This window comes from Ambystoma mexicanum, chromosome 3p, assembly GCF_040938575.1.
Source record: "Ambystoma mexicanum isolate Mex_15411 chromosome 3p, UKY_AmexF1_1, whole genome shotgun sequence".
Lineage (NCBI taxonomy): Eukaryota > Metazoa > Chordata > Amphibia > Caudata > Ambystomatidae > Ambystoma > Ambystoma mexicanum.
This window is the reverse complement of record NC_090925.1, coordinates 295,186,570-295,258,658: the sequence shown is the minus strand read 5'-3', so window position 1 is coordinate 295,258,658 and position 72,089 is coordinate 295,186,570.

Genomic DNA, 72,089 nt, shown 5'->3' with positions numbered 1-72,089 from the left:
CACGACAGCTTTCGGATTGCTTCGAAGGAAAGCATCAGAAAAGCCTTCTTCTTCCAGCTGGGCTTCAAGGTTAAGCATCAAGTTTCGACATCAGCTTCTAAAAGATTTCCATCAGTGAGAGGTCCTCAGATATGCTGTTTGGTCTCTCATTCACTATGCTGGGTCACACCTAGGCAACCAATCATTCACAAGGGCATTTATGCAGGCAGGCAGCCAATCAGGCTCACAGTACATTCAGGCCATTCTTCCTCATCCAGACACTCACAACAAGGAATGTGGATTGGGGCAAGTACTCAGCCTTTTAGCACACCACACTGCATTCACGTCAGTTTCGGGCAGGGCTGTCTCATTCTTTGTGTCACACACACAGATACCCACAGATACCAGGCACCCATAACATGAAATGCGTATTCGTCACCCACTCCATTCACCCAGGTCCCACCACAGAGGCGTACCCACAACATGCAGTCATTGGGAAGGCCCCAGCCAGACTGGCCTGGACTTCCCCACCATACCATAAATGGAATTTCCACCCAACAGCCAGTCAGGGGAAGGGACAGAGTCAGGTCTTCCCAGGAATTTGGGAAAACAAGGTAACACATAATAGAAAGCAAGAGGCATAGGGGGCATATTGTCTCCTATCAGGAATCCATTGATTCCTATGGCAGAGCCTGGGTATCCCAAAATGGAGGAAACTCAGAGCACCTGTCAAATTCTGCATGGAGCTGCCACCAGCGCATACCCTGCTCTGTGGGCCACTCACAGGTGTCCAAAAACATACGCTAGGGGTACACGGTTGTACCCCCACCCATGGGTGCCATAAGGGTATCTCAAGGGTCTGTTCACCACAACCAACAAGAGGATGAGCCACACTGCCAGGAGTCCCAAATGGACCCCTGTGCAGAAAACTACACAGAACACACATGAGAAGCGAGTACAGGGAATGGACAGGGAGGCCCTGTCCCTCTAGCATTTCCAGCATCACAATCCCATTAACCGATTTGACAATTCTGGGAATATTGTAGATTGAGAATATTCTGTCCAATGGTGGAATCACCACCAAGGCCACGTTATCCATGGACACGTTGAATGTTCATGCATTACCACTAAAATGGAGATCCACAAGGGTTGCGGGCCAAAAGCATCTATGGCAACTTCTTCCCATATTTGTTCAGGCAGTTCCGTCATCTGCAAGGATTCAGGGAAAGTATGAGGCTGCTGACTCAGGCAAATATTGGAGGATTTCAGGGTGTTCTCCACTTGCAAATCCATGTGGGGAAACCATACCTACTGGCATAGTAGCTGTTTGGTAGATACTATTCCTCCTTGCCCCGCATGTGCCAGATATATCACTGGTTATTGTAGGCAGACAGGTATTATTATCCTGTTCCCATTCAGGATTAGTTGATATGGGGATATTGATAGGTAATCCTTGACTTTCACCAAACACCTCATTAAGGACGTAGGACATATCTATGGCTGCATTTCTAACCATGACTCCTTCTGCCATGTTCTATCAACCAGATTGAATGCATGAGGAGGCCAGTGCCAAAATCTTGTCTTCCATTGTATGTCATGTGAGGTCTTCCAGCGATATTGTGGAGGGGTGGACGTGCTGTAATATTTAGTTGATGTATTTGTCAACTCAGGCCACTGATGGAGCGTATATATTCTTTAGAGGTATGGGTTTGCTAAAAGAGGGCCCTATGCCAACACGTATTACTTACAATGCCATCCATGAAGGCACCGTTCATTTATACCAAATAAATGCCATTTGTGAAGTTACGTGGATTGGTAGTATGTTCCCATGAATATGCTGAAAGCGCTATTCATACCTATTAACAACTTGCCTGAATGGTAAATAATTCTGTTGCATGGTCACATAACAACAGTCCCTCAAGTTAGTTCGAGCACTTTTGCCTGTTTCCATGGTAGCACGGTTTGTTGACGTTTCAGAAACGCTGTGCAGTATGATCACGTGATTGGGGGGAACGTGCAAGTCACGCGTACCTACAATCACGTTACCCAATAGTTTCTTCACGTCCTGAGAACGCTGTGTAGCACGATCACGTGGGTCGAATGTGCTATTTATACGTACTAACAATTCCGTTGCTTAGATGCGCGGTAATGGTCTCTGGAGGCAGTTCGAGACAGTCCAAGTGGTTCGTTTCACCCGCGGATCCTTGTTTCCATCTTTTCGGCGACCGTCATCTTTAGGTAAGCAACATGCCACATAGTAAGCAGTCATATAAGTGTTCAAACAAATGCTGTGACAGCCTTACTTAAACGAGGTGACTATAGTATATGGAAATTTCGGTGTCCATTCATGCAACTTTAACTAATAACATTACCAATAGTAACATAATTGGGTGTGACTATTTTAGCTGTAAGATGCCTATCCTCTTCATTAATTTAATTAGCCGAAGCATCCCAATTTGTAGTGGCAGTTATATGACATGCCATTAAATGGTTCTCTTTCTCAAATTGTCCCTGGGACGGAGCAGAATTATTCACTGGCTTCCCGTTTCTTTTCTCTTCTTTTTGTCTCTCAGATCCTTCCTGAATTACTGCCACTGTAAAACTTGCACCGCTTCATTACCCGGATTGTCTAGGTAAGATAACATCTGCCCCCTGACTTTACTATTGTTGATTTCTTCTTGTAAATGTCTGATTATGCAGCCTTACCTGCAAATATGCATTGGCCCTTCGAGATGGGGTTTTGACACTTTTGTTTAAAACCTTTCACAGACTGGAGCACTGACACTTTTGTTTAAAACCTAGCCATAGCCATCTGCTATGCAGGATCCCTTATCTGAACATTGCCAATCTTCTTGACAGTGTCTTCAGTCCCATACACACAAAAAACAACGGATTGATTCTTGTTGGTTGTGCTAAGGTGGGTCTGTAGTTTCTCAAGAGTTTTTCCAACACCTTAACTGGGGTTCTCACTTTACTCTTGGTTTGTGCCTAAATTTCCATCACAATTGGTTCACTTATAACCATGATTTATTCCCGCCATGCCCAGGGATACTGATTTTCTATGGTAGCACTCCCTGCATGATGCCCATGGTTTGCCCCAGATATACATATTTGGAGGCACGAGCAGGGCAATAGTAGATTTTTTTTTAATTTGAACACTGCCAAGTTATGCATTTGCACTTCCCTTCCATTTCTTTCCTCTTTCATTGTTCCTTTATTCATATAGGGAACTTATGGTTTTACGCTTGTTTTGCTTTTAGAAAACTATTTGTAATCTCCTGATGAAGACATAACACAAACAACGTTAATACGTCGAAACCGGTAGAGATATTTAGGATAAGGCCGCTTGTGAAGATCCTCTTTTTGGCATATCCTAATTGTTGACCACCTATAAAACCTATAGTGGCTATGTACCTTGTTTTGCACAAAAAACATTTTTGTACAATAATTGAATTCTTGATGAACCTTTATGTTTGTTATATGTTTTTATCCTGTACCCATTGATGTTTTGTATGAGTGGATTGATGTATGTTGTATGGATGTGGATGAATGTATGAATGATTTAATAGTATGATTTCTATGGCATTATGATGTTTTTTAAATTGATTGCTGCTATGTTAAATAAATAATTGCCTGAGTACAGATTAAATTGTGATTAAACTCACACAGTAATACATGTATTAGGTATAATAAATCCTTAATACAGCATTTTCAACTTGTATCGCCTGGATTTTCTTTCTGAGATGAACTGTTATGCTAATACCCTAATCTAGAGAGTGAGGTTTCCTGTGCCTTTCAGATACTCACTGATGGCGCGTTCCCAGACAGTGGATGTCGGGAGAGAGAGTCTGCTATATTCCTCTCTTTCCCTGGTTTATGTACAATGTTAAATTTGTATTCTTGAAATTGGAGGCCCCATATGGCAATGCGGGGTGGCATTTGAGCAGACGGCTTGCTGTAGATTGTTACAAAGGCTTAGTGGTCAGTCCCTAAAATAAACGGTTTGCCATAGATGAATAAATGAAAATGCCTGCAAGTACCTCTGTTTCACCTCAGATAAACTTTTTTTGCTGGCATATGAGACAATCTGTCTGTCTGATGTGGTTGTGACCGAATATTGTGTTAGTATCACACCCAGACCCACCGGCCTGGCATCCACTGTCACCATAGTGTGCAAATTTGATTTGAAATTTGTGATTCACACTGCCGCTGCTATGTCTTTCCTTATTTTATCGAAAGCCTTTTGACAAGCCTGGTCCCAGCTGAACTTGTGACCTTTTTTTGTTAGAACTCGTAATGTGGCACTTATTTATGCAAACTCCGGCAGATGTCTGGTACAGTAGCTTGCTAGCCCTAAGAATTATGTGACTTGCGCCATATTGATTAGTTTTGGTTAGTTTGGGTGCTTCTGTTGGTGCTTTTATTTTGTCTGGATCTGGTGCTATTCCTTTCTGGGAGGAAATATGTATGAAGAATTTTAGCATTGATTTGTTAAATAAGCATTTGTCCTTGTTCAGGATAAGGTTTGTTTCCTCCAGTGCTTTGCATACCCTGAGCAAGGCTGTGTCACAGGCTTCTTGTGTCTTCCCAAATACAAAGCGATCATCGCTGCAATTCAAACAGTCTGGTATGTGACATATTACTTTTCTTATCTCCTCCTGGAAGATTTCTGCAGCAGAGGAGATACCAAAATGTAGCCTCCTATTTTGAAAAAGACCTAAGTGTCTGGTGAATGTTGTGATGTATCAGGATTTTTCACTTATTTCTATCTGGTGGGTATCTTTTCTTTAGGTCCAACCTTGAGAACACCATGGCCCCATGTAGGAGGTGCTTCATGTCTGTGATGTGGGGTAGTATTTCCTGGTTGGGGACCTTCATCTCTATGCACTGACACATTTGATTATCTGGTTCTTTTTTTGGCATGGGTACTATACATTTAAAAAATCTCAAAAATACTTAATGTTATGCCCATCCCAATGGCTGAGAAGATTTATACTCCTGTTAAGATTAGAACATCTCCCCATCAAAATGACTGCGGGGGTGACAGAGAACATACCCAAAGAACAGCGATTCTGTCGCCTCTGTATGAAACAAGAAATACCTGAGACAGCTAAGCATGTCCTCACCGAATGTCAGGCAATGATGTGTGACATTAAACGACTGCTGGGAAAGTATGTACATAATTATGATACTATAGGGGAGACCAGTTTTTGGAATCATTGTGACAACTCTGAAAGTATGTGCTTGTTAACCGCACTATATAACAATTGGTTGAAGGTGGAAGCCAGATTGGGTATATCATTATGAAATCTTCTATGAAATATTCAGGCCCTGTTTGGAAAGTGAGAATGTGGTAATGAAGAACGAGGTCAAACTTGGAATATCTCATCTAGACTAAGAGATAATGGATTATTATGGAATATTTTATTTGATTCTGTTAAAATGTATTTTTAGTAATGTATATATATTGTCTGTTTTTGTATGTTTTATATAGTTATGATGTATATGTGTAAAGTTTATTATTCAAACGAAATCACATTAAAGATATTATTATTGTATATTATTACAATGTTTACTTTGGACACTCACCTCCATCGCCCGATGTTGTGGCACCACACTCCATCTCGCCAACATCTTCGATCCCCTCCATTCCTATCATGCTGGCGCAGATGTACTCCCATGGGGTAAGCTTGATTGGGGAACTGGGACCTCCTCCTATGCCCATTGCCTGGCTGCGGTTCACTGAGAGGATATTTCGTAAGTCGCAGGTCATCCCAGCGCTTGCGGCAGTCTTTGATCGTGCGGGGGGTGTTCCCCACAGCACTGACCTTCTGAGCAATAAGTGCCCAGATCTCCTTCTTCTTCAGTATTGCCTCTCTCTTCATGTTGTTTGAGAAAACTATGGCAGCATGCTCCTGCAGTGTGTCTACCAGCATCTGCAGCTCATCCTCATTGAATCTTTCTTTCCGCAGGCGGGCAGCTCCCTTCTTCAGGGCCTTGGGCATAGTGTTGTTATAGGTGGTTATTTTCACGACAGCAGCAAAGTTCAAGGGTCCTGTGTGGTGAGGATGGCAATGGATTGTGTTTTTAAAGATGGCTGCCGTGCTCCTTCCCGTTCCTGTGCGATGACGCTACTTCCGGTTCCGCTTATTAGCGGTGACCGTTAATAGCAGTGACCGTTATTAGCAGTGACCGCTAATAATGGTCACCGCTAATGCCGCATTGGACCTTGTCGGTAGTGTTATCTGCGCTATGCTTGATGCCGCTAAGGAAATTTTAGGTGCCTTTAGCAGCATGTCGTTAATGACCTTAATGGCATGGCGTAAAGCTCGTGGCCGCAAAGTCTTAATAGTCCTCTATTAGCAGACTGATGACTGCCCGGACACGCTATTTACGCCATGCCGGTAAGGAGCGTTACTTACCTCCAAACTCGGAATGAGGGCCTATGCCATCAGACAATACAGCACCGAATATCAATAATTTACACGTGCAAGTGCACGCACACTTTTAGATATTAATGAAGGAACAATGCATGTATTTGACAAGAAATGTGAATTAACACAACAAAAATGGGGAACACAACTTGATGTTTCTGACACCAAGAACAATGAGCCAAGAATAGAACCATTGTTTCAATGGTATAGTCTATTTATTATTCATGAGGGATAAACAACAACCCTCTTTCGTGGACAAGAGATATAAATGATTAAGCTTTACAGGTGGGTGTGAAACCCAGTGATACATGAAAGGGAGTATCAATTTGCGCATCCACATACAAGGAACAAGACAATGGATGGTAAGAGCATGGCAATTACCTGAGCAAGCCGCAAAATAACTATATGAAGACACAACATACCCCTAGTGATTAGTTAAAAATGACTTAATGGAAACATAACTCGACTGCATTTATGCATAGCATGTGTGCACAGATCAAAGGTAAATGTCAAGCCATGCAAGATGTCTAAGTTTCAACTAATATGATGCTGACATGTGATCTATAACATGTGGCCACCAGTTTTGTTTACCGCTTTTTGTTTACCGCATTTTGAACAATTTCTTTCCTCATTTTGAAAAATGATTATGAATTTTGGTTGCTTTTATTTGGTTCAGTGGCACGTTATTTACTTAGTTTTCTTTTCATTTTTCCCTTCTTTTCCCTTTTACCCTTCCTATATATCTCTCTTTTTTTCTCTTATGTGCTGTTCAATGTGAATCTCTTACCTCCCTAAAAAAACCTACCTGATACCCCTCCGCAATCTCTGTCCATATTTTGCAAATGCATTGTCCACAATCATGTTTTTTTCTCAATGTAAATGTTAATTACCAATGTAGTGTTCAGAATCATTGCCCTGTTTTGAGGAAGGCTCAGTTAGAGCCAAAACACGTTTCAACAAAAAAGGCACTCCTATGGGAGATACGTAAATTCAAAATCTCAAACTGAGTCAGCATATTATTTCAACAATGAACATATGTGGCGCAGTCAATGTGTGAAAACTTGGTACATGTCTAAAAACCTCGGAGGGGAGGTAGTGGGTCCTCCGTTTTCACTTTCACACTGACGCAACACCAGCAAACTGCTTTTTTCTAAGTAAGGGGCGCAAGACCGAAGAGGTTGACCCCCCAAAAAACTACTTCAACTTCACACAAAAACTCTCTTGTTTAACTCCCGTAGGTCTGCACACAAACGCCATTTAACACACCCAAAATGGAAGTATTTGATGTGCTGTGAATGGGCCTAATAATCCCTCTAGACTCTATATTATTTATTATCTCAGGTAATGATTCCAAACATGCCAGTGGCAACCGATATTGATGCACAGATACTGGTTCACTACCATGTCCCACTGGTAATGTGACAACATGCAGATCGGTTAGGCCGCAATCATACACGTCTTTGGCAAAAACCTCTTTAAAATCCTTAAATATTTTCCTCAACTGATCCTTCTCCTCTTCATTTGTGCATGTATCTGCAGCCTAAACCTGTTCTTCTACCATTTTTGAAAAGTCTGGGAAATCGTCAAATGGAGGAACCGCTGTACTCTCCTCTAACCATGTTGCTGTATCTCTTTGTAGAGTTTACACCTTTAAATATTTTGGAATATTGACTTCTATTTCAATATGCTGTTTTTCTGTTTTATTTTCGTTTAAATCAAATAAGATGCAATTATCTTGGTGACAGCACACTGTCTCACTTGATTCATAAGGATACACAGACTGAATATTCCTTTAAGTTGAGAATCCAAAGACTCTGGCAACTCACCCTGTGCATTAACATATCTTTCTCAATATGAGATTTTGCAGTACAATCAGATTTTCCTCTAAATTAATATCCTGGCATCCTTTATTATCCACAAAAATGTTAATGGGTCCATCCCCAATCTCTACCAGTGGTGTATATTCACATTCTAGTCCTTGCTGCCTCATGGAATCATTTAGGCACGCAAATGCTTCAGAATCCTTCATCTGTTGTCCCTTTCTGTGTTTTAGCGTTATTGTAACTTACCTGGTAAATGCAGGAATGCTAACATCCTTTTTCACCTGTAATTCAATCTCATATGGTACTATCTGTGCGCAATGATAAGCTTGTCTTTTGTCTTCAAATTCAGGTGCAGGTCCCCCCAAACTGGACCACACTTTGTGATTAAAGAAGTCTAGCACCATACACCTTCTGTGCATAATGTCATTTCCCAGATAAAAGTTATTCCGTGCCCCACTTACTATCCATACATTGTGATAAACAGTTTTAGGGCCAATGGTGATTTTTAACATTCATCTTCCTATGACCCTATTTCCCTGAGTCCGGATCATCCAACCCAAAAATGTGTTACTTTTTTATTCTGAATTTCGGGATCTCTTCCCTGTCAAATATTTGCTGGAGTATTTTTGCATTAATGAAACTTCTTTCCTGCTCAAGGGCTAACGTGGCCTTTATCACTTCAGAATGACCATTTACACGGATAGGGATCCATGGCAGCCCATCCCCCATGTGTATTTCAGAGAGGGTTGAAATCTGTTTTTTTGTGTTCATTTCTGGAGTAACAGGTGGCTTGCATTGTTCTTCTTTTAAATAAAAACATAATGTGTTTTCATCTATTTCTGTTTGCCATTTCTTCTTAGGGTCTAAATAAATCTCCAGGGACTCCTCGCATTTCACCCTGACACATTAGAATGTCAGTGACACTAGGCACACAGCCATTCTGAAGATACACTTCCGCTGCATCATCTGATTTAGCCACAGTATGGCATTCTTTTACACTGTTTTGTGACTCCACCTTCTTAGACCTCAATGTATTTTTGGCTACGGACCATAAGACCCCATTTACTCCATCAATTGGGGGCGACAAACCTTTCAGGCAATGTGTCCCCATGAGGAAAGGTATTTCACTGAGAGATGTGATCAATACTTTCAGTCTCATCTGGTGTTTCCCTATCTTTATGTCAAACTCAGTGACACCTTCGATCAGTATATCCTCACCATTAAAACTGCATACAGGGCCTTGGTTTTGTCTCACTTTCATATGATTTTGTGGGGATCTCCCTTCATTGATACATTTTACCAACTCTTTGGACATGATCGTAGCCTTTGCACCCATGTCAATCATTGCAAATGCCTTGCATTTCTCTTCCACAGTGATGGGAGTATAATACCTGTCCTCGACTTCTTCCAGCACATACAAAAAGTGTACATTTTTGCTGATTTCTGGACTAACCTTGCTTAGTCCCTTTTCAGTTTTATCATTTTTTTTTTCACCAATAAAGTTTGCAATACAATTAGAAATAAACAAGCTCCATAAAATTACAAACCTGGTCACAAGATTGAGTCCAAAAGAGAAGAAAAAGAAGAAAAAATCATCTCATAATGCATAACACAACATAAATAAGGAGAAAAAGTAGACGAAGAGAGAAAATTGAAAAGAGACCAGAAAAGGAGAAGAGAAAGAAACAGAAGAATATCTAACTGTATCATTTGGTAGGACAATTTATAAAGCTCAGTCCCTTTTCACTTCCTGCCAAACACATGGGCATGTGAAATGATATTTGCCTCTCCTTTTTGTCCATTTCATTTTGGAAACCTTTGTCTATTTTCCCATTTTCAGAACCCATGTGGAGTGTAGCCACTGTCCACTCCTCTGACCTGGGACTATCAGTGGTTACACTGCAGTTGTTTTTTGACTGAGCATTCTCACAAAGATCTTCAGTGGGCGTGGGCGGCCAAGTTACTTCATTGGTGCGCGCCCGTTCAAATGTCTTTAAGGTAGGTCTTATTGCAGCAGTTTTTGTATAACGCTGTTTGTTCTTGCCTACCTTTCTTTTGTGATTAATAATGTCCTTTCTTTCTCCTAGGTGTACGGGAGATTCGGCGTGGCGTGCTGGTTGGTTTGAGCACTGCCGGCAAATGATGGCGCGAGATGTGCGCTGCAATGCGGTAAGTAATGTGCTATGCGCTGCACTGCTTTGTCTTGCCTTTGCTAACCTGTGTCTCCTCTCTTCCTTACAGGTCGCGCTGTCCTTCTCCAGCGGGTGTGGAACTCCGGAAAGATGCCGGCCAGGAAGTGACAAGCCAGGTAAGCTTCTTGTGATGTTCATGGCTTAAGCAATGCCTTAGTATGCCTTTTCTAATGTTGTCTTTCTCCTTTTCCTTTTCAGGCCGCTTCGTTCCGATAGGTATGCAGTGCCCAGAAGAAGCTGTTCACTGGAGAGCGGATGACAGGATGGAGATTGCAGGTAAGATTCTATTAATGATGTTCTTTTTGTATCCCCTGCAGGCTTGTTGCTCTGAGGCTCGCGGGTATCACAGGACACGGTGAGCGTTACGTTGCAGTCTGCAAAGTAACGCGAAGCGTGATCTGTTGCTTGGGTGTGGTTTATATAGCCTCCCAGCAAAGTAGTCCAGGTAAAGTAGTCCCAGACCATCACACCCAAAACACTGTACTGCATAGCTTAGTTCTTAGGAACCAAGCTATGCGAATGCCTCCATGTTAACTCCAGGCCCAATGAAAAGTAGTCCCCCTTCAAACATGTTCTCCACAATGAATATGAGCCTGGCGCCAGAGGCACCAGGACTGACTCCAAGCGAGTCTTGGGAGTGGATGCAAGGCCTCCAAGGCCTTAATGAAGCCCCGACCCCCTACCTTACCTGGCAAGTGGACTTGCCAGTGGGGGTTTGGGGTAAGGGTTGTGACAGCACTCCCCCCAAGGCCCCTCTCACAGTGGTTCTTCTGTTCGGTCCAGGCTTGGTTGGAAAGTTCTGATGATATTCCTTGATCAGACGTGGTGCATGGATATTCTCGCTGGGTTCCCAGGATCTATCTTGAGGTCCATGCCCTTTCCAATTGACTAGATAATATAATTTGGACCTAGTGTATTTAGAGTCCAGGATTTCCTTGACTTCAAATTCTGGTTCTCCGTCAACTATTATGGGTTTTGGTGGTGTCGTTACCCGTGTACCGGGTTCAACCAGTTTCAAGAGTGATACGTGGAACACCGGGTGGATTTGCATATTGGGTGGTAATGCTAGTTTGCTGGCTACTGGGTTGATGATTGCTTTGATGGAATAGGGTCCCAAATATCGGGGATGAAAGGTCTAGGTTCCCTTAATGGGTACGTACCTTGCTGCTAACCAAACCTTGTCCCCTACTTGATAGTCGGGAGCCTTTCTCCGCTGTTGGTGGCAAATTTCTTATGTCTGTCCTTGGCTTGAGTTAGATGTTCTGGCCTGAGAGATGGTTGCATGAAGAGTCCTCACTGCTGGCATTTCCAAGCTGGCTGGAAGGTCTAATTCAGAAGTACGCGAGTGTCTGCCGTAGAGGATGTAAAAAGGCGTTTATCCCGTGCTAGAATGCAATGAATTGTTATAAGCATATTCTGCTATCCATAGTAAGTCCCTCCAATTTCTTTCCACTTGATGCAGCATGCACTGTAAGTATTGCTCAAGGGTTTGATTGGTTCTTTCTGTTTGGCCATCCGTTTGGGGGGGTGACTGGTGGATAATCGGAAGTAGTTTTGTGCCATTGAACAACATTTTTTCCAGAAGTTGGACATGAACTGGCTGCCTCGATCAGAGAAGAGAACTGATGGGAAGCCATGTAGTCTAACAATACTTTCCAGGAACACTTTTGCTAAACTGGATGCATCTGGGAGGCCCTTGAGAGGAATAAAGTGTGCCATTTTTGAGAATAAGTCAACAACTAACAGAATGGTGTTGATCCCTTGACTGGGAGCCAGGTCTGTAATGAAGTCAAGGGAAAGGGTGTGCCATGGGGCAGGAGGAATGTCCAATGGTTGAAGGAGACCAGCTGGTTACTGCTTTTGCGATTTGTTTTGCGCACATACACCGCAGGACTGAACATAATGGATCATGTCTTTACGCAAAGTAGGCCACCAATAGTTCAGCCCAAGTCTGGGCTGGGGGTTTTGGCGATTCCAGGGTGCCCTTCCATCAGTGAATCGTGGTAATCTGAAATTATTTGTTGTTGTAGTTCCCCTTTGGGCACATATAGACGGCCCCTAAAATAGGGCATTTGGTCCTTGATTGTATATTGTTCTCCCCGAGTATGCCATGCAAGCAAGGTGTCGGGATTCATTACCCGTTGGATTTTGTTTCGGAGTTCGGTTTGTGTCAAAGCTGTCGTGAGACCTAAGAGTTTGTTCTCAGGAATGATGGCTACTGGATCTGGAGTTGTAGACACCTTTTCGTCAATGTCCATGCGGGACAAGGCGTCAGCCTTCCCATTCCGGACTCCTGGTCGAAATGTGATTATATAATCGTACTCGGCAAAGAAAAGGGCCCACCGCAGTTGACTCGAGGACTGGGCCTTTGCTATTTTCAGATATTTCAGGTTTCGATGATCCGTGATTACCGTAACGGTGTACCTGGCTCCTAAGAGATAGTGTTGCCATGGCTTAAAAGCAGATTTAATTGCTAAGAGTTCCTTGCCGGTGATAGCATAATTGATTTCCGGAGGTGAAAACTTTCGCGACCAGAAGGCCACGGGGTGTAACTGGCCGGTTTCAGGGTCCCTCTGTGAGAGGACAGCCCCCATAGCCATGCTGGAAGCATCAGTTTCCACGATGTAAGGGAGGTCTGCACGAGGGTGTCACAGGATCAAAGCGGAAGTGAATCTTTGTTTGAGTTGTTGAAAGGCCCTTTCTGCTTCTTCGGTCCAAATGAACTTCTTATTGTTTTTTCGTAATAGTACTGTGATCCGGTGTGCAATTTGAGAGAAGTCTGGGATAAATCGGCGGTAGAAGTGCGTACAGCCCAGCATGCTTTGGATCCCTTTCAGTGAAGTTGGTGATGGCCACTTAAGAATGGCGTCTACTTTGTGTACGTCCATTCTGATGCCTTTTGGAGTGAGGATAAAAGCAAGGGATTCCACTTCAGTGACGTGAAAAAAGCATTTTTCGAGTTTCCATATAACCGATGTTGGCAAAGCTAAGTAAGAACAGAGCGAACATGCTTAACATGGTATTGCTTCGAGGCCGAGTACACTAAGATGTCATCTATGTAAACCAAGGTGCAAACATTGATTAATTCCCTCAGGACATCGTTCATGAAGTATTGGAATGCCGCGGGGACATTGCATAGCTCAAAGGACATTACTTGGTATTCATACAAGCCATATTTGGTACGGAAGGCGGTTTTCCATTCATCTCCTTTTTTTACTCGGACCAGGTGGTACGCTCCTCGAAGGTCCAATTTGGTATAAAACTGGGCATTTTTGACTTGGTCTAACATTTCAGGAATAAGTGGCAAGGGTATAGCGATTCTTCACGGTAATCTGGTTTAATGCATGGTAGTCGATGCAGGTCCTCAGGCAACCTTCTTTCTTTGGTATGAAGAACAAAGGACTGGCTGCCGGAAACTTAGACGGGCAGATAAATCTGTTTGCCAGGTACTGGTCTAGATAGGATTTCAAATGGAGGTTCTCTGGTTCTGTGAGTGCATAGATTCTGCCGCAAGGAATTTGTGTGCCTGGAATGAGGTCAATCTGGCAGTCATAGAGCCTGTGCAGCGGTAGTGTGTTAGCTTCTTCTTTTTGGAACACATCCTGGAAATCTTGGTATTCACTTGGTAGAGTGTTAGTTACTCCAAGTGTTTATGCTGTCGTTCCTCGAATCGCAGGGGTACAGAAGTCAAGTTTCTGCTCTTGGTAATAGCAGGCAGGAGCGCAATCATCGGGGAAGGTCAGTTTCCGTGCACACCAGTCTACCAGGGGATTGTGAGCAACTGTCATGACCACTGTGAGGGGGCACAAGTTGTGCTTCAAGCAGGCTCCCACCAGAACCCCGAGGGCCTTAAAACAACTGCAAAAGGGCTCCTGGAGCCAGTCCTTGCGCCTTTGGCACCAGGTTCATATGTAGGAAGAAAGGGCTGTTCAAACTAGGTCCCATTTATGTACATGGGCCTTTAAATCCAACATGGACGCACCCACACAGTCTAGGTCTAGTTCTAAGAACCAAGCCATGCAGTCTAGTGTTTTGGGTGTGGCAGGCCTGGAACTACTTTCCCTGGTACTACTTTACCTGGGCTATAAAAACCACACCCTGACTGCAGAACATACTTTGTGTTATTCTGCAACCAGCAGCGTGACGCTCACCGTGTCCAGCTCCTGGTCTTCAGCATCTTCCTGTAATCCTGCAAGAACAAGAACAAGATTATTCTGTCTTACCTGAGAAAACACCATCCAGCACTCAGCATCACAACTGGGCTGCAATCTTTGGAAACCAAGAGAAGAGACATCACTCACCTGTGAGTACTAGCTTAAGGACTTACGGCAAACCGCTACCACAGCTGCTGTTTGAAAATTGCAACGTGCAATAACGAGAAAGGGAAAAACAATATTAGAATTCGTGCTTCCAAAACATCGAATTCCATCAGTCTTACCTGAATTCCATCCCGCTAATCCACGCTTACATCCGGAGCACCACAGCAACATCTGCAAAGGAAAAGAGACATATTCAGGTTCCCTTTCAATATTAAACAACCGCACAGCGATGTACTGTAAGAGGATTCAATTCAACACTACAGCTAAGTCAATGCCTAGTCTGGGATACTGAATGGAAACCCTTATTGATATATCTTTATGTCCAGTTCATGCGTTCTGGATGACTACCCCTATATAACACCCCTCTCTTGGAATCCTCCTGACCCCACTGAGCCAAGAAGTAGTTCTGTTTTGCAAGTTAAAAGGTTTAAATGATAATTTAAACAATAGATATATATATCACACTTTATAATAATTTAATAATTGAATATCACACTGAATCTGAGCAGTAATCAATAATGGATAGTCTGGCACTGGCACACTTGTGAATAGGAACAGAAGAATAAGGTGGTAGAAAATGCTTTATATAAGTTCAGATGGATATAATGTTGAATGAAATGCAATACAGAAAATCCTCAATATGATTTCAACAAAACAATGTAATCACTTTTCTCTGGCAATTCACCCCCCCTTTTATGCAATGCAAGGAAATGGAAGGAAAGCACACAGTTCTCAGAAATGCAATCAAATGTAATTCAGTTCACCCCAGCAAGCTTAGACTATAGAAGTTTGAAACACAGGCCCAAAATGCTTTTATATGTGCTGGCAATGAAGTGAAAAATATGCTAAAATGCTTTTAATTCCCCCAAGAGGTTCAGGGTGAGTGGTATCTAGTTAATATTAGTCCCGGCTCACTCTAGCAATGATTCAGGGATGGTTCTTAAGAGGCAGACGAATTTTTAGCAAGGAAAGCAAGGAAACTGCGGTTTTCCCACGTGGAGAAATTTGCAAATCGCGGTAAATTCGCGAGTGCGTTTTTTGCAATTGCGGCAAAACTAGAGGGAATAGGCGGTTTTAGGTTCGTTGAAAAGGTAAGATTCTAAGCTTTCAGAGGAAAGTTGAACCAAGTTCCTAGCACAAACGGTTACGGAGTTATGAACGATTTTGTGAAGGTTGTTTTTCGGATTTGAAAAACTTGCAGCTAAAAAATGACAGGTGACAGCTTTGCAAATGACAGGTCACAACTTCTAGGAGGCAGTTCTGGTTAAATTAAAATAGATTGAATTATATTATTTTAACTAAGAGATTGGTTCTGCACAGTTCTGCTAGGTACTCACAATATATTTAGAAATAGAATGGGCCTCGCCACGGATCTGGTCAGGTTTTAGACTGGACTCTGGTCTGGTCTCGGCACTTCACAGTGATCTGGGTCAGCTCTCTGGTTCTGCTAACAGTGGTCTAGGTCAGCTCTGCTCTCTCTGGGTACAGCACTGCTTCTGGATCTTTCTGCACAGCTTTCTCTGGAGATTGATGGATTTGAAGTCTGGATCTCTGGATGTGGTATGGTCCGGCAGCATGCTCCGCAGCAAATGGAATTGAATGTCCCTATCTGTCCTGACTGTCTGCTTTTATGTGTTTTGAAAATGGGTGGAGAGGCTAGCTTCCTAAGCCCTACCCCTCTCCACTTGTCATTGGCCACTTCCTCCACTTCCCCTTGATTGGGGGAATGAAATGAAGTGTCATCATGATGAGGTCTGTTTATGATACAGAGAACCTACGCCTGTCAACTTTACACACAATCTATATTTGCTCAAAAAACATATTTGCACAGGTACACATTTGTTTAAAATTACATGCACCCATCACATATCACAGGAGGTATACCCTGTCCAAATCTGCTCTTCCTGGGAGCTTGCATTCAGAAATGGAAACATTTGCACTTTTTAATCAGGTTACCATTATCAGATTCTTACTCAAATTTACCCATATGTGTGCAAGGCATGCAGGCATTAATTGATGAAGTATCAGACTTTTCACATGCAGACATTTTAAGTAATACCCTCTTAACTGCTAGTTTGCCCCCAGATCATGCCACCGGTTCTAAAAACCTCTTAAAATGTGGGCAGAAAAATCACAAGAATGATGGTATCATTTAAATAATTATGACAAGTCCGTACTATGAGTTATTCATCTTTTTCTAAAACCATATTCTGGCTACAGGGGTGTGGTTTCCCCCCAGCACAAGGTTGAATTTCTGGTTTTTCCAGTTCTGCCAAGCCAGCTTGCTCTCACAGGCAGTGCTCCTCCCCTTTCCTTCCAGGAGGAAGCCACTTTTACGGCCCCCATAATAAAACATTTGCCTGAGTCAGGACAGGGCTTTGTTCAATTTCCTGCAGAGCCCAGGTAATTCAATCAGGGAAGTGTCATATCCCTTTTGGTGGGAGCAGCAAAAGGCAGATAGGCCTGGGAACACAGCTGTTGTGCAAGTCTCATCCCCTGTCAGGGGTAGCTGGTGGGCAGAATTCAGTTCCTTAAGCCAGGCCCCAGCTAATGTCACTTTTAGTTACCCAGTTTTCTGCATTCAAATAAAATTAACCATTTTTACATATGCAGCTAGAATGCTGATTCTAAGTTTAAAACTATGACATTTAAACAATTGCAACCTATGTGACACTCAAAAGTAGGTCACTCATTTCTTTTAAACATTTAGATTTTTAGTGTCTTTCAGTTCAAATTTACTTAAACTGCTGAAATCCACAGCTCAGCCAGTCTTGTTATAAACCTTCAAGTCACTTCAGAATATAACTTTACATTGGATCCACCTCTCAGTAAGTCTTTCTTTGGCCTGCTTTGTGTTCATTTATTTAGTTTTACACAAAAAGAGAAAAAAGTCTGGTGTTGTTTTAAAACGCCGGCTTTCTGACAGTGGTGAGTACTGGTAATGCACCCATTTTTGGGATTTAAGAAAATGAATTCCCCACAATTCTAGGTTGCTTTTGGCAATCAGCATTGCCATTCCCAATAGTTTCAGGCTACTGTGTGGGTAGTCCAATGGTGGTTTTAGGCAGTGCCCTTCTGTGCCCATAACATCGGCAAAATGGGTGGCAGCCTATTCTTCATGCACTTCCCTGGGCATTTTCTGGGAAGCTCTGGCCATCATGATGTTTTCAATGCCAGTACTGCACAGTTTTTGAGGTAGGGCTCGGATGCATGGGTAAAAACATCCCACAGTACTTACCTCAATGGATTGCAGGGGCCTGTTTTTCATCGCGCTCTCATCCACTCGCAGCACCACAGCGGCCTGTGAGGAGAAGAAGAAGAAAACAGAGGTTAGCTTTAAAAGACAATAAAGGTGCTGCACTTCGCACTTTCTCTTACCTAGAAAACGTGCCTCTCCATCTGGCACGCCAGCATCAAGACCTTCGCACCTGAAAAGAAGGAGATAAAGACATTAACGAATTCCCACCATAAACAGAACAAAGACTTACAATTAACAAACCTACCTACCTACCAGCAGATTTGGGGTCAAAGCAGGCATGGGCCCAAGGAAGGTGTACTGCACCAGTGAAGCAACTCGAGCAGCTCGCCAACAAATGTCAAGCGCCCCTGCACATGAAACACAGGATGGATAGCTCACCCTACAAAAAACTAAGATTCATTATTCAGCACTAGGCAACTACGCATCCAGGGTTCCAGATCTCAGAGCCTTCCAGACGCCCCCGGGGATATCAAGTGAGCGTAACGGAACACAAAGACTTTAAATCTTATCCACCTGGGCATCATGGAGACATCTGAAACTGATCGGTTAGCCGAGCTTTTGGGACAATTCCGCACTGAGGTACATGCAGCCAGGCAGGAAAACAATGCCTTAAAACGAGAGTTAATAGTCACAAAAGACCGTACTGATGAACTAAGCAAACAGCTATTACAAACACAGGCAGGGCAGGCTCCATTGCCCGGATTCACCCCATCCGTCGCTACACCATCATCAGTCAATCCAGTACAGATAACATTGCCGGGAGCATTACCCCTGGCACCACCAGAACGGTTTAATGGAGACCCGAGAAGGTACGCAACATTCATGAACCAGTGCCGCCTCCATTTTCTTTGTAGGCCTGGTGCTTTCCCAAACGACGACGTGAGGGTGGCCTTCGTGTTATCATATTTGAGCGGAAGTGCCGCAGACTGGTCGGTACCCTTAGTGAGCCGGGATGACCCATTACTGCAGAACTTCAGGGGTTTTCAACAGGAGATGGAAAAGTTATTTGCTCGCCACTTGCATGGACAAGCTCTTGATAACAAACTCTTGTCCCTCCACCAAGGGAATCAAGATTTGCTGACTTATAGTGCCACCTTTAATAGACTGGTTGTAGAAGTGGGGTGGCCAGAGGATAAAAGAACCACGTTGTTTCATCGGGGCCTACGAGGAGACCTGAAGGATGTCCTTGCTTAGACCCACCTAAACACTGAGCAGAGTTTATCAACCTGGTAGTTCAGAACAGACCGAAGTAGACTCGAAAATCGTTCCATGTACGTACGTTCAAAAGATAATGTTCAATGTCCATCAGAAAATACCACAGAACCCGTGCAGATTGGAGGAGTACAACCCCCTTTAACCAGGGTTGAAAGAGACAAGAGGAGACTGCTAAAGTTATGCCTATACTTCGGGAAATCTGGTCACTACCTCAAAGAATGCCCAGTGAAACCTAAAAGGAAGGTGGTAAGCGCTACAGAGAAAGAAGATGATGGAAAGGAATTGGAAAACTACCAGGCCCGGCAAGCGTAGAGGTCCGCTTATCGAGCGAGAAGGATGAGTCACAGACCTCACATTTCGCCCTACCAGTAACCTTGATCAATCACCAACGGCCGTCACGGATGCATGCCATAGAGGCATATATAGACAGCGGAGCAGTTGGTAATTACATAGATAGAGATCTGGCAACAGAAATGGGACTTTCCTTATGCACAAAACCAACAACTGAAAAGGTAACTACTGTTGACAGTACAGAAATTGCTTCAGGACCAGTAGCCCAATGCACAACAGAATTAACCCTTCTGTGTCAGGATGGACATCAAGAAGCAATCACGTTTGACCTCATCAAAGCTCCTCAGTTCCGGTTGATTTTAGGGATGCCATGGTTAGTAAGTCACAATTCCCACATAGACTGGCGTGCAACGAGACTGACCTTTTCTGACGAATGCGCCCACTCTTGCTACCCGAAATCTATACCACATCCAAACCTGAAATCTGTTCAAGGAATAGCATCAGGGTTCACAGAACCAATGGGCACCTTACCAAAAGAATATCAGGATTATCAAGATTTTTTCAGAAGGAAAATGCTAACTCATTACCGCCATATAGGCCCTATGACTGTCAGATCGACCTGATACATGGCGCACAGGTTCCTTGTGGTCGAATTTTTGCACTTACGGAAACTGAAAATCTCCACTTGAAGTCCTATCTGGATCAATACCTGGCTAATGGGTATATCCGCCCATCAAAGTCACTGGCAGCCTCTCCCTTATTCTTCGTACTCAAGAAGGAAGGAGATTTGAGGACTTGCATCGATTACCGCGCACTTAATCAAATCATAGTAGAAAACTGCTACCCTTTGCCCCTTATCCCGGAACTGTTGGACCAAGCCAAGGATGCCCGAATCTACACCAAACTAGACCTCAGAGGATCATACAACCTTGTACGTGTTAAGAAAGGGGATGAATGGAAACCCGCGTTTCGAACAAAGTATGGCCTGTATGAATATCAGGTAATGCCTTTTGGGCTGTGCAACGCTTCCGTGGGCTGTGCAACGCTTCCGCAGCATTCCTATACTTCATGAATGATGTATTACGGGAATTAATCAATGTCTGTGCCCTGGTCTATATTGACGACATCCTGGTGTATTCCTCCTCTGAAAGAGATCATGTGGAACTTGGTCGCTCAGTCCTTGCAAAACTTTGCCAGCACAAACTGTACACTAAACTCGAGAAATGCTCCTTCCATGTCACCGAAGTTGAGTTCCTCGGTTTTGTTCTGTCGCCAAAGGGAGTCAAGATGGATTTACACAAAGTAGATGCCATCCTTAATTGGCCGTCACCTTCTTCACTTAATGGAATCCAAAGCATGCTCAGCTTTGCAAATTTTTACCGCTGATTTATTCCAGATTTCCCATGGATAGTCCACCCAATCACATTGTTACTGAGAAAAAAACAACAAAAAATTCCAATGGACTGAAGAGGCGGAACAGGCCTTCCAAGAACTCAAGAAAAGATTCACCTCTGTGCCAATTTTATGACATCCTTGCCCTGATCCCCCCTATGTAGTGGAAACTGATGCTTCCAGCGTAGCTATGGGAGCAGTTCACTCTCAAAGAGATACAGAGACAGGCCAATTACAACCCGTGGCCTTTTGGTCACGTAAATTCTCACAACCAGAATTTATCTATGCAATTAGAGACAAAGAATTGTTGGCAATAAAATCAGCCTTCAAAGCCTGGCAGCAGTATCTTTTAGGTGCCAGACATACCATCACAGTAATTACAGATCACCGAAACCTTCAATACCTAAAGTCAGCAAAAGCCCAATCGTCATGACAGTTGCGGTGGGCTCTATTCTTCACAGAATACGATTATGTAATAACATACCGAACGGGAGTTCGGAATGGGAAGGCCGATGCCTTGTCTCGTATGGGTAGTGAAGAGAAAACAACAATACCCTGGACCCTGTTGCCTTCATCCCAAGTGATAAACTACTGGGACTCACCACCACATTGACTCTGAGTGAACTTCAAGATAAGATTAGAACCTTAATGAACCCCGAGATCTTGCAGAAATGGAATTCCCAAAATGAACATCACACGGTTCTGGATGGATTAGCCTACTTCAGGGAACGACTATATCTACCAAGTAAAGATCTGCAAGAATTGGTCATGTCTGGTTATCACGATTCCCTGATTGAAGGCCATCCCGGAATTGCTAAGACTCTAGCCAAGGTTAAACGGAATTATTGGTGGCCAACCTGGCGTAAGGACACTGCTCAATTTGTTCTACCCTGTGGGATATGTGCACAGAATAAATCACAAAAACAGAAACCAGCTGGCCTCCTACAACCACTGGATATTCCACCGGCTCCCTGGCATACTCTTTCTCTTGATTTTATTACAGACTTACCTCCCTGTCAAGGTTTTAATACCATTCTGGTGGTTGTAGACCTGCTCTCTAAAATGACACATTTCATTCCATTCAAAGGACTTCCTAACGCTTCCGGTCTGGCAAAAGCATTTCTTGAACAGATTATAAAACTGCATGGTTTCCCCTCAGTCCTAATCTCAGATCGTGGAAAGCCAATTTGTATCCAACTTCTGGAGGAAATGTTGTACCATGCCACAAATCGATGTTCGATTATCCTCTAGCCATCATCATCAGGATGGACAAACAGAAAGAACAAACCAGACATTAGAACAGTATCTACGTTGAATGCTGCATCAAGTGGAAGAGAATCGGAAAGACTTGTTATGGATAGCAGAATACGCATACAATAACTCCATACACACCAGCATGGGACAAAGCCCATTCTACACAATATACGGAAGACATCCACGTACCTCTGAACTAGACTCCCTCACGACCTTTGAAATGCCCACGGTAAAGACTGTACACACAAGCATAACCCAAGCCTTCAAAAGGGCAAATGAACATTTACTGCAAGCCAAAGACAGACAAAATAAATTCTCGGACCGGCATCGAAAGAAAGCTCCCGATTACCAAGTTGGAGACAGAGTCTGGTTGGCATCAAAACATGTGCCCATGCAGGAGACAGGCAGAGAGGCCACAGAGAACAGTGAAGCTATCGAGAGGCTCGACACGGCAACGCAGAACTTGGAAATAAGAATGGAAGACATGGGAAATAGGTCTCGGCGGATCAACATCAGGTTGAAGCTCCTGCCAGAGATGGTGCAAGATAGGGACCTGAAGGAAACGGTTCAAGGAATTTTTGCGCAGCTACTGGGCGAGTCTTCACCTGATCGGATCGAATTGGACAGGGTTCACAGAGTGTGCTTCCTCAATAGGAACCCGAAGTCTAGGCCGCGGGACGTGTTAGCAGCGTTTACAAGATATGCTCAAAAAGAGGCAGTACTCAGGGCCTCTAGACAAAAAGAGCCGATATCCTTTAACGACCAACGTATTGAACTGTACCAAGATCTCGCCAGCTGCACCTTGCTCAAGAGGCGACAATGGAGCCCCCTCACCCTGAAGCTTAAAGAAAAGGGGATTAGATATAAGTGGACCTTCCTTTTTGGACTTGTCTTCGATTGGGCTGGTTCTCAGAAGCGGATAACCACGATGCAGGAAGGAGCGGAACTACTTCAACTTGAACTGGATCAAGAACTGTTTGGGGAATCGAAAGCGGCGGGCCCGAGCGGCTCCTCGGAGGCGGGAAGTGGTGTCCAAACCAGGCCATGGGAATGGTCACTGGTCGGAGAGGGGAAAAGGAGAAGGCCCGTGCGGCGGGGGTCCCCCGGGAAGGGAGCTGATGCGGAGCCAGCGGCGGTGGAGTGAGCTGGACAAGAGGAAAACTAATCGGGTACTTGAATAATCTCAGGGGGTGGTGGACACAAAGGCTGTTTTGATTACGAGGAGGGATGAGGGTGCTAAGAGCAAACATCATGGGATCACCAAGGGCGAGGAAGCCTAGGGGCGGGGAGGGAGGCGGTTGGACCAAGTTTTAAGGTCATTAGGGGTTGGAAAGGGGGAGAAGGGGGGAGGGATCCTCAGGTGCTGCACGAGGGGCGAACTAGAAGTGATCCACGCACCCGGGTAACAGACATGGGGCAAATGAGTGGGAGTGGGGAGCGGTTGGGGGGTTCTTGAACGGCCGGGACAAGTGTCTAATTACAATTCAAGTGGGTAACGCATAATGTTAGAGGCCTAAATACCCCGCTGAAAAGGAAAAAGCTGGAAAGCTGGAGCAATTTACGAAGCGGGGAAAACCAGACTTTCTGGGATTACAAGAGACACATCTGCTTCGCAAGGACCAGAGTCGCTTAAGGTTGAGAGGGTTTGATCAGGTGTTTCAGGCGTCTGGTCCCACGAAATCGGGGGGGGTGGTGCTGGCCATCAGGGGCACGGTGAACTTCCGCTTGGAGGACACCCTAAGGGACAAGGAGGGTAGGTTTGTTGTGGTAAGAGGCACAATTGCGGAAGATATGTATACAATAGGGGTGATTTACGTGCGCAACACAGGGCAGGACTCCTTCCTCTGCGATCTCATGGGGAAAATCGGTGACTGGGCAAGAGGCCAGATAATCATAATGGGGGACCTGAATATAGCTTGGAACAAGGTTAAAGACAGGTCTGGAGGGACTAAAAGCCGTGGGGGAGGGGCGGTAGCCTCGGCGGAACTCCGGGACAAAGTGGAGAGCGTAGGGTTGAGGGATGTCTGGAGGGAATTGAAGCGGGACGAGGAGGGCTACACATTCCTTTCTGAAGTTCATGGGACCCAGTCCAGAATTGACTACATCTGGATCTCGGCCAATCTGGTGGGTAAAGTCAAAGAGAGAGGTTGGGCCCATGGGAATAGCAGATCATAAAATTTTGTCGATGCAGCTGAAACTGGGAAAGAGGAGGAGGGGGTTGTGGGGTTGGAAATACCCAGAACACCTGCTGAGGGACCCCGTGGTAAGAGAGGATATAGAGGGCAAGATGAGAGAGTTCTTCGATAACAACAAGAGAGGGGACACGGGTGAAGACATAAGATGGGACGCATTTAAGGCCACATTAAGGGGGGAAATTATAGTAGTTAAGGTACAGAGACAGAAACAGCTACAGGCCTTGGAGTCCCGCTAGAAGCGGAAGTTGAGGAAGCGAGAGGCAGGGTAGCGGCGAACCCCAGCAGGATTAACCAGAAGGACTAAGGAGGGCAGTAAGACAATTGAGGATCCTTCGGACCAAAAAAGCGGAGGGGGCCTTGCTTTTTGTGAGGCAAAAATGTTATGCAAGAGGGAATAAGGCGGACGCCCTGCTGGCTCGCCTCCTTCGGGGAGCTGCCTGTAGAAACACAAACACGGCTCTAATCTCAGATTGGGGGTAAAGGGTTACTCGAATAGAAGATATTCAAGAGGCCATGGCCGAATTTTACGAGACCTTGTATGCTTCACAGCACCCCTGCGGCCAAGCCCAAGAGAAATTCCTGGAAAGGGTTAACCTGCGTAAAATTGAGGGGGACGCCCATATTGGTCTACAACAAAAGATAACGGAGGAGGAGGTGATGGGGGTTATTCGGAAGCTGCACGAAGGTAAGGCCCCAGGCCCTGATGGGTACACTGCGTCCTTTTATAAGACCTTTGCGGGAGTGCTGGTTCCACACTTGACCTACCTTTTCAACTCTTTTTTAGGTAGTGGGCGAATCACCCCGTCCATGAAAGAAGCTAAGATCTCTCTGATTCTGAAGGAGGGTAAGGACCCCCTTGAAAGATCCTCCTATAGGCCAATAGCACTCATTAACGTAGACGCAAAAATCTACACAAAGATCCTGGCGAATAGGCTCGAGGGGCTCCTCCCGGATTTGATCCATCAGGATCAGGCGGGATTCGTGAAGGGGAGGCAGACAGCGGATAATATTAGAAGGGTGGCCCATCTGGTGGAAAAGGCGGAAAAGACGCGTACACCGGCAGCACTTCTGTCCTTAGACGCTGAAAAAGCGTTCGACCGGGCGGAGTGGTCCTTCCTTTTCAAAACCATGGAAAAAATGGGGTTGGGAGGCGCTTATTTACAGATGGTCAAGGCGAACTATGAGGGCCCGCGAGCGAGGGTGGTGGTTAATGGGGCCTTAACTAGATCATTCCAACTCCAAAGAGGTACAAAACAGGGATGCCCCCTATCACCCTGCCATATGCAGTTTACTTGGAGCCCCTCCTGCAGGCAATTCGGGAATCTGAAGGAATACAGGGAATACCGTTTGGAGGCAGGCAGCACAAGGTGGCGGCCTTCGCGGACGACATGTTGCTTGCCCTGACTAATCCCATAGAGTCGAGTACGCAATCCAGGCTACTACTAGAAGACTTTGGGGAAGCATCCGGACTACGCATTAACATGCACAAGTCCGAATTGATGGACCTGACATTGGCGAGGGAAGAGAGGGAGGAGTTAAGGAGGACGACGCCCTTTGCCTGGCGACCGGGGGGGAATTACGTACCTGGGGGTCAGAATCACTCCGGCTCTACGTGGATGGCATGCAGCAAACTACCCCCCACTACTGCAAAGAATTAAGAAAGACCTCCTTAAGTGGCGGAACTTGCGGATCTCCTGGTTGGGGAGGCTAGAGGCACTTAAAATGGTTACCCTGCCGAGGTTGCTTGACCTCTTCCAAGCTATCCCTCAAGCAGTCCCGGTCAGCTTCTTCAAGGAGCTCCAGGTGACAACAAACGAGTTTATATGGGAGGGAAAAAGGGCAAGGGTGAGCAGGATGCAACTTATGGCCCGAGAAAAGGGGGGACTAGCTCTTCCCAACTTCTGTCAATACTACGAAGCTGCCCAACTAAGGGTGATTAGGGAATGGCTGCGGGAGGGGGAAGGAAAACACTGGGTCCAGATGGACAGAGCGGTCACGCGACACGAACTGGGGGAGGTTCTGTGGCTACCCAGACAGCACCGTCCGGGCCATATGTACCTTAGCTCGATCACCAAACTAGTTGCAGATAATTGGGACAGACTGGTCCAACGGAAGGAAATTACAACCTACCCGTCCCCCTTCAGCCCCATCTTCAATAATAAAAACTTTACCCTGGGGTTGGAAAGAGGGGCATTCCGGAACTGGCGGGAGGGAGGATGCCGTTGGATGCGGGACATGTTTATAGGAGGGGAGATCAGTTCTTTTGTAGATTGTAAAAGGGACTTCGCACTGGGGGAAGGTGAACGGCTGAGATACTCACAGCTGCGACACTGGCTTCTATACCCCCTAAATAAGGAGGCGGCCACTAGATCACTGACCCTTTTTGAGAAATTCCTGATGACCAACGACAGCTTGAAAGGCCTTATCTCGCAGCTTTATAAGATCTTGGATGAGGCTACCCAGAGGCCGCAATGGGCACACATGGGAAGGTGGGAAACAATTCTGGCCAGGGAAATAGAGAAGACAGAGTGGGAAAATCTATGGAGGAAGATCCCCACACTAGCGAGAGCCTCACAAACCCGGGAGTCCTGGTATAAGATATTATATGGGTGGTACTATACCCCAGCTCGGCTGCGTAGGATCTACCCGGACTCGTCGGGAACTTGCTGGAGGGGATGCGGCCAGGAGGGCACTGCGGAACATATCTGGTGGCGATGCCCAAAAATAGTCCCGTTCTGGGGAGACATCAAGCAGGCGATGGAACAAGTGTTTCGGGCAGAGGGAGGCATACCCCCGGAATGGTCACTATTAGGCTTGAGGCCAGCAGAAGGGCCGGTGCGTTCGAGGGGCAGGGAAAGAGCGAGGGTGATGCTCACTCTGTCAGCAATGACAATCATAGCCCAGAGATGGAAGAGCTCGAACATACCAATGTTTCAAGACTGGCTGCATAAAGTCTGGGAGATAGTAGCGATGGAATGGGCCTCCTATGCAATGAACAACACAATACAAAACTTTGCGGGCGAGTGGGGTGAGGTCCTTTCCTTTCTCAGAGATGATTTCAGGATCGCGTGGTGCCCGCAACGTTTAAGACTTCTGGACCTGGAATAACCCCGACTAGACACTTTGTGGTGACAGGGAGCTACGGAGACTTTGGAACAGCACCAGGGGGAGGGGGGATGGAAGGGAAGGGGGAGTTATGGGGATTGTTAAAGTTGTTGAAAAATTCAATAAAGAGAATTAAAAAAAAAAGATATCTAGGACCCTACACCATCAAATCAGTGATATATCCAGTGGCCGTCAAGTTAGCCTTACGACCAAGCATGCAAATTCATCTGGTGTTCCATGTGTCACTTGTAAAACCTGTACAACCAGGAACCCGAGTCTTAACACTACCAAAACCTGTGCTAGTTGATGGACAGCCTGAATGTTAAGTTAAAAACATCCTGGATTCGAAACATACCAGATCTAAGCTATATTATTTAGTGTACTGGAAAGGGTACGGGCCTCAAGACAGAACTTGGGAACCAAGTGAACATATTCACGCACCACGTCTGATTAAGAGGTTTACCTGGATAACCCCACCAAACCCGGACTGGACAGGAAGGATACCATGAGAGGTGCTTTGGGGAGGAGTGCTGTCATGACCACTGTGAGGGGGCACGAGTTGGTCCACAAACAGGCTCCGACCAGAACCTTGAGAGCCTTAAAACCACTGCAAAAGGGCTCCTGGAGCCAGTCCTGGCGCCAAGGCGTATATGTAGGAAGGAAGGGCTCTTCAAACGAAGTCCCATTTATGTACATTGGACTTTAAATCCAACATGGAAGCACCCACATAGTCTATTTCTAAGAACCAAGCCATGCGGTCTAGTGTTTTGGGTGTGGCAGACCTGGAACTACTTTCCCTGGGCTATATAAACCACACCCTGACTGCAGAACATGCTTTGTGTTATTCTGCAACCAGCAGTGTGACGCTCAACGTGTCCAGCTCCTGGTCTTCAGCATCTTCCTGTAATCCTGCAAGAACAAGAACAAGATTATTCTGTCTTACCTGAGAAAACACCATCCAGCACTCAGCATCTCAACTGGGCTGCAATCTGTGGAAACCGAGAGAAGAAGAAACATCACTCACCTGTGAGTACTAGTTTAAGGACTTACGCAAACCGTTAGCACAGCTGCTGTTTGAACACTGCAACTTTCAATAACGAGAAAGGGGAAAAACAATATTAGAACGCGCGTTTCCAAAACATTGAATTCCATCAGTCTTACCTGAATTCCATCGCGCTACTCCACGCTTCCACCCGGAGCACCACAGCAACATCTGCAAAGGAAAAGAGACATATTCAGGTTCGCTTTCAATATTAAACAACTGCACAGCGCTGTACTTCCTTAACGGATTTCGGGGGCCTGTTTTTCATCGCGGTCTCATTCACTCGCAGCACTACAGCGGCCTGTGAGGAAAAGAAGATGAAAACAAAGGTTAGCTTTAAAAGACAAGAAAGGTGCTGTGCTCCGCGCTTTCTCTTACCTAGAAACGTGCCGCTTCATCCGGCACGCCAGCATCAAGACCTTCACACCTGAAAAGAAGGAGATAAAGACATTAACAAATTTCCACCATAAACAGAACAAAGACTTACATTTAACAAACCTACCTGCCTACCAGCAGATTCGGGGTCACAGCAGGCCTGGGCCCAAGGAAGGCATACTGCACCAGTGAAGCAACTCGGGCAGCTCGCCTACAAATGTCAAGCGCCCCTGCACAAGAAACACACGACGGATAGCTCACCCTACAAATAACTAAGATTCATTATTCAGCACTAGGCAACTACGCATCGAGGGTTCCAGATCTCTGAGCCTTCCAGACGCCCCCGGGGATATCAGGTGAACGTTATAGCAACTAACCATGGCATCCCTAATATTAGCCGGAACTGAGGTGCCTTGATGAGATCAAAAGAAATGGATTCCCTGTGTCCATCCTGGCACAGCAAGGTTACCCCGGCTGTACATTGGGTTACTGGTCCGGAAGCGATTTCTGTCCCATCCACGGTGGTTACCTTGTCTGCGGTGGGCTTTGAACATAAGGGAAGCCCCTTCTCTGCTGCCAGTTCTTGATCGATATAATTCCCAACTGCTCCACTGTCTATGTATGCCTCAACGGTGTGCATCCGAGATGGTTGTTGGTGGTTAATTAAGATCACTGGTATTGCAAAGTGCGAAGTCGGTGGCTCTTTCTTCTCATTCGACAAACTGACCTCTACATTTGCTGAGCTGGGTAGTTTTCTGACTCCTTAATCTCGTCCTTCTCTGTGGCCCCATCTGTTCTCCTTGGAGGTTTCACTGGGCAGTCCTTAAGGAAGTGTCCTGGTTTTCCGCAGTACAAACATAGTTGCTGTTGCCTTCTTCTGTCTCGTTCTGTTTTTGTTAACGGAGGTCATGTCCCTCTGATTTGCATGGGTTCTACGGTGTGTTTTGACACACGTGATGCATTGTCCCTTGGTCGAACATACACGGTCCGAGTGTCTGACCTCAACCGATCTGCCTTTCGATCTTGCAATCGGTGATCTAGTTGCACAACCAAGTTAATGAATTCAGTACAGTCTCTAGGTGGGTCAACCACCTGGGCTAGAACGTCCTTCAATTCGCCTCGTAGGCCTCGGTGGAACAACGTGGTTCTTTTGTGTTCAGGCCACCTAGCTACAGCAACCAATCTATTGAAGGTGGTAATGTACATTAATAAGTCTTGATTCCCCAGTCGGAGTGACAAGAGTTCATTGTCTACTGCTTGTTCTTGGGTATGACGAGCAAAAAGCTTTTCTATTTCGCTCTGGAACCCCCCAAAGTCATGTAACAATGGATCATCATGGCTTACAAGTGGAACCGACCAGTCCGCTGCGCTACCGATCAGGTATGACAAAACAAAAGCCACCCGTGCTTGGTCGTTGAGGAATGCACCAGGCCTACAAAGAAAATGAAGACGACACTTATTCATGAATGCAGCATACTTCCTTGGGTCACCTGAGAACCGTTCCGGTGATGCTAGGAGAACTGCTCTGGGTAGCGTAACTTGTACTGGGGCGGATGATAAGGTGGGTGCTTGTTCCGATGGGTTGTTTCCGGGCAAAGGAGTCTGTCCTGCCTGTGATTGTAGGAACTGCCTACTGATCTCTTCGGTGCGATCCTTGGCTACTACTAGGTCCCTCCAGAGAGCATTGGTCTCTTGCCTGGCTGAATGAACTTCGGGACGTAATTGTCCTAATAATTGAGCCAATTGGTCGATTTCTGGCGTCTCCATGGCACAGAGGTGGATTATTTATTATAGTCTTTGCATTCTGTTACGCTCACCTGGTATCCACGGGGACGCCACTCAGCCCTGGTTGGTTGCCGGAACCTTCTACCCGATTTCCGGATGGTGCCTTCGCAGGAAGTCTAGCCTGAAAACACAGGAGGGCTGGGTTCAAGACTGGCCGACTTAGGTAAAGTATCCTCCCACCACCCCTTTGGCTTCAGCCTTTAGGCCCTCTCCTCACTTTGTTGTTGTATTAGGCGTGCTCTGCATCCTGCTTTCTTAGAAGGGGTGCATAGTCTTCAGTGGGCGTGGGCGACCGAGTTACTTCACTGGTGAGTACCCGTTCAAGTGCCTTTATGGTAGGTCTTATTGCAGCAGTTTTTGTATAACGCTGTTTGTTCTTGCCTGTCTTTCTTTTGTGATTAATAATGTCCTTTCTTTCTCCCTAGGAGCGGGAGATTTGGCATGGCATGCTGGTTGGTTTGAGCACCTCCGGCAAATGATGGGGCGAGATGTGCGCTGCAATGCGGTAAGTAATGCGATATGCGCTGCACTGCTTTGTCTTGTCTTTGCTAACCTGTGTCTCCTCTCTTCCTTACAGGTCGCGCTGTCCTTCTCCAGCGGGTGTGGGACTCCGGAACGATGCCAACCGGGAGGTGACAAGCCAGGTAAGTTTCTTGTGATGTTCGTGGCTTAAGCAATGCCGTACTATGCCTTTTCTTGTGTTGTCTTTCTCCTTTTCCTTTTCAGGTTGCTTTGTTCCGGTAGGTATGCGGTGCCCAGAAGAAGCTGTTGCGGATGACAGGATGGAGATTGCAGGTAAGATTCTATTAATGATGTTCCTTTGTCTCCACTGCAGGCTCGTTGCTCTGAGACTCACGGGTATCACAGGACACGGTGAGCGTTATGTTGGAGTCTGCAAAGTAACGTGAAGCGTGGTCTGTTTCTTGGGTGTGGTTTAAATAGTCTCCCAGCAAAGTAGTCCAGGTAATGTAGTACTGGGCCACCACACCCAAAACACTATACCGCATAGCTTAGTTCTTAGGAACCAAGCTATGTGAATGCCTCCATGTTAACTGCAGGCCCAATGAAAAGTGGTCCCCCTTCAAACATGTTCTCCACAATGAATATGAGCCTGGCGCCAGAGGAGACTGACTCCAAGAGAGTCTTGGGAGTGGATGCAAGGCCTTCAAGGCCTTAATGGAGCCCCGAACCCTGACCTTACCTGGCAAGTGGACTTGCCAGTGGGGGTCTAGGGTAAGGGTCGTGACACATTCTTTGACTGTGGTCGACTGGTGGTGAAGACTAGTTATAATGGCACGGGACATAATTAATATTTTGTCTTTCATTCGTTGGGAATTGTCCACTATGCTGATTTCCATTTTCAATCAACCTATCCACATACCGTGGCCTTTCTTGATGGCCATATACCATGGTATTAGGGTCAAACCTGTTTTGCGCCCCGAGTGTCTGGTATGGGCCATTGTTCCTTTGATTTTGATTGTTATTCATGCCTGACATATCGGGCTGGAATCTTACCCTAGGGTTGTCTCACAAATATCTAGGACTAATGTAATTATCTCTATTGCTTGGGTCATGTGATTGAAATACAGGGTTTTGGGGTGGCATCCTCTGTGGTGGTGTGCCCCTTTCATTAGGTGTCATATTGTTCCTTGCCTGAGTTTGGGCTGATTCAAGTGGCATTTTTGCAGATTTTATCTCCATTACCATTGGTGTGGAATCTTTAGATTTTGATTTTGTCTCTCTATTACAATAGATTACTTCATACAGTTTAGTCCTCTGCTCCACGATCTACTCTAGTGATTGTTCTCGGTCAAACCCACAAACTAACTGTGATATAATGTCTTTTTGAAAGCCATAAAAGTATGCAGTCTTATATTCTGCAGAATTAGGGCTAAAAGATACATCAAAACAGGGAAATGCTCTTTTTAATTCCTGGAGGAACCGGCGAGGTGACATATCTGGCTTTGCTGTCATGGTATGAGCTGCCTTTTTGGCCTCTTGCATCGACTGATAAGGGGAGAAATGATGTCTAACCTCTTTTTCAAAGTCTACCCATGACAGGTTTTCTTGTTTATTAAGGCCCCGAATGACACTAGGAGTTGCAGAATCAAGTGTTAAGTGAAAGTATTGTCTATACTGTTCCCTAGGTATTTGAAAGGGCTTTAAATATATCATGTACTGTTTCTAACTAGTCTTCTATGCAACAATCGCCTCCCTTTTTGAGTGGTTTAATCAAAGTCTTGATTGATTTCATTATCTTGATGGGGCTACTTGCCGCAATATTCGGGGGTGCATTATTCTGTCACTCTATCCTTTTCTCTGGTGGACAGGTTTGATGGTAGCCACCGGCAGGTGAGTCATACCCCCCAAATGGGCTACAATCAGACCTAGCCACAGGTATCGCTATTGGTACATTATTCCCCCGGGCAGAGCTGGGGCTAATCTCAATTCCATTAAATGTGGTGCCTTGTTGTTTTTCTTGAGATTTAAAACTAAATATTTGCTGTTCAAAATCTTTGCATCGTTTATGAAGTCGATCTGCCTCCTGACAAATGTTAGAGTTCTCATCACTAATCTTATTAATCACGGTTCGCATTTCATTTATTTGCATTTGGCACTGATTAAACTCTCTGTCCTTCTTATCATTCTCCTCTAACCTGTTAACCATTTCTTGTTCTACAGCATGCAATTCGTTTTCTCTCTCCATGTTATTCTTTTGCAGCGTCTGCATTTCCAAAATAGTATCATCCTTGTCTTGCCTTATTGCATCTATTACCCCTTTTAGTTGAATCAGTTCCGGTTCACTTTCCTCAAAGTGCCTTTTCTTCTCAGACAGCTTGTTGTGCTGCATCCCTGTGTTAGATTGCTCTAATTCTGATTTTAGACACTTTATTTGCTTACTTGCCTCATCCAAGCAGGTCTGTAATTTATTAATTATTTCAGAATCATTCTCCTGCAGTCTTAAAGAACGATTTAAGAGAAACCAAAGCTTCGCACACAATCGTATTATGCAATCTTTTTCTGCATTCTTGTCTGAAGCCCTAAAACGTCTTAGTAGGCAGACCTGTACAATACGGCCCTCTTCAAAAAAGTCATGCAATGACTCTTTTTGCACCTCTCCAGATAGGCGGTCCCGCCATAAAACTGCATTTTCTGATGACCACACCCCATGGGCAAATAGCTTTGCCTCCAGGTAATTCGCCAGCTCAGAAAGATTTGCTTCAATTTGGGACATAATGACACTGTGTGCGATGCCACTCTATCACCTCACATAATAGGTTCCCTTTCTAAGTGCACCAAATGGCTGTGCCTAATACACTTGCCCCTCCCAGTAACTGCTTTAAAGTTTCTTCCCACAGACCAGCGCACCAAAATATGTAAGGGATTTTATCAGAGGGCTATACCTAATCTCTTGGTATTATCTTATGGTGGTAAAGTGGTATTGTGTTATGATAGTACTGCCCTATGTGGTGTAACAAAATGTCCCTCTATTTCCTGTATTCTATTTTATGTCAACTTTAAACACAGATGATCAGGCTTTGTACACATGAAATCTTGACAGCGCTACCTGTCACCCCAGCCACTTATCTACGTGGCTGGGCTACTGCTTTGCTAGCAGATCTATTCAGCTGTCAGCATGCACAGAGGACAAATTGCACACTCACACACCCTGTCTAACTACTGCCCACAAAGCATCACTTTCATGAGAGCATTTCCCCTGTGGCCATTATAGGCAGATTAAACACAGTGGGCCTCATTACGAGTTTGGCTATTAGCACCATGGATGCCTCCAAACCCGTGTCCGGGTCCGGGTAGTCGGAATGGGGACTTACCGGGTCATTCCAACCTTGGAGGACTCGGAAAGTCCCCATTCTGAAAACCATTCCCGATTTCCATTCGAGCCCCCATAGGGTTCAATGGGAATGGGGAAAGACCTAATAACAAGCCCGCAATAGCGGGCCCGTTATTAGCTTCCTGGTCCCTTAACGGGTCCCGCTAAGGGCGGCTGGCAAAACCAGCCGGCCCTTGTGGGACCCGCTAAGGGACCTCGGAATGCGGCGTTAGGGGGTTAACGGCACCGGCATCCTTACCAGTGCCGTTAACCCCCTACCGCCGTACTCGTAATGAGGCCCAGTGACTCAAATGTCGCAAAAATGTTTCAGACACAAATGTTTTTTTTTAAAGTGTGTTTATCTTGGTGGTTAACTTACCACTTGTATGCAGCAATCATTACATAACAATATTCAGTAGTGTGAATGTGAAAGAGCAGCTACAAAAACAAAAACAGTTTCAGAAATAAGCACCATTCAATGATAATGAACTGTAACCAATTTCCCCTGGCTTTGTACCGTGGGATCTGGGATAAGCCACACTAATAACAAACTCCTATGCATTTTATAAATATATTTGCATGTAAAACTAAGCAAATGCACATTGAAAGTTCTGGCTGACTAAGGAAAAATGCATTTATTCATGCACTCACATTTTTATTGGCACGCTCACCTAGTACACAGAAGATTCTCCCTCTGTGCCAGCTTGGCAGCAAATGCAGTCGACCTCCACCCCCCAGCGAGAATGAAACTATATGCCGGAATAACCGCTCCCCAGTCTATCATCTGGAAACCTCTGAAATAACTTTTGCTCCTCTCCACTGCTAGTTTGCCTGGATGACTGCTGTTCTTCTCTGAACAACATCTGCCCCACCCTCTCTCCCTCAACCACATTTAAAGCCTCCTGCCGTCATTCAAACAGAAGCCTTCCCCTTTCTAACTCATACCATTGAATCCCACGTGGTATTACTGTTGAACCACAAAGTGATACTTTTCCTTCCTTTTGGCCCTGGCTTAACAATACTGTCTCTCAGCAACGCACATTCCTTTTTCGCAATCTGTGCCATGCCGCAAGAAATCGTACAGCCAGGCAATGCTTGCATATTTTAAACTGCAGAAAAAGCACTTCAATTCCAACCTGTCAACTGTGCCTGCTTTGCACTGCTTTGTTACAGACATTTTATGAATTATAGGGTGAGAGTATTAATGGATTAGTTTATAATAGTATGTATGCACTGCAAACTGGACAGGACTGTTTATCCTGAACTCTTGGTATTTTAAACACGCAAGATTGTGCATTTCCATTTGCAAAGTGCACTAACCATTTGATGCCTGTATTCTCCATGTGAATCCCCTGGTCATTATTTACTGCTCACGTACTGCCTCCATATACAGTCTCCCTACAGGATGTGATTATTTCTATCAATCTAGTTTTCACTGCAGTTTTTGCCTTCCCTGTGTGTTGCAGTTCACATGAACATTCTAGGTTGTAAAAAACTACAGCCGTATTACAATTAGTTAGACAATTCTACATCCCATCCAATCCTATATCTACCTCCATTGTCCGGGAAGATTGGGAGAACATAGAGCAGGATCCACAAGGAAACTGACCTGCCACCTTTGGTAGCCCAATTATACAGGTAGAGTCATTGGTCTAACTATTGTATTAGGCCTATTTTCCCCACTATTATGCATCGCTCCATCTCTGATGCTCAAACCTCTTTTTAAACGTAAACAAAGACCACTCAAAGGAGCTGCTGTCACTGTTGAATGTATTCCAGTTCAGTGTAATCATTTGCTTAATCCTGTACAAACAATTAGTAAAAGTAGACACGTGAAGAATATGCTCCTTCTCTTCCTTTGCTGCTCTAGGTTGTAATAGAGCCTCCTGATTATTATTCCCAGCTTGTGTTGCTGAGTGATGTAAAATGCCTTTTGGGTTTCCCCTTATTGCCAATTTATCTATAAGAGTATTGTCTATTCTTCATAAGACTAGTTCAGGCTACTTTTATGCCATTCTCGTAAGAACTGCCTAAGTGTGAGGAGGACCATTAACTATAGTACAAGCAACATTGTTTTGGAGTACCTGTAGTCATGACAGTGTGCTCTTGCCTGCTTCAACATAGACAGAGTTGCAATAATCAATCGTAGCTGTTTATAGCTCTAGCTGTTATAGCTGGATAATCTTGCAGTAGGACAGGCCTAATCTTTCTAAAACACGAATGCTACTGCCTCTATCAGCGGATGCAACCTATGGCTCACCAGATGTTTTGGACTTTGAATCTCATGATCCCTCACCACTAATTATGCTAGCTAGGGTTTATGGGATTTGTAGTGGAGAGTCAAAGGTTGCAGACCCCTGATATTAGTATATCCATTCATATGCATCTGAGAGTAAAGGAAAACAATGCATACTGATCTGGCATTCAGTAGGGTGGGAAGACGTACAACCTTGCATTGAAAGAGTGAGGGATGTGGGAAGATCATACAGTCTTTACGGGGACTGCTAATTATGGCCAGCTTGGATTTAGAACTATGTAGACTCACCCTAAGCTCTGAAACAGTAGTTATTATGTGTTAAACTTAACTTTATTTGGTAGTGGTAAATATAAAAGCTTTTCATTATCACATGCACAAAATACAAACAACAGCAATGAATAAATACATGAATATAATGGGACATAGCCAATAAAATGAATACATTGAAAAGTTTGAAAGCTTTATAACAACTGGATTCTTCAAGGGTAAATTCATGTTGGGGTTAATAGTCTTGACCTGCGTAGCCATACCCGATAAACATACTTTGAAACAAAATGAACAAAACAAAATACACCGATTTTTTACATAATTCCACAGCCATGATAGTGGAACTGACAGTCCTGCTTCTAAATAAAGACAGTAGATAGCAGTTCCTCAAGTCCATATATATTGGGCAGAACAAAATAAAATGTATTAGGGTTTCCCTGGGTGCACCACAAGCCTTACAGCTACAATCATTGGATCTGAACCATTTTGCTGTAAATACAGCAAGTTTAAGGGAGTTGTTCCGCAGCTGGATGAATAACCGGGGCCCACCCAATCCAAATATGGTTCAAACCTCTCCCTCGGTTTCAAGTCCAAAAATAAAGTGCCTGTGCTTAGTTTACAACATGTCATTCTCATGCCATTACATAATGCAATATGACAAGCTAACTTAATCTTTGTTTTAGTGTCAGTTAGCATAATCTCTAGAGCAAGCCAAAACTGAGCCATATCAATTTCTTCAATCTCTCTGCGTACAAAACTCAGCTATCGCAGATTGCACGAACCAGGTACATTTAACAGCCCCCTGAGTGCATTTCTATACGTTTCAAGATCTGGGCTATTCTGGTTATTATGATCCAATCGAATGGTGCTCAATTTCTCAAACTCATAAGGATGAAAGGCTGAATCGGATCTGCAGGGATATAAACCTATTACACGGTGGCATGGAACAGAATGTCCCACCCCGCTGCAAGCTATACTGAGGCCCCCTTGTCCCAAGCTCAGCAACAGATCATCATGGGTTGGGCCACATTGCAGGCCAGTCTGGACCACCAGTCATATGCAATAAATACGTTCATCATGCTGCTGCAGGGGCACCCCACGCATTGCACTTGAAGACAGACATGAATATGTGTTTTAATCAAATATTAAATCTTTCACCTTGTGAAAAATCAATGGGGCTCTACCTGGCTCTGGGCACCCAAAAGCACAAGCCAACTCTGTGCGTGGCAAGTAATGTTACACAAAATAATGATGCAATAAGAAAACATGTTAATGTTGCTCTGCCAGTATCCCCACATACGAACATTCTCTAGTAGGCTTTGCCCTTAATGCCAGTAGAAATCTTCTGCCACAGGAATAAAGCACATTATTTCTGGCTACACAAATGCCTGCCCAACTCCTGCATCACCATCTTCAAGTGGACCTTGCCTTAAACACCAGTAAAGCATGCAACACTACAATAAGGAAACATTTCCTTGTTTAGCTGCACAAATGCCTCAACCCGCCATGTATGAGCACACATCTTAGTGGTCTTGACATATATGTGAGAATGAAATGCCATGCCACAGAAAATGTACACTCTGCCTGCACCCTTGCACTATAAACCCCCAACCCCAAATACCCCTCCATGTAACATTCATCAAGTTGACTTCCCCAGAAATACCAGTAAAACATGTAAGAAAACATTCATGCTCCAATGCCTGTTGCCTGGGCGCCAAGCTTGCATGCACACATTCATACCCATTCAGCCACTAGTCATTCACCGAGTGGCAGCTGGTGAACTTTTTAATTGACAGGGCATAAACGTTTCCTACAAATATTCCAGAGGGACTGAGCGTAGCGAGGGAGCACAAACCCTTCAAAGGGGATTGATGTGTGCCTCCTCCCACTCCCAAAGATAAATGTTTGAGCAATGGTTTAAAATGGTTCATTATACAGAAAACTTTCTGAGAAAAATTGGCTCAAAAGCCAGAGCATTTGCAATTGTTTTTCTAGAGGAACACCAATCCAGAAATCCAACGCATGCAAGTCACCAACAGTGGACAAGAACATTAAGGCTTTAATGAATGTCATTCTTTGCTATAAAAAATGCCATGCCACATTAAGAAAACATGTCCAATCCATCTGCACAATATAGGCCAGTCTAAACACATAATAAACATAATAGAGTAAAACAATAATACATGCCATGCCCCAGTAAGACATACCTAGATTGGTTGCACCAAAATGCCAGTATAACACTTATCATGATTATTTTGTCACTGATTCCCAGAAAAATATACAATGCTACCAAAAGAAACGGCTATTATGACTGCACCCAAATGCCAGTCTAGAGAGTTAATTACACATATCAAGATTGCTTTATCAGAAACATCCAGTAAAAAAAAAACAAGTCATAGTAAGCAATGGCTAACTGACTGCACCAACTAGTCTAGCCATGTAATAGCACTCATGATGCTTGCTGGGTTATAGATGTCCAGAAAAAATGTCATTCCATCCTAAGAAATGGCTAGACTGGCTGAACCAAAATGCCAATCTACACAGGTGATAACACTTATCATGCTGACTTTATTATTGAAGCACAGTAAAAAAAAAAACATTCGACAGTAAGCAATAACTAGACTGCCTGCATCAAAGTGCCAGTCTAACCACTAATAACACATATCATGCCTGCTTTATCATGGATGTCTGTTACGATTTAGCTCACAAATCCCGCCCCATCATCCCCACATGTCCTCTGTCCCCACACCCCCTATCAAAACTCCCCAGATCAGCTCCACAGCTCAGAATTGCCTCCATATCACTCTTCCTCATCCCAGTACTTACTTTTGAGGCACCCTGCCTCATATGTAAGTACTGTTACGGGGAAGAGCGGGGATAGGATTAATGAATATTACATGTAACTAAGTCAGGCATTATCCCCACATCCCTCCACCGCACACAGTACTTGTGTAGGAGTCAAGGTGCCTCATACACAAATGCCGGGATTGGGAAGAGTAGGGGTAGGAGTAATGAAGATTAACGGTAAGTAAACCCATCATTAAACATAAGCACACACACATTCGCAAACCATTCACTCACTCATTTACACGTGTACCTATTCACCATACACTCTCACATGCACACCCAGCCACCCATACATCATGCACTCATTCAATCACACACAATACATAATATACGCACACACACTTACATGAATGCACACACATTTACACAACATAAATATATTACCTTTTTCAAATCTGGCTTTGCTCCAAGGAACTCCTCTACAGGTATGCCTCTAGCTCCCTGCTCCATACAGCGGGAACGCTTGCTCCTGTCATGAGCAGAGGAGCTGGAGGCCTCCATGTCACATGAGGGAGGAAAGCCCTCTGACTTAAAAAAGAAATAATGCATTTTTGAAGCCACTGTGACTTCAGGAAAAATGAATGTACTTCCATTTTTTGTAACCGAACCGTAATGGAAATAATATATTTCTGAAGTCAGAGTGACTTCAATAAGAAATTATTCATTTTTGAAGTCTGTGACCCCCCAAGACAATTGGCAGCAGGGCTCCCCACAGAATAGGGTCTGAAGAAGCCACCGCTACCACCAATGCTGTTACATGTTGACTGGTCCAATGTCAGGGATGACTGATGAATATGCGAGCTGTGCCTCCCGCCATGTATCATACAATCTTCATTCTAAGTATTTACCAGTTTTGTGCTGATACATGATCTCTTCTACTCTGACTGGGCTTGAATCCACTGTAATTTCAGCATATAGCATTATTTTGAAGTATGCCAGGTGTTTTGTTTTTGCTCCATCATTCTTAATCTTGATGAAAGACTCTGCACACTCTGGACCATTCAAATTGCTTAGGTTTTTTAAATGGTGATAAAATAGTCTTTGGCCCACTGGGCACACAGCAGTCACCCATCACAAAGAACAATCTCAGATCAACCACATATCCATAATAGCTGTGATTCTTTCCAGATCTGTCTGCATTTGTTGATCTAACAATATGTATTCAAAGAATTTGAGATTCCTCCTGTAGCATTCAGACTTCTAAGCATTGAGTGTCACACCTGATTCCATTCCACGTTTGCACACCGGTGTGATGCTCAGCTACCAGTCAAACTGATTAATCAAGGTGTTAGTTGACTTGTGTGTGTGTCTCTTAGTTTCCATATTTCACTGAAAACTGTTAGGCACGTATGCACCACTGTCTTGCGCGTACAGGGACACATTGGAAATATGCCGGGACTTCATTCATGAAACAAAGACGTTCCAACATGGAAGTGATATCGCAATACTGGCTATTTTTCGCAGCCTGATTCATGCTGTTTGAGCAGACTCCCAAGAGAGAAATAATATCAGGATCCTTGACTGCAAATACGTTCACATATCAATAAGCATCAGTACTCGATACTTTGGTTACCAGACGCCAATAATATATGATCGTCTTGCCTTGAGAAAGACTGTGTATGGTCGAAACACGTGTCGGCAGACTTGTTCTAGTCTCATGCAGAGGAGTATAATACAAGAATTTAAGAATAACTAACATTGTCTCTGCCAGTGCATTTTTTGCATCAATACTGTAACTAAATTGTGTATACATCCCAACTTTTGACCAAGCAGCGCATTGAATTTGTGGAACTACTTTTTTCTCTGCACCACTGTATGTTTTGTTGTCATACAAAGATTAAGAGATGCACTGGCTGTCTTCAATTTTCCAGCGCATGCATTTTATTAACTACTCGAGAAGAATTGACTTCTGGAAAGGGTTTTCATTACTAATACAATTATTGAGGTAGTTTAATCTTAGAAGAGGTGGTCAGTTTACAGACCCGCCTTTTATCAAATGTGATGCCAAAAGCTTGGTTTACACCAGTGTCCTGCTCCATTTGTATATTGATCAGCAACACATGTTCTCTAGTAGCAGGTGTAAAGGTCACAGGTGCCTTCTTCACATCTGGGATTACTGCATTCTCATTTCAGCACAGAGGCCATGTTTAAAATACACGCCTCTTTTCCAAAACCCATAATTATGATAAACTATCATACGGATCTCAGGATAATGTGAAAATAACACCCATGCCTTGGTGTTGGTATGCTGGTTGTTAGTTCACATAATTATTAAAGCCACTTCTGATTTCTATCATACCAGTGTCCTCGCTGTGAGTTCAGACTAAGGTTAAGGAAGCTTTGTGGATTTCAGAAACCTGCCTGTCTGTGTTCAGGAGGATGGGACAAAAGGCAGGATGCATGCCTTTGTTGACTCTCAGTGAGGAAAGGAAGCTCCTCCCATGCCATGCCTGGGATCTCTCACCTGGATATGTCATGAGAGCCTGACATCAAAGAGACAATTCTATAATAAAGGCATTCCTCACACTAATACGTTTCACACCAGAGAGCCTTTGAAGCTGCAGGAGAGGGACAGAGTTAGGACAGTCATGGAGCACAAATGGATCTGAGGAAAAATGTCTCCATCATAAATGTATGCGTGCTTTGCTCTCCTTCCTGTCCCCTCCACTTCCTTTGGAATACAGCACTCTGTTTATCACATACAGAGGCAAGGGTCACTTGTCTCAAGGATGGGTTTTGGACTCCTTAAAGCATGATTGCTTCCCCCCAGTGCCTGTGGCCTTTTGCTTATAAAAAAGCAGGTCTCCAACTCTGTCTTTGATTAATTCCTAGACTTCCGAATAACTAATTGTGGCTTCTTTTGGGAGAGTTGACATTTCCAAAGTCAACAGCCATTGAGGTGGATAAGGAGTGTTCCAAGGCAGAGGCAAGCTCTGCCCCCTAAGCACTCCCAGGGCACATTGGGGTGACTTTGCTGAGGACTAAGGCCTCCCACTCTACTTGCAAACCACCCTAGGCTGGGAGAAAAGAGACTAAAAAGACATACCCTGCCCTAGAGCCTCCTGCAGAGGGACTCACAGCATCCAGAGGCTAAAGCAACACAGACTCCTCTTTTACATTGTTCAGGCCAACTTGTGCTGATTTTAACATCCAGGACCCATGGTTCTCTCTTTGGCACTCCTCTTTGAACTTCAAACCGCTGTTTGTGCACCATCGAACAAGCTCAATGGCACATTTCCCAAGCAGGGTACAATCACCTGTCCATCTCGAGCACTAGCACACCCTTCAGATGATGTCAAACTGCCACATCCTGAATCGAACCACTGGATCCTTGCCTCAAACATCACCCTGAACCATCAGTACTTAGCATTTTAAACCACGGTTGATCATCAAGGCACTTCTGGTAATATATCAACCTGCATCGCTTGATGCAGCCTTCGAACCACAAAAAGCATTGCTCGAACCGACATCCTGGGATCAATGTGACTTGTTGCACTCAAACCCACATCTACAGCAGCTCATTGAATGGCCTAACTTCGGAATCAGGTATTTTCAAGGGACCCTGTCCCCCTGGTCTACCCTTTGGGACCCTAAAGACTGTTAAGACCTTTTTTCCACCAAGACATTTCATTTTTATCAACATTGTTGCATGTTTTTCCTGTTTACAGAATGTCAATACATTTCTGTCTTCTTTTTACAGTGGTGTATGTCCTGTATGCATACCTCTTTAGGAGTATACACTTCCTTGGCCCACATTACCACAAAGAACGAAGGAGATGCATCTCTTGGCTGTGCCTGTTTTACCTTAATGGTTTGGATCACTCTTGGTTTGTAGACGTGTGAGTGCATAGTAGGTGGTTTAGCCAATCACTCATTTGTCTACTCCTGCAGAGGAGAATTGATTTTGTCACAGTTTGGAAAATATTTTTCAGATATATGGTAGTTTGTTTTATATAGTAAAATGTAAGGTGTTTTTATGCAAAGGCCAAAGCACCCATTGAGTCCGTGCAAGCAGGTTTGGGTGGGTTATTCAACCATGTAGCACCTTCCCGCGGCTCCCTCAATGAAGGTGCTACAACTACCATATATCTGAGAAATACCACAATAATGTAATACCATTACTGCATGTGATAACCATGCAGTAACTTTACAGGTCTGCATGATTGTCTGGTTATGCTTTTTCTGTGGCAGTAATAACCACCATACAAAAAATAGTGGAAAAGAAGAGTCTTAAGTTTTAAACTCTTAGCTTTATGGAGTTACCACCCAGTATTCAAAAATTCTGGATGTGTTACCACCACATCCAAACTTGTAATCAGGTCCCATAATGATTTTTACCATGTGCCGGTTGTTGTGAGAGGTATTCTTGATTTTGTGATGATACATTGTTGTTGTTAATGTTGCATTTCTGGTTTTGTGAAGTATGTGGTGTGTTGTATTGCTGATGTTGACCTGCATCTGTAGTGCTTTGTGGTGCTGCTTTATAGGCAACAGAACTCTGTGAGTCGTATTGATGTTGTGTTTTCTTGTAGTGTTGTTTTATTGGTATAGGGTTATTGATGATGCTGTTGTCTTGTTGACCTCTGATTGTCTTTTGCGTTGGTCCATTTTTGGGGGCTGATGATGTTTTAATGCTTTGTGGTATTGTTTGAATTGGTTTGTGTTGTGCTGCTATTGTATCATTGAGGTAGTGTTAAATGTCCTGCTGTGTTGTTTATGTGTTGTTTTACACCATGAGTTTGGGGTGATGTTGGTGTAGAGATATTTGATCATGTGTTTGTGATTTTTTAGATTGTGATTGAAAGTATGGTTCATGTGGTGCTTTTTGTTTTGTGTCATAATTATGTGTACTTTGTGTCTTGTTGCTCTCATGCTGCTATGGTGTTGGTGCCATGTTGTTTGAGCTGTGTGGGTGATATGTGATGGCTGTAGTGACTTGTTGGGTTTGGATTGTACGATTTTAATACAAAAAGGATGAGATGACTTCTGGATTCTATGTAGTTTCATTTACACAAATGTGAAGGTGATAAATTGGGTCATGGACAATTTACCATTGAATGCTCATCTTTTGTCTTACTTTCCATTGGGGGTTACACCATACTTGCATGCCCTCCACCCTGACCACCTCACCCCAATCCCACCACTGTATGCCCCATCCCCTCTTTTATATATGTTTATACTAGCAGGTGCACCCATGCTTTGAACAGTAATTCCTACTTCAGTCCTAGTTTGAAGTGTACTTCATGAACTAAACCAATGCTTCTTTGTAGACAATACTCAGTCTTTCCTGTAGGAGCTAGTGTTAACAAATTGACTTTTTTTCTAACTCTGGAAAAAGCCACATAAAGCTGACCAAGAGAAAAGCATGAATCCCGTAAATCTATTCCAGCTACTTTGAGTTGGAGCGTTGAGATTGCACAGCAACATTATTGGTGTCCTGACCTACAGCCGAGGCAGCAGCAACCTTTACATAAGTGCTGTATGTGTAGGCCTGGAGCGTGTAAGCTTGAAGTGCTGTACCCGTATGTGTACGGCTGAAGCACGTAAGCTTTGTACTGTTGAGATGGCATACATTCATCAACTTCCGTGGCAAATTAAGTTTCTGTAATTATCATGAGAGATGTGCCACAATGTGATGAACAATGTTATTGCGGACACCATTGACGAGACATGCACCGTTTCCTGTCAACCGTATTACTACAAAAGCACAGTTTTGCGTCACCCACATGACTTCAAAAATGAGTCCCGCTAATGTCAGCTAGAATGCCGATATTGTGGAAAGTTTAGGAAAAATGAACTGCTGAACTTTAGGAACAATGAACGCAGACCTACCGTGCAAAGAGCCATTTGGCAGGGGTAAGCATTGCAGACCTCTTAATAAAAAGAAAAATGTAAAAAAGGTATATTTTAAACTTGTTACATTGTGTACACCATGGGACCTACCCACATGCCAGGTTTGTAGCATGTTGGGAAGTATGCTTTACATTTCGAAGAGACACACACACATATCCAAGCATTGCAGACGACTTAAAAAAACAAATTAGAAATTGTATATTTTATACTTGTAACCTTGTCTACACCATGGAACCTACCCACACGCCAAAGTTCAGGGTTGTAGCATGTTGGGAAGTATGCTGTACATTTAGAACAGACACACACATATGTTCACAAATTTCTCTTTTATATATATAGAGATATGTTGTAGCAGCGATCACTTCACCACAACCAAACTTACCAATTTGAGTATTTAGTAGATGATTCTACTGCATTCCATTTGCTGATTGCTTGTTGACTAACTTCACTTACACGTGGCCCTTAAATGTTACGCAATAGCTACTACTATGCCCCTTAGAAATCCACTTTCTCTTTTCTTCCCATCCCCCATCTCACTGTGAAAGACCTGTCCGTAAGCAGCAGAGATTCTGTCCTGGCAGAGCATTGTTCAATCTGATATGGACCAGACTGCTCAGTACACAGAGAGGGGGCGGGCAATCTTTCAGTCTGGAAGCTAATGTTATGTGACCAGAAAGGAAGAGAGAAAATCTGTTAACGATCTGTAGTGACCTATGGCTCATCTTCAATGTCTGTGCCAGCCCATGTGGGGAACGCGTCGCGAGTCGTAGACGCTGGACACTTTTCCACTGGCAATGGAAAGATTTGTTCTGATTAGATATTGCTCTGATGGAAATAATGTTCTGCTCCACAACGGCATGAGGGGTTTGTAGAGGATGAGGGAAGGAAAAGAGCAAGATGGAAGAACATAAGGAGATGTAGTGGAGGGGGCATTCATTAATCATTTTCCCCATGACAACAGCAACAGCGTCATAGCAGGAGGACCAATAAGCAGAGGCCAATAATAGGAACAAGACTTGTGTACTCTGTAAGAGAGTAAGGGCCTTATTACACGGATGGCGGTAAGGGTTTACCGGTACTGGTACGCCTTACTACGAGGTCCCTTTGCGGGTTGGGGAATTTAACGCCTGCTTTTTGCAGGCGTTAAAAACCAACCCGCAAAGGGACCAGGGAGCTAATTGCGGTACCGCAATTTGCAGTACCGTAATTAGCGCCTTCCCCATTCCCATAGGGCCCCATGGGGCAAAAATGGGAATGGAGAAGGGCAATGGTGGAAGGGGGAATTACCGCCCCGCCAACCTTAGAATAGGGCGGTAATTCCCCTTTCCACCAAGGCGGTGCCGGTATTTTACCGGCATGAACCATGGCGCTAATAACGCCATGGTTCACCGCCATCCGTGTAATGAGGCCCTAAATAAGACTTTAGAGTTCAGGCCTTTCCTAACCCTTCTCCTTTTCAATTTCTTAGGGTCCGATGGCGGATCTAGGGGGCATTAAGGAATACATCGCAGGAATTCACTGCTAATAAGAGATGAAAATGTTCTCACTCTTTCCACACACCCAGCCAGAAATGTCTCTGAATGTATCATTTTCATAATCTCTCAAGGTGCAATGTGTGTTGCTAGTCTCGGCTGAAGTGGGTGAAACTGACAAATATCCCCAGCAACCCTGTATTGATTGGGCATGTGCCCTCCCAAACTGTTTTGCATTTAGTTAATTACAGAGGGTGGAGGCAGTCTTACATTACTGTGTCTTTACATAAGAGCATTGTTTGATTCAGCGACACATGGTGAAGGGATAAAAGTGAGAAGATATATCAGGGACAGGACTAAACAATAGCTTTGGACATTGACAGCCACTGGCGAGTTTACTGATTTAATTTATAATTTCCAAATTCATTTACTAATTACGTAGGGTGGTACGTAAAAGCAGAATGAAGTAGAGGTTGATTAACGGTTAGTTTGGATACGAGGATGGAAGGATGGAAGGATGATTCAGGGGGCTCCTTCCATCATTACCAAGTCAAGTTTGAGTCATGTTTCAAAGAGTTACATTGACATTACACGTAATCGATGAATTTGATGGCCACGGCCGAGCATTACACTGAACAGGGGCAGATAGCGTAAAGGAGTGAAAGCAAGAGGAGGAACATGGCTGGTGGGAGACGGGCAGATTGTGAATGGATGAGGAGTGGAGTGCTCGACAGGAAGGTTGTACTGAGATGCAGTCAGCAAGTTAGTTGGTGGCAAGTCTATAGAAGGATTCCTAGAGGAGTAGCAGGAATTTTTAAAGAGAGGGTGATCAGGGACGTCATTTCACCAAAATGCCAGGGGTAGCGGAAGTGACATCACACGACTCTTGACCCCCTGGTGACATCACAGGACGTGATGACATTTGATCCCACCCCAAAGTGATATCGCGGGATGCGATGGAACGCGACCTTTCACCCGTTGACCAAACAGGAAGTGCTATTGCATAGCATTGTACACTACAAAAAATATGGTTACGCTATCACTATAATGTGATGTACATTTCATACAAGAATGGATCGCCATATGTATTGTTAAGATCAGTGTGTATAGGTCCATATTACCAAATTACTGTGAATGCAAGCACCATGACCAAATGATGATGTGTTGTTATATAGCACTTACGCTTAAGCGCTTTATATAGAAAAAATATACACCCAATATCACCCAACCTGTGTTGGTACTCATGTATCGACCTCAGAAGGATGAAAGACTGATTTGAGGCATTTAAGAACAGACTAAATCAGTGACTCACCCCCTGAAGTGTGCCTGAAATAAACCTTTAATGAGTATCAATTATTGTATAGAATTCCAGAAAGACACTTTATTTGGTATTCCTAATCTTTCTTATTTAGGGTCAGTGCTGAAAGTGTTATACTTGTGTCACTCCTTTTCTTCTTTTTCTTCTTTTTTTAAGGGGCTTTAACAAGAAAGCCAGCCACTCCAGAAGTACAGTGCCACATGGTGCTGGCCACAGCCCATGAGCTTGCATTACAACAAAAAAAAATTCAAAAAAAAAAAATTCAAAAAAATCTTTTTTTTTCCATTTTTTTCTAGAGGTCGCAAGGGTGACCACAGAGGTCGCAAGGGAGACCTCAGAGGTCGCAGTTGCGACCTCTGGCGACCCCCAAATGACGTCCCTGAGGGTGATTTTGCATGGAGAGTCATCCAGGGTGGTTATGGTAGGTAGATATGAAGGAGAATCTGGGAAAGTTGAAAAGGGATGTGCCGCAAAGTTGAGGACTTTGTTGAGGGGAGCAGGGGAGTAGAGGAGGAGCCAAGAAGTAGGCTTGCACAGTAGACCAGTTTTCTGACCACTTCAGTAGAGTTAAGTGTTTTAGTTGAGGGGTGCGTCAGGTGTGGGCAGGTTTTTATAATGTTTAGGAGGTTGAGTCTGGCTGCATTAGTCATGATGAACTGGAACAGTTTAAGGAAGCTGACGAAGAGCACCTCAAAGTTACTAGTCATGGGGCGGGGGAGGGCAGGGGTGAAGAGAGGGAAGAGTCGGGTTGGAGTTGGAGGTAGGTACATAGATGACTTCTGACTTTGCAGAGTTGAGTATGTGAAAGCATACAGCCGGTATACAGTGATTATAATGAAACATAAGTAATATCTTTTAGAGTGAAGAATAAATAAAAAAATAAATGTTATATTTTTGGTGAAAAGTATATATGGGGTGGGGTAAAGGATTATAAATGGTGGGGAGGTTGGGGGGGTAATAAAGCTCGGAAAATGGGAGGTCGTGGGGACCCCTCAAATTAAAAAAGAAAAAGAAAATTAAAATGTTTTTGTTATTTTTCTTTCACTGAAAATGCTTTTGTTATATATTGATTAATTATAAAGCCCTGGAACCCAGAGAGCCATCCAGTGAAGGATGGCAATTAGTCATTTGGTTCTGCAATCAGAGATTGCATGGTTGAAAGAGGAGAATGAGAAGATGGTCTGAGTTTCATAGGCCAAGAGGTGATAGTTAAAGCCAAAGGAGGAAATCAGTTTGCCAAGGGAGAAGGTATATAGGGTGGATAGAAGTGCATTTAAGACTGATCCTTGAGAAATGGCCACTGGGAGGGTTGTGGGTGAGGAGGTTCTGGAGTCACATCAGATGGAGAAGACATTGGCCCTCATTACGAGTTCGGCGGTAACCATGCCGCTATTGGCGGCATGGCTGCCGCCGAAATCGCGTCGGGGTCCGGGTCCTCGGAATGAGGACTTACCAGGCCATTCCGAGTTTGGAAGGCCCGGTAATTCCTCCCTCCAAGTACCCGGACACGGTCCTTCCCCATTCCCATTCAGCCCCCATAGGGCTGAATGGGAATGGGAGAAGGAGCAAACAATGGGCCATTACGAGATGGCCCGTTGTTTGCTCCCTCTTCCCCTCGCGGGACCCGGTAAGCACGCCTGGTTTTCCCAGGCGTGCTTACCATGTCCCGCGAGGGGAACACGTAATGCGGCGGTACAGAGTGAATGGCGCCAGCACCTTTTACGGCGCCGTTCACTCCGTACCGCTGGGGTCGTAATGAGGCCCATTGTCAGAGAGACAGAGGAAGCCCACTCAGGTACAGTGTCCTTGAAGCCAAGGTGGCATAGAGTCTGAAGGTAAGATGGAGGATCCAGAGTGCCAAATGTAGAAGAAAGCTCTTGAAGGATGAGAATGGGGGAGAGGTGAGAGTGGTGGGCAGTGGTAAGAGAGTCAGTGGCGTGTATGAGAGCAGCCACAATGGAGTGTTTGTGTATAAGAATCCAGATTGAAAGGGGTCAGAAAATGTGAAACCTAGTTGTAGTTGAACATGTGGTTGAAGACAACCCTGAGAATAATTTTATAGTAATAGGGGAGGAGAAAAAACATGTCTAAAGAAGGAAAAGTGTTGGGGTCAGTACTTCGTTTCTTTAGGAGTAGTATGGCTGTTTCGTAGAAGGCTGGGAAGATACCAGTTGTGAGAGGGGGTTTTAATAAGGTGGGGAGTCAGTGGAGGAGACAGGTACAAGTTTGTTAACAATTTGTGATTCAAAGACCTCAATTGGAAGACATGACAGTTTGGCAGAATTAAGAATAAGTAGAAATTGCTTTGAGGAGGTGGGGGAGAAAGGTACAGGAGGGTGTGGGGAAATAGAAAGGGAGAAAGAATTAGGAGAGATAGAAGGGTGAACAGGCTCTTCCTTATTTAGGTGATTTTAGTGGAGAAGTAGGAGACAGATCAGTAGAGAGTGAGAGGAGGAAACAGAGAGGAGAGAAGCGTTTCCAAGAGTGTGACCGGACAGAAAAACAAGATAAGTGTAATAGGATGATTAGGCTATGTCAGGATCTGTGATCAGGCTTAGTGTAGAGTCTTTCTAGGAGGCAAGCAGAGTGGGGTTCAGTCTTTTACCAGTAGCGTATGGGGTGATGCATGGTTGTCCTCAGCAGCTGAATGGATGGGGAGATACATTGTTCAAGACGCAAGTTGGAGGGGGTGAAGGAGTGGACATAGTGATGATTAGTAGAGGTGTGGACAAAGCAGAGATGAGCTCAGTAAAATTGAGATCATTGGTGTAAGCAAGTGGAGGTGAGAGAGCCTGGAGCAAGATGTTGATTTTGCTGAGGTAGAGGACCATGGAGGTGGGCTTGAATTAGCATTTTGTGAACGTTCAGGAAGGGTGATGGGAGAGTGGGGTAGAAAAGAGATGGTGAGGGGAAGAAGAGTGGTCAGAGAAGGAGAGTTCTATTGTCGGATCAGAGGAGACAAGAGTGGAAGAGAATTGGAAAGTAGCATTGTGTGTAGGTAAAATATTGAGTATCAGAAAGAGTAGAGTCCACTTCTAGCTGTCAGGCCTTAAAACTGTTGGCCAGGCTGAGGTTGCCCAACGTGATGGCAAGGATATCAGCTGGTAGTGTTTTGAGTTCAAGATCAGACAAGAAGAGGTGATGGGTCGCTCGGTGTGTGGTAGGTGAAGAGGGCAGTAAGAGAGGTCAGACAAAAGGTTTCACTGAGATATGTTCAAAGGAAGAGAGAGAGAAATTAGAGTGGAGAAGGGGTGCTAATGTTGATTCCTTGCTAATTTTGGGCCAACAACACATTGTTTTTTAGGAAGATAAGGGAAGGGAAATAAAGTGGCAAAGCTTCATTACAGTTTCCCTTGTCTGGAAAAATTCCTGGCAAAGTTGCTGGTAAATCTGGCACCAGCAAATGTACTGGACTCAGGAAACACAAGTTTGCTGGTGGGGGCACTGACTTACCTACAGGCCTGACTTGTAAGTAAATCAGGACACTCCTGGCAGACAAATGGAGGAATTACCTCCATAGAGTCATATCAGACTCCGTGGAATGGTGATTTACCAGTCTTTCCACTACCTAGAATATCCTGGTAACACTGGGATATCAGGCAGCAGAAAGGTAGTGTCAGTTTGCTGGTATCCAACCAGAAATACCAGAGAAGAATGACTCAAGAATGTCCCCAGTGGCAATAGAAAACATAACACACACATTCAGTTTAACTGAAATCTTGATAAATAGGAGAAAAAACTATTCCAAACACTGTCCCTTTGTATGTGACCCATAATTGGAGAACACTAGCCATTAATTAGAAGCAAACACAGATAGGGAACCTGCCATACCCCCTAAATGCACACATAGACATGAAGCACCACACAAGCCAAGTACAAAGGGATGGCCCGCTCTCATGGCTCTCTGACTCTGTGAGAACCTGGGCATCACGGATCAAGCCCTGGAGAGGTTGTCCTCCTTCCTCCGGGACCGACCCTCCCAGATCCAACTTGGGTCCTTTTTCTCCACCCCTCTCTCTACACATGTGGTGTTCCCCAGGGCTCTACCCTCTCACACTGACTCTTCAATGTCTACTTGACCCCTTTGGCCCACCTGACCTCTACCTTCTACTCTAATTTCAGTAGTATGCAGATGACACTCAGCTCTCTTTCGGGTTCCGCTCAGATTCGTATCTTGCTCATTTCTGGCTGTCTATCCATGATTCAGGATTGGTGCACCTCTGACAATCTCGGCCTTAATGCCAGTTTGATGGAGATACTTCGCTTTGGTACCCCTGCTCCCGCTTTCCCTCTCTCACTCTGACTGCCCTCCTTGGGCCCTCTTCCTTCGCCTTCCTGTGGTGTCATCTTCGTCTCCACTCTCTCCTTCTCTCCTCACATCATGGACCTTGCCAAGAAGGCCCACTACCAGCTGCACCTCTTCAGAGGTATTTTTCCTTTTCTCACTTTGCCCTAAAACTCACTTTCTCCAGAGCCCTGGTTCTCTCTAGGCTAGACTACTGCAACAGCCTCTTTCTCAATCAGCCTTCCTCTTCTCTCCGCCCTATGCAACTAATCCAGAAAAGGACTGCAATACTTGTCCTTGGCCTCAAGCCCAGGGACTGTATCTCTCCAGTCCTGAAATGTGTCCACTGGCTCCCAGTGGCTGCAAGGATCAAGGTCAAGACCCTCTGCATCGTCCACAAGGCTTTCTGGGGCTGGGGCCTGCACTACATCCAACTCTCTGTTACAAAATACCTTCCTTCTCGAGCCCTTTGGTCAGCTACTTCAAATTCACTGAGGGTCAGATGCTTCTCCAAGCAGAGAGTGGGTAGTTAGATCTCTCTCCTCTACAGGTGCCACCCGTTGGAATGGCCTCCCTGGCCATCTCAAATTTAAGCTGAACCAGCTAAAGTTACGGAAGCCACTCAAGACGTTCCTTTTCCCCTCTGCTTTTTCTCTCTCTCCCATGCTGACCTACCTGTCTGCGCTTGCCAAAAGGGAAAAACTCAAAAGCACAGAAGGGACAAATTAGTAATACAACTATGACACAAAAAAGCGGAGTCCCCTCAATGAATACATTCAAAATGTAATTCTGTAGAGCCCCACTCTTACTAAAATGCACAGCTCTCATAAATTATATTTAAATAAATCTGCTGGCTGACACGCTATTGAATTTAAAATTAATGATTTATTCAGTAGGTCCACAGGTCCTATGAGAAAACACATAATCGATTAAATAAAATGTGCTACAAATTGCACAGATATGGTGGATACATGTCAAAACAATAACACCAAAGCACAGACCAATGGTTCAAAACAAATAGTGCCTGCTAAATGGCCTATTGCACAAACAATGGGTCATATGTAGATTTGAAGAATTTTCTAGCAAAAACAATGCAACAACAATGGCTAAACTTTGAATAGAGGTTAATCTTATTGACGCAAGACAAGAACCTCAATCCTATACTGCTGACCCTATCTGACTAAATACATCAAAGTACATAAATGCCAGTGTTACATGAACAATGCATAATATATAGAACTAGAGACACATCCCAGGTCTCCGTCCAGGACATGTTAACAGACCTCTGAGATATACATGATGCCGGGAGTGTCCAGGGAGGATGTTTCGTCAGGAGATGAAGTTGACTGCCTTCTTCAGGGCCCCAAGGGAAGTTGGAGCTCTGTGGATGTGATCTACCAAATATTACTAAGACATTAAGAATTGAAAAAATAAAACCAAAGTTAAAAATATGACAGAAATAAAAGTGAAGGATGCAGTGAAAGAAAGAAAGCTGTGCGTGCCATCACCCTTATTCATATGGTCCCAAGGGGAAAGACAAATCCACCTTAAAGAACCAAGATGAGGGAAAAGAAAATAAACAAAATACAAGACCTGTTTTGATGAGGTTTTCATAGATCTGACTTGTCTAGATACTTCATCAGGGGAAAAAAGAGGAAAGGAGGAGAACGGGGGATGGGTGACTGCAAGACTTGTCCTTCGCCTCAAGCCCTGGGATTGTATCTCTCCAGCCTTGAAATCCCTTCATTGGTTCCCAGTGGATGCCAGGATTACATTTAAAACCCTCTGCATTGTCCACAAGGCTTTCTGGGGCCTGGGTCCAAAATACCTTCAACTATCCCTCCGTAAATACCTCCCCTCTCGAGCCCTTCGCTCCTCTACTTCTAACTCCCTCGGGTTTAGTCATTTTGCAAGGAAACGAGCTGGGGGCAGATCTCTGTCTTCGGCTGGTGCCTCCCTTTGTAACAGCCTCCCGGCCACCTTGAAACTTGAGGAAAAACATCTTCGGTTCCGGAAGCTTCTCAAGACCTTCCTCTTTGCCTCTGCCTTTGCCCCTCTTCTCCCCGATTGATCAGTTTCTTCTCTTGGCATCGTGCGCCTGGCCACCCTCTGTTCATTCGGGCCCAGGTACCTGCTCACCCTGTCACCCTCCTGCACTGCCTCCAGGCCACCATCTGCACTAGGGTTCTGTATCTGTACCCACACAGTCCCCCTCCCACTTTTCTTCTGCACTTATCAGATATACCTTTCTGACTAACTTTCACCTGCCACTTGCTGGCTGCATTACCATGGTTTATCGCCCTTAATTATTTTTTATTCTATTTAATATTTATTTATGTTTTTTCTCCCCTGTCTCGCACTTTCCACTTCCCCCCTTCCATGCACTTTTCCCCCGTTTTCCTTTTACATGCACTTGCACTTTCTTAAATGTCACTGGGCCTAGTAAGATCACTGTTTTTCTGTTTTTTCTTCCTTGTTCCCCTCCCTTTTTGCCTGGTCGCGCTCTGAAACACTTGTGTACAAGCACAATATAAATAAAATATAATCTGGCGTCGTATATTAGTACTACGCGTTGGACTATTCTTTATCCCTTTACATAATTGCTGCAAACGGTCCGTCTGCAGAAGGAAAATGACAAAAAAAGGGGGGCTAATCGTTGTTCGCAAAGCCACATTCCTTATTTAGATAACGTTACTCTCATATGTTACGTTTGAGAGAAAACCTGTGCATCTCGCTGTTCGGCTAGTGGAACAGTTTGTGCAATTGCTATGGCAAAAAAAGTATGCATATCACTATATCTGTAGGTGTGCTTACTTAGTTATGGGGCTTAGTCTCGTTTGATTGGAGATACGCAGTGGGATGAACGCCTGCTCACCGACTTTAGCTGGCTGCGTCTGTGACAATCTATTTATTAGTTGTTTCCTTTTTCACCGTTTTAGGTCTTCTTGCAGGCTAAAAGGTTATAGGATCTGCAAGGCAGGAGGGTGTTGTTACTTCTACTGTTGTTTAAAATAACTACGGCATCTATTGATTCATCATGTACTCATTTAAACCGCCTGAGGATCGTACTTACTTGCTTTTGCGTTCGTGGCATCATGTTCATTGGACCTCGAAAACTCCTGAGCATCCGCTTGGTAGGCCATTCACTTTGAATACCATAGTTATATAGGTCATGTGATTGTGGAGGAATGGTCATGTGATTTTGTCTTTTTTTCTACTTTCCTACGGTATGGTTTCAGCAGCATTTGATGGTCGCTATGTTGTGTAGGTCTGAGTCTAGATCACCGTCTGTTTGGGTTAATCATATTTTTAGTTTGTGCTTGTTCTCAATTTTCATGTGGACTTTCATTCGTCATTTGTTTGAAAAGACATGTTGGAAAGAGCCTGTGGCGCTCTTATAAATTTATAGTGCAAAATACATTGTAGTTTTGGATTGGGCATGTTAAGAAACAGTCATAGAGCGAGCATGTTGAGAACAAATCCATTTCCTTGTTTTATAAGTGTCATACAGAACACAATGACAGGGACGAAGGCAGCATGAGGTGGAGGTGGAGGCATGTGTTATATAATGAAGATAATAAAGGAGTAGGCACTATGCAGTTTCTTAGCCTGACATTTAGAATGTTCTGATGTTTTTGTCTATATTTTATTTATTTATTTTATATTGTATACATGGGGTGTTTCCAGTGTGTCTGGTTTACGACTGCCTTTCAAGGTGCTTTTCTCATCTCTTGGCTACATGAAGAGACACTCCATTCAACTGAAGAGTTCAGCCCGTTTTTCACTGTATCGAGATTGAAAATCCATTTTTTTTCACATCCCTTCAGTGCTACATTTCTGTCTCCACCTCTGGTTGGAGGATATATCGTCTGGATCACAGACCAAAAAATATCTGTTGGTTTATGTTCTTTTCGTATATAATGGGCCACCAAAGGCCTTATTTTTTTAGGCAGGATCTGTGCTCGCATATTCTTTGACGTATCTGACGTTTAATTTTACCAATATATGGGCGGTTACATGGACATTTTATCCCATATATTGACCACTGGGTGTTACAATTGGTGAATTCTTTCAGTTTCCATTCCTTGCTTTGCTGGTCAATGTTTTCGATGTTTTTTGTAAGGGGGCATACCAAGCATTTCCCACATTTAATGTGGCCCTCTACAAGAGGGAGCCCCCATAATATATATGACCTAATGCCAACTTGACCTACTCCGATTTGACCGCATCTTTTTGATCGAATCCGGTAGGTGAAATGGTATATTTTAATTAAAAATAAAAATATAGATGTGGGGTGGGGTGAAGGAATAGGTTGAAGTGGGGGTAAGTTGGGGGGCTTAGGTGGTCTCCCCCCACATTAGCGGGTTGTGGGGGGTCTCCCTCAGCAGTAGGTAAAAAAGAATTTGACCAAAAGAATTTGGTCAAATCGGCAGTAGGTCAGGGTATTAGGTCAAACAACTCATATCCGTTTGGCACCTTAAGAACAGGTTTGAGGCCTTCCTGCAATGCCGAAATGTATTCAGTTAATGGTCAAAAGCGCACAGAAGCACACACTCCTCATCTTAACACATAGGCCTCAAACAGCCACAAATGGCCAGATTCTTCAGACAGGCTGTCTGTGAGGAACCACAAACACCCTTTAATGAGGGGGACTTTTGGCCTGTGGCTCCACTTGGAGCAAGGCTGGGGACTGCCTTTACGTTGAGGCCTGCTAGGAGCTTTATGGAGATGATAATGGTCTTGTGGGAGGTCGGGTTCCTTTGGGTAACTCTTCTGGGATTTAATCTGCATAGTCCAGCCTTGTTTTCCCTTCTCAACTTGGGATGTAGTTACCTTGTCCTACTGATAATGGGCAGCAGGGTCATCTTAGGTTCCGAAGGTCTGTAGAGTCTCCTTCATCATGTCTCCAATGGGTAAATGCCCCTTTTCATGAACTGAGTGCTGGTAGCAAGTATTATTTAATTATTTGTGTATGTGTGGAGCGCTACACGTCACCTTCATGCAGCTTTATAGTTCTTGTCAGCATTGTATAATGTGACATGATATTGCAAATATGACATAACAAATATGACATAAAATAGCATGACATCAATAGGGGTGGGCGAAAATACTGCTGGCGAAACAGGATTGGGGAAATTCACCAACAATTCGGTTCTATCAGATGTGTGAATGACCACCTTTCGTAACACAATTTTGGAATGATCCTGTAGTAGGCAAAACACCCCCTTTCTCGCCCAAAATTTCATTTTTTTTAAATTGAAATTTGCAAAAAGGACATTTTGGGCAGTTAAAGGCCTGAAACTGACAATTCCTCTCTCTGGGCGAAATTGGCTGATTGGGTGATTTATGGCAGGAATCCACCAATTTCCCCAAGGAACATTATATTTACCGATTTTCACCAATACCTAGACCTAACACGACCTTTCATAAAGTGCTCATATAACAAAATCACAATCATGGCCAATATATGAAGGGGTGAGGGGAGAAGTACATTTCAACATAGAAAAAACGTGTACTTGTGTGTGTCTGGGGGGGTGGGTAACACCCTCATCAAGGCAGACAGATGTACATCAAAAAACAATAGTGGTAGAATAATTAGGGTTCTTGCTTAAATGTATACGTGCAAGTCAGCAGGATTGGAATAAAACCTCCCAAAACAAAGATGGATTTCCTCCAGAGCAGACCCCGGTCATGGATACGTCATCGGTGGTAGGATACATGAGAAACTGGACCGGACCTGGGCAAGTAAATCCATCACAAACCCTTTCTAAACCCACATGGGATTTTATTAAAAACGTATGGACACCCACTTGTATTTGCAGCAACACCGATGCCCAGAATTTCTTTTTTTTGCAGAATGGTGAAGTGCAATTTGTTTTTGTTTGTTTGTTTGTTTGTTAATTTGGTAATGCGCACCAAACCCTTAGGTAGCTGGGCGCAGCAGTTACATGTATCCTTGAAGCTTAGTTACAGCATGGTAAAAGGTACAGTAAAAATGTTAGGGAATGCCAGGGGGACAAGGTAACAGACTAAGGAAAAGTGCAAAGGTCAATACAGTGGATCGTTACCAATAGATAATTAATAAGAGATAAAAGAGTACTCCGGTAGACCAGTGCACATATGAGTTCAACAATGGTTGATTCAGTCCAAATATTTCTGAGTACCTCTTTCCTTAAAGGAGCCAGGGAAAGCACGCATCCGTCTGTGTGTTTAATGGAGGAAGAAAGAAGGCAGTGGTTTAAACATCCCTCCCCCAAACACACACACACACCACCACACCTCCAAATGAAACACTTTTCTACAACCCAGTAGCAGAGGCTACAATTGTCATTTCATTTCATGGTGCTTTGTCCTGTCCATGAGTGGAACAATTGGGAAGTCAATTTGCGCTGCTTTGGTGAGGACGTCTAACTGTTGATTTGCCCCTTGACTGACCAGTTCATCATTTTTATCAGAAAGGTTTTCACAGAAACAGGGAAAGAGAGCACAGCCTGTTATGTTTCTTAATTGCATATCCCCCACAGGCGCTTAAGCTGTCTGGAAGCACCGAAGGAGACTGAAGGGAACAATGAATAAGGGAAGAGAATAAGTTTTCATGGCAAAGGTTTTCTGTAAGCTATTTCATGTTGGGAGGTTTTCTTTTGTATGTATACATGTCATACTGCACCATTCACAACTGTAGTGTTCTAGCAGTGCCGGGGCCTCCCTGGAGAGTGAGGCACTGTGATGCCTCCAGGTATATTCACTTATTCAGTCCTTGCCCTGTGGGACGGTGCAGAAGAGCAACAGAGGAGGGGAGGGTGAAGAGGGAGAAAAGGTTGAATTTGCATATTTTTTAATGATTCAAAGTATTTGTACTCTGGCAAATCACCATCGTGGTGGTCTTAGAGCACCTGGCTTGTCATGAGGTTGGTGTGTCGTCGTGTCCCCACCTGCAGTAAGGTGGCAAAGGAGAGTTTGAAAAAGTGCAAAAGCTCTAACTCCTGAATAAGCAGAGGAAATAATGACAGTGAATGTGCAGTGGCTGGCTAAGTCAACAATCAACTTTTACTGCAAAGAGGAGAAGACAGCAAGGCTATCATTATCACTTTGGGGTTGACGGCAAGCTACCTCCTTAATTATGGGCCTGGATTGATCTACCGCTGTAACATCCTGACAGACTGCATTTAGTATATAATGCAAGGTGCATTGCAATGTGGAATCCAGGACGCCCCAGATGCCAGTGAAGTCCATTGGACAAGACTTCAGGTTAGGAGATGGAATTGAATAGATGTATAACCTGTGCTCTCCTGCCTAACTTTTTATCTCACCTCTGTGACAGGAATAAATAAGTGTCCTTTCATACTCACCATGTATCCTGGTGTTCCTGCTCTGAGTGTCACCTACCTAAAGTCCCAGGATGCGACCTTGAATATTTCAACTTCATTCAGCAGTCATTTGGAATGTTGCATGTGGTGAATATCCCTTAATCATGAAGTGAAATACATGCAAAAAAGTCGCACAGTTTTGACCTCCGGCCAGAAGGTCCAGGTAAAAATGAGTAAAGCCGACCAACTTTTGCAAAGTTTTTTTTGTGTGAAAAGCTGCCTTGAAAGTTCCTACAAATATTCTAAGTTTCCAACTTATAAAGAGTGCACCAGTATAATTGTCCGCGACTGTCCATAGACAAGAAATGTTCATGCACCAAACAAATTGAAAAAAGTGAGTTAACTCTATCCAGATATGAAGGCACATTCAATGTGTTTTCTATACATATTATGATGGCAAAGCTGTTGCACAAACCCTGGTTATTTATCGAGCCAAGGCACAATCTGCAGCACTTTATGGAACTGAGATCCAGGGTGATGGTAACCTTCAAACCTTACAGAGAAGAGAATTTAAATGATTGAAAACATTTTTTTTTGTTAACTTTAATTCGGCCACAAAGTCCCATATAAGCCAAAAACAGTTACGGAAATCAAATTAAAACATGCATACAGTAAAGTGCAACAAGTAAAATGATTAGTATACATTAAGGCAAAACAATATGCATTCCTTCAAGAAGGCTTAAACCAACAAAGGTGCAAACCATACAGACAATACTTAAACACTATTCATTATTGCAAAGTCCATACATCCTAGATAAAACTACAAAAACATTGTTTAATATCCGTTAAGTCTAATTGCTTGAATTGGGAGCTCATGGAGTTGCTTATAATGATAATGATGTGTTATTTATATAGCGCCTTAATCCAAAGAGCTTTACAGAGCACATATTTACATACAATATCACCCAACTGAAATTGGTACTCATTTATAGACCTCGGAAGGATGAAAGGCTGAGTTGGCCTTGCCGTGATTCGAACCTGCAATATGCAGATCACGCTCAGATCGCAGCAGTGAGCGCTCAAACCACTGAGCTATCTTACCGGCCTTATGAGGCCAAACTAAGGCCATGGCTTTTTTGGCACAGGATATGGATAACAAATTTTTGAAGCCCATTTAGAGAATCCTGTACTGATATATTGTTCCAACCCAGTTCAAACAACCACCCCGGGTTAAGATTAATACATAAACTAGCTGGGGTACCTAGCGTTGCTCATGTTCTGCTCGAGTGGTGTCTCATGTGCCCTGGAGGATGTTACTCTTATCCTCATGTCCGCAAGTCTTGCTTCAGTTTGCTCTGGCATCTCATTCGACCTGGAGAAAGTTGATTGTGTCCTCTGGTGGGAAAGTCGTGGGAAAGTCATCCTGCTGTGTGTTGTTGTGTTTCAGAAGCTCTTGATATTGGTTTTCATTTGGCATAAGATGGAGCTTTTCCAAGTGATGTGCAGCATGTTTCAGTCACTTAATGGCTGCAGCCCATTTGAGAAAATGTCGAAAAAAGATTGATTGATTGATTGATTGATTGTGCTCTCTTCTTGTGAATGCAATTTAAGTAAACTGTATCCTTGCCATTTCCCCTATTTGGATTGGCGTGATAAATAAAATGTTTTTCTTTTTTAATTCCCTTTAAAAATGCTTTAATAAACAGTTTCGAACTGTATACAGAAGTAATACATTTTAAAGCAATAACCTACTTATCGAACATGTTGCTTCAGACACTTTTCCAAATGTTGCCTCCTTCTAGTACCTACTGTGGTGAATGTGGGTGAGCATCAGAAAATGAGGGTGTCTACAAATTAAATTATTTGCATCCAAACATAGACTACAATCTTGCCCCAGACAAATGAGGGATCCATGCAAAATTAGGTAGCAGTGGGTTCAACGGGGTGGATTTGTATAGCCGGACAATCATACACACACCCATACATACATTCTGCTTTATATATAAAGATTCACTAAAGTCTCTTATATGGACAATCTCTCGGAATATACACAATCACATCAGAGTGATGGTCTGCCCTCCAGGAAGTTATTAAGAGAGCTCTTGAGGAATGGTTTTTAACATGTAAACTGGCAGAGGGGCCCCATTCATGGTTAACGAATAGGTACCTTGAGAAAAAGATGAACCTGAGATTTTCTGCGTTTGAGAATTGCGAAACTAGATTGCTCTTCCTGAAATTTTGTCTAGGGATCATTTGTAAGCAAATGCAAAAATTGTACAAAACATTAGTGTAAATATTCCACACTTTTTTTCTCTGTCCCCCGCTATGCTTCATTGAGAGCTAAATGCCCCCGCCCAACGTTCAGATTGCATAGCATGAGAATACTGGGTTAGGCATTATCCTTTTGCTACCAATCACAATCAAATATATCTTTGTGGGGAACCTCTCAATTCTTGAGGAGAACATGGAGAGTTAAAAAAAGAATTTATCGGATCCAGAGGCCCTTGTGAGAGAGTTAAACCTGATGTCATGACCCCGAGAAGGCTTACATAGGAGATGTATCAGAATGGGATTTGTTTATTTATTGTTTCAAAAATGTATTTAAATGGAAATGTGCATAATTAGTGGTTTTAATAACTGTCATATGTTTGCTATTGAATTTTTTTCTTTTTTTCTTATGCGCAACCAACAGTGGGCCGGAGTCATACGGGCGCAGATCGTGAGGACAGGATGATCATATAAGCACAAAAATGGTGCCTAATTATCTAATAAGGTGAGTCTTAAGTTTGTTTTTAAATTCTTTGATTATACTGCAATTTCCTATACTCGATGGAAGGACATTCCATGTTATCAGTGCATTTGACCAAAATGCTCCTTTTCTCATGAGTTCTAATGCGGTTTTAGGTACCTGAAGGTTCCTGTCTCCATTTGAGCGAAGTGAGCGTTCTGCTTGTTTGGTGGATAGCCTATTAGTTATATAAGGAGGCGCATCACCAGCTAGGGCCTTAGACGTAATAGTTAGACGTCTAAACTTCACTCTTTGGTCAATCGGTAGCCAGTGCAACATCCTTCTACCTCAGAGACATGTGCATATTTCTTTAATCCCATAAGAGCTCTTATGGAGCTATTCTGAACTACTTGGAGTTTATTCAATTCGGTTTTGTTTATACCGATAAGCAGGGAGCCACAATAATCCAGTTTTGAGGATACAATGGCTCTTGCAATAGTTTCGCATCCTGCTTGTGATAGAAAAGATCTTACATGTGTCAGGAGGTGAATATAGTATGCAGACGATGACACTAGGTTATTTACATGTTCTGACATGCTTAGTGATTGATCGAAGGTGACTCCAAGGATTTTGATTTTTTCCTTAACTTGAATCACGTGGTTATCAATACAGAACGTTTGATAATCCAATGAACATTTTTTAAGCCTTTGTTTGGAGCCAACCAACATCAGCTCAGTTTTTCCTAGATTCAGGGCCATGCCATTGGCATCCATCCATTTGCTGATAAAATCGTATATCTCCGCAATGGTCGTGACATCCTGATCATAGTTGCCTGACAGGGTGATAAGGCACTATGAATTTTCGCCGTAATTAGAAAAACAGATATTCTTATTTTCCAGATCATCAAAAAAAGGGACGGTGAAAAGATTGTATAAAATCGGCGATAGTGCTGCACCTTGAGGAATTCTGTACTTCAGAGTTATTGGGTCTTCCTGCGCTAGATTGCTGCAGACTCAAATTCTTCATGAACCTAGGAAAGACAACATCCATTTACTGGCATTAGCACTAAAGTTAGCTCTTTCCTCTAGTCTGGCTATGAAGAGTTGATGGTCCACCAAGTCGAATGCTGCTGAGAGGTTTAAGGACATCAGTAGCATTGTGGAACCTTCATTGATTCTTGTCATCATGTTGGATTTGAGTTCTAAAAGAGCTGTCTCCGTGCTGTAATCTGGCCAAGTATGGAGTGTTTGTTGATGAATTCTACCAGTTGATCATAGGCCACTCTATCCATAATTTTAAGAATAAATGGAGAGTTTGTAATGGGTCGGTAATTCTTTGCCTCTCCTGGTTCTAGGTCGGCTTTTTTTAAGAGCTGTGTGATTCATGATCCTTTGATCCTATTAGGAACTACTCCCTCTCTAAATGAGGTATTAATAATTTTTGTAAGGGAGCCAATGAGTAACTCCGAGCATGCTTTATATGAGACGGCTGGAAATTGGTCTCCCTTGCAAGATGATGGCTTTAGTTTAGCAAGCACGATCCTGAGATCATCCTCTGATATATTCTTAAAATTGAAATTCGGGACAGTTTTCAATTTTTTGTTGGTTCGGGCCCCTTCTATGACTTTCGTGGTGTCTACTTCTTTTTTGTTTTTTTTCAATTCCTTCTTTTATTTTAGTAGTCTTGTCTATCATGGCATGTTGAATAGATGCACACCAGTCCGGATTTTTGTCTAATTTAACTTGGAATGTAGATGCTGGTTTTTACAGTTCTTTCAGAATTGTGAAAATGTCTTTTGTGTCATACTGGGCCTTGTTAATACGTGCCTCGTAAGATGACTTTTTTGTGTTGATGACTGCTTTTTTAAAAGTATAAGCAGCATCTGTATATGTGGCTTTGTCCTCCTCGGTTTTGCTATGTTTCCATTTATAAAATGCTTTTCATTTTATGATTCTCTGTTTTTTAAGAGCTTCCGTAAACCAGGTGTTCTTTAAATGGTTATTCACCTTGCGTCTTTTCAAAGGTGCTAGGGCCTCCAAGGCATTTGCTAGTGTGTCTAATAGAATATCAGTCTGATCTTCTACTACCACAGTGGGAGAGACCTCTCCTTGTATTACTGGGGTTATCCACTCTCTCATGGCTTCTTGTGTAACCCTCTTCATGTTTCTTGAGGTTATCCACTTATGGGTTAAGTTTTCTAGTTTGATTTGAGTGGGCCTGTCGGCATCAAATTCAATAAATGAGTGATGTGACCAGGGACAATCTGATATGTTGAGGGCACTAATTAGCAGATTAGCTGAAAAGACACAATCTAATATGTTACCTTTAACGTGCGTCGGAACATGGATATGGTGTGTAAGCCAAGGTTATATGTGAATTTAACAAGTTTGCTAGCTATTTTATCTTTCTTGTCATCCTTCCGGAGATTTAAGTCTCCCATTATAATCCATTTGCCGTGCGTCTTTACCTGTGCCAGCATCAGACTATTAAGCTATCCTAAGAAATCTGGCATAATGTCTGGGGGTCGATATAACAGCAAGATGTTAAGTGTATTATTAGGATCCCTCCGAATTTTAATACCCAGGATGTCACAGCGCTCAATACTCTGTGGGCCTCATTACGACCCAGGCGGTAAGTTACCGCCTGGGCCGTGACTTTACCACCATGGCGTAAACTACGTTTACGCCATGGTGGTTGGCGGATTTACCACCCCATTCCAACCTTGGCGGGGAGGTAAATCCCCATTTTCCCATTTTCCCTTCCCCATTCCGATTCTGCCCCATAGGGCATAATGGGAGTGGGGAAGGCGTTAATTACACCACCGTAAATTACGGTGGCGTAATTAACATCAAGGTCCCTTAGCGCCATGGATTTTAACACCTGCTAAAAGCAGGTGTTAAAACCTCCATGGCGCTAAGGGACCTCGTAATCAGGCGGTAAAGGTCGGCGCTGTTTACGCCGCCGTAAACCCCTTACCGCCTGAGTCGTAATGAGGCCCTGTATGTCATGCGTCCATACCTCTAACGAGCACTTATATATAAAGGCCACGCCCCCACCACTTTTATGCGTCCTATTGGCACAGAGAGCGGTATAGCCTGTGGGGGTTGCCAGCGCCACTGACGGTCCAGCATCCTCATGCGGCCATGTCTCTGTCAGGGCACAGAGATCTAAATGCTTTTCCAATATATAATCAGCTATCTCCACTGAATGTTTTACCATGGATCTAGTGTTTAGTAATAAAAACTCTAGTGGCTTAATAGTCTCCCTTTCTATCAGTTGCTTGTTTTTAGGCATATTAGATTCCTTGTTAATATATTTTGTCTGCGGAACTGTGATGTTTTCAGGTTGGATGGGGGTTCTCTGGTTGCCCTCATTCTCCTTTGAGTTTTTAAAAAAACAGTATTTCCTCCTTTAATTGTTCTACTTCTTCAGTGGATGGCATTTTAAGAGAGCAGGTCATGTTGCTTTCCTTATTGGAGGGGCATATATTATTATCTAGCAGGTCTTTCCTGCATTCAATTTACATGTTATTTACCTCATTTTTCCGTGCTTTCAGGATGGCTGTAGTTTCATGTTTATCCAGTAGTAGTCCAGCCACTCCCAGAGCCGCCATCACTTCTAGTATATCCATATCCAAACAGAGGTGTGGAGACAAAAGTCAAAACGGTCGTCCTCGTTCGTCCTGTCACGGACTGGCACAGACTGGCTGTGCCCGTACGCGCCGGCGCATTCGCGCCAGGTTAGAGGTGAAATGCACGCAAGAACTACAAAACCGATGGTAGTTGTACTTTCTGGGCAACAGCGTTACGTGTGTGCAGAGAGGAGCTCTCTGATTCAAATCACACACACGCTTGTTGAGTCTGACTATGTCAGCTGTGCACAAGGTACAATTACCAATCCTAAAAATCTTCCCAGATATTTCCACAATAGTACAAAAGTATATGGATCAAGAAAATATTTAAAATAGTAAAAGCACTAACGACGTGCAAACAATTAAAATAGCAGCAGTTCTAAACTTACATCTTGAATGTATTAATTGTGCTGTTATTGAATGATGGATTTTATCATATGAGATTGTATGCCATTACCTTTAATGAACTACATACATTTGATTGATTGAGTGATTGATTCAAATGCTCAAAGAAAAAGACATTTGATTGGATTTTGATTTTGTGAATTTGTACCGCGCATATCCCAAGGGAGAAACCTGCAGCTGGGTGCAGATGAACCATAATATAGAACTGAAAACGCAAAGGATAAGTACGTTTTCAATTGCTTTCTAAATACATTCAAGGATTCGGTTTGTCGCAGATTTTGCGTAAGGAAATTCCAGGACCAAAGGCCGTTAAGAGAAAAACATGTATCACCCCATGTCTTAGTTTTTGAGGATCGAACCACCAAAAGACCCTGTCCCATAGATCGTAAAGTACGACTTGGACAATAGGTAGCGTGCTTGGAAGATGGATAAGTTGGGGCCAGTCCATGGACACACTTAAAAACCAAACATAATATTTTAAACAAAATCCTTTGCTGCACACAGAGCCAATGAAGGCTCCCTTGAAAGGAAGAGATGGCAGTACCCCTGGGTAGCTCGAAAATGTGTCTCACTGCAGAATTCTTAGTGACCTGTAGTCTTTGGAGCTTATATTTTGGGATGCCCATCAAAAGGACTTTACAGTAGTATAACTTTGCAGAAGAGTTCCTGCCACAATGGGTCCATCTTTCTCAGAAATAAGAGGCAGTAACGGCTTCAAACGTTTTAGCTGAATTTAGACTGATTTAATGATTTGATTTATAGGTAAATTACAGCTCAAATTATGCTTGCAGGTCTTTCACTTTCTGGGTGTACTTAATTGGAACCCCGAACAAAGTTGGACATGGGACAGAATGCAAATCCGTAGCTACTTTTGTTTTACAATGAAAGAAAATGATCTCAGTTTTTGACAGATTGAACTGAAGTTTATTCTCCAACATCCAATTTTGTATTTTGTCAGCACAAGACAAAACCTGCTACATTGCCTCCTGTGGTTGCTTAAGCCTGACTCAGATCTGAGTATCGTCAGCATAAGAATGCTAGCAAAGATCAAACTGGGAGAAGATGTTGAACAGTGGGCGAATAAATATGTTAAATGGCAGCAGCAACAAGGAGGATCCCTGAGAAACTCTGCATGTAACAGGCAATCTAATATGGGCCTGCTTTAATCTGCTGAACACGATACATCAGAAAAGACTTGAACCATTAGGTTTCCTCATCAGATATTTGAGCCACTGATGACAGTCTAGATCTAAGAATGTTAAAATCAACTGTATTAAAGGCTGCCGGGAGGTCCAGCATGATAACCATGCTGATATCACCCTCACCAAGGTCCTCAAGTAAATTGTCCCAGACAGCATTTAATGCCATCTCAGTGCCACAACCTGGTCTAAATCCTGACTGATGTGAGTCAAGGATATTATTCATTTATCAGGAAATGTTGCAGCTGCATAGTCACAGCTTTTTCTAAACTCCTTGCAGGCCATAAGAGAGCCGTAACAGGACGACAATATTATGTAGTCCTTAGTTGACATTTTTAATATGGGGTTAAGGTAAGATTGTTGTTTATTCTAGAGGCACATATCCTTGGGTTAACAAAGCGTTAACCAGGGCCTGAGTACTCTCACCAAGAGCATGTATATGCTGTTGCAGGGGACATCTTGGGTAGAAATACTTCAACTTCCAAAATGTTCCCTGCAGGAAAGTCATGCTTTTCTGGGTGTGTTTTGCCCACCGCTGGATTCCCCATGGTTTCGTTGATGGTAAAACCCTGCTGCCAGTCTCAAAGTAGCATATGAGGCCCACTATACAATTGAAAAGCCCAAGACACAAGAGGGGAGTTCGACCAGCCAAGCAGGAGCCCAGGGCTGTTCTGCAATGGATTTGAGGACCTTTAAAAGGCTTGTTTAGCTTCATACTTCCTTTGTGAGGTGTTTGGCAATTGAGTTCGGAGAGGATAAGACAGGTGCACATACCAGTGGTTTTGGAGGCACTCTGGATTGATTTTGGCAGGTTTATGAGATTTTAGGAGTGTTTGGGGAATGTATTTGTAAGTGGCTTGGATGGTGTTTGCTTATCACTGTTTTATCCCATTGTGTGTGTTTATGTGTGTTCTGTAGGCTCCCTCTTTAATCTTCCCTTTTTACCCTTACACCTTCTAAAAAACAAAACGATTCCCCATCACTTCCCCTGTTTCTGTTGTGCCACCTCGCCAATTTAAGAAAAAAGTACAAAAGATGTTCCTAACACATTTCCCTTCCTGAATTTGTTGATAAACCTTTGTGTACACAGCTGAGAAGTCATCCTGTACTGTATTTAGCCACCCTCCCCACTGTGTGAGCACTTCAGGAACTCTTTGCTACTATGTGAGTGTTGAAAGGATCCATTTGCCTGTCATTGTCACTTGTTTTGTGTTTTGCACAATGATACCATAAGCCCACCAGGCGCATTTGGAATTTGAACATTGAGCCTGAACATGTCCTGTTTATTTCCGGGAGTGACTGGAGAGAAGATGAGGGGCTGGAGTACTCCTTAAACTCTGTGTAAGAGGTGGAGGTAGAGCAGAGCCTGAGAAGGAGGGCAGACAGAGGTAGAGAAGGAGCATGAGATGAGGAAGACAGTGGTTGCCAGGTTGAAGATGCGAGTTGGGTAGAGGAGGTGGTGGTTAAGGAAGGGGATTGAGCTACCAATTTGCAGCATTTTGTGGAGTCTGTAGAGTCACTCGAGGAATGCCTAGGTTAGCCATTGTGTTATTTCTGTTTTATGTATTTCTGTCTGTTTAGGTGAATGTTTAGGAAGCATGGTGTTAGTGTGTGATGCCACTTGTCGATTGTGTATATCTGAACTGTAGAATACCCAACCCAGGGTTCTATAGCCAGTCAGTTGGATAGATGTGACCTGGTTGGTGGACAGCAGTGGGTCCTCCACTTAATGTCTTAAGAACTTGCAATTGTATCTTTGTAACTTTAATGAAGCACTTAAAGGACATACCTGAGTCGCACAGGAGTGTGAGTTGGAGGAAGAAGGAGCAGCAGCAATATGCAGAGATAGAGGTACCGGAGGATGAAGGGAAGAGGGGGAAGAGGTGGAGGAGCAGCTGGTTTTGCTGCAAGAGATCGAAGCACACAAGGCAGAGGAGCCAAAGATGGTCCCTCAGTACACTGCTCAGGAAGTGGAGGCTGGGGCCACTGCACCGTTTCCTGCCTAAGCAGAGGGGGCAAAGCTGGCTTAGGCTTTCCTCGGGTCAGGATGTATCCCCACCCATGACATCACTGCCCATCTGGTCATGGTTTTTGGACTACTTCAGATAGCCCGAGGGTGTACCTGTCAGGTAGAAGTCAGGCAGTGTAATATGCAGACTCTGCCAGTAGACAGTTCATCGGGCTAACCAAAGCGTGCTTTGAGTAGTGTATGCTTTGTGAGTGCTGTTGACTGTTGATGTGGCTGACTGCAAAGTTGTACTATGACTAACTGATGTTGTTTTCATCTTTATACTGTGCACAATGCTTGCACTTGACAGTAGCATGGGGTTGTCTATTAGTGCACTGTCTTGCTTTTTCTCTTAGTCTCCCTCCCTATCAGTGGTATTGTCAAGTAGATGTCTCTGGATCTCAATCTTGAGTGACCGGATGAAGCATAATTAGGGCTCCCTGTTGTTCACTGATATGAACAAATAAAAAGAGGAAGGAAATCACTCTGTTTCTTTTCAGAATTTATGTGTCTTGATTAGCTCTACAGGTTGTCCATTTTACTTCAGGCCAATGGCTGTACAAAGTAATACAATCGAGAGGCTAGGATTTAGTTCTCTTCAAAATTGTTTCAAGAACTGGGGAGATATTTATCACGCCAGCAGTAGGAGAAACTGTTTGTGTTTAATGTGAACATGGATCTTGGCTTTATGTGCAAGAGCCTAGATCTGTGAGCTTCCTATGACAGGCATGAAAGTGCTACATTTTTCAACTGAATAAAAGCAAAAGAAACACTAGTTGCAACTTACTTTTTGTTTACTGACTAAATCTAAATGTGAACAAACATATACAAAATTATCAAAAAAGTATACGACAGATTTGTTGAAAAAATAAATATAAAACCTCGAGCCTTATGCATAATCATGCTCATGTTCTCCATTGTCATCCGCTCCAATGAAATGAGGTGTGGTGCATTTTCAGAGTGTTTTCTTCCTCCTCAACCATTTATTGTTCTATTTGTTGTCCAGCTGATTTAACAAGTTGTCCCTCTTACATCTTAGTTGGCAGCAGCTCACCTTCCTCCTCAGGAGAGCTCCAAATGCATGTGCAGAGCTGCTGTGTGTGCAAGTTCATGTTTTCAGGAGTATGCTGACTCTTTTGAGACATATACCTCTATTCTTTGCTGAGGATGCGATCTGCGGCTGCCAAATGACTGGCGTAGCCAGTGCAGAGGACCAAATACAATATGGGATTCTCCAACACAAACAGTTGTTGGGGTAGCATGTGAAAAACGCCCAACAGATAGATTCCTCCCTCAACGCCTACCCCATCTTGTACCATGAGTGGGTCCTGCAGTAGATTCAGATATGTCAATTCAATTCACAGTTCCATTCAATAAATGCAAATGGAGTTTTCTCTGCTTTGGCCATCACCTAAGCCTTCACAAATTCACATGAGTTTCTCAGTGATTTGGAAATCTCCCCCTAGTAAATATGTGGTTGTTCTCAGTGCTCTGGCCTTCTATTCAGCCTACAAAATGCATTTGGATTTCTCAGGACTTTGGCCTTCTCCTATGCCTACAAAAGACACGTTTCTTAGTGATTTGCATTTCTCCTACAGTTACAAACTGCACATGGATTGCATTGCTCCTTAACCACAATTCAACCCTGCACCCACAAGGCATGTCCCCGAAAAGAATTCCCAAAATGTACCTAGGCCCTGCTATTAATTTCATTTTACGGTAACTTAACTATCGTGAAAATGAATTCCCCTACAAGTCTGAACCACCCCTGCCTCTACAAATGCCAACCATTAACTATTCAGAGTTTCTAATCTCCTGTTTGTATAGAGACATGGGGTAGAACCCAGCAGAACTTCATATCTCAAACCTCTGCGAAAATCCCAAATTTCAACCTTGGTGAGTTCAAGGAAATCGTATGGGTTGGAGTTTTGCACAAACCAACACACTTAGTCTTACACTGGAGGGTTTACAAAAGTGGACATCCATCGCAGATGGCCACATTCTCATCCTTTTATAATGT